The sequence below is a fragment of the Neovison vison genome, chromosome 9, assembly GCF_020171115.1.
Source record: "Neovison vison isolate M4711 chromosome 9, ASM_NN_V1, whole genome shotgun sequence".
Taxonomy (NCBI): domain Eukaryota; kingdom Metazoa; phylum Chordata; class Mammalia; order Carnivora; family Mustelidae; genus Neogale; species Neogale vison.
In genome coordinates this window covers 2626669-2687616 of record NC_058099.1, presented here as the reverse complement: position 1 = coordinate 2687616, position 60948 = coordinate 2626669, and the positions used below count along the sequence as shown (strand labels likewise).

Sequence of the window (60948 nt, the reverse complement as noted above, 5' to 3'; positions counted from 1 at the left end):
GTCCGCATGCACCCCTGCCTGCCTCCCCGTCCGCCGCAGCCGGACCCCGTCACGAGGTGCAGTACGTTGTGAGGGGACGCGGACTGTACAGGTTTGTAAAAACAGGTTAAAAAAGGCCTCCCCGCCCGCTTCTCCTGGGGCCCGGGGCATGCGCCCCCCTCTCCCCAGGGAAGGCTCCTGTCCGGGGCGGGCCAGACCGACGCCGGGGCGCGGTGGGGGCGCGGCGGGGCCCCGGCGCTCCATGCAGCGTGAGGCAGGCCGTCGTGGGGTGGGGGTTCCTCGCGGGGCCGGCTCACAGCTGCGTCTCGTCGCGGGTCTCGGGGTTGCAGGAAGCCAGCCTGTGGCTGCCGCTGCCCTTCCGGCTCTGCGGGCTGCTGGCCACGTGCGCCAGGGGGTCGGAGCGGATGAGGTACCTGCGGGGGTGGGAGAGCCCTGCACGCTGTCCTCCGCCCGGGCCGGGGGGGGCCGTGGGGTCTGCTCGTGGGGGGAACGCGGGACTCACACGATGTCGTTGGGCTCCAGCCTCGTGTCGGGCGGGGGGTTGATGAGGACGTAGGAGAGCGTGTTCTGGTGGTCATTCATCTCGTCTGCAAAGGACACGGGCCCGTGGTGGTCAATGGTCCGCTGCGCCCCTCCATTCTGCCACGCCCCAAGAGCCGGGGGCTCTGGCCTGGCCCCAGGATCTTCCTCGCCTTCCCGGGCATCTTGCCTGCACCCCGTGGGGCTGGCCCTGCCGGATGGGTACCTGCCGTGGACCCGGCACGGGCAGGGGTCTGCCAGGAGGGCGTGGGCAGGGGCTGACACCCACAGCCCCGGGCAGCCGGCAGCTCCGACGTGGCAGCCACGGGCACACCTGCCGCTTGCACACACCTGCGTGCGCCCACATGTGCCCACACACATGCGCACACGCACCCTGACCCAGCCCTCCCGCCGGCCCCTCCCTACCCGGCTGACCACCCTCTTCTCTCCTTCCCTTCTCTGCTTTGGACATACGTCCGGTTTCCCAACGCCTGCTCCACGGCGCCGGCCCACAGGCCCCTCCCCCAGCCCCTTCAGAGCCCATAGGGATGACCGGGTCTCTGGCGCATGGGTGGCTGTGGGGACGCAGCCCGTGGTGGGGAGAACGGGGTCTGCAGAAGCAGCAGTCCCGCCACAGATGTCCCCCTGGCCACACACAGGACTGCCAGAGGCCCTGTGCTCACTGGCAGAGAAACGAATGGCTCGTGACCTCAGTTTACCCATCGGCAATGTCAGAAGGCATCTCCTGACCCAGGGCGGCCATCGAGGGGATGGCACTCCAGAGGGCTCTAGCTCTGGTGGCCGGTACCCCCAGCTCTTGTCATTTCCTTCTCCTTGCACCCTCCCCTGTCGGCAGGACCGCACGGGCCAGGCCCCCGAGGAAGGGATTCTCTGCAAAGCTGGAGAAGCGGCCCGTGGGCCAGCTGCGCTGGGGGTCAAGCTGTGCCAGTCGACTCCACGCAGCCACAGGCCGGGCACAGCGGCTTCCCTGGAGGCAGGCGGGGGCACGGGCTGGGCCCTGGGGGCCAGTGAACATGCTCAAACTGTTGGGCCGTCCCCTGGCGCCAGCCTCTGCGTCCACTCCGGGAACAGCTGCCTGGTGACCGCAGCTCTCTGCTCTTTCCACGGCGCGTGTTCGGGCCCTTTGGTGGAAGCTGCCGGCCTTTGAGCAGGGGGGCTCAATCGGTGGCCATGTGGGACAACACACCTGCCAGCCCCAGGCCCCCCGAGTGTCTCCGGGGTAGGCCTCGTGGCGCGTGCAGGGGTGCCGCAGGAGGAGAGGGAGGTGGGTCTTACTGACCCCCAACCACAGGCACCAGCGGAGCGGCCACGCGGAGACGGACGCCGGGGCAGCACACAGAAAGTGGGGGGTGGTTCTGGGGTCAAAGCCACCAGCTGGTCCCCCCAGGGCACACGGGCCACCCCTCCGTGGCTGGGCAGCCATCTCACGCGCTGGCACCTGCCTCATGGGGCCCTCCCCGCCCAGCCTGGGCCTCCGCGTCTCCCAAGGACAACCAAGGTGTTCCTGAAACCAACAGCTTAGGACCGGACCGAGCCAGGCCCACCTTTGTGCATCTGAGGGTGCTGGGCCGTGAGGTGGGCGGGTAGGCTGTGGGGGCCCAGCCGTAGCGCCAGGGTGGGGGCTGCTTGGTCACGAGCCACTGACCCCAGTTTTCCCGGGACAGGTGAGCTGCACTGTGGCCACCGTGCTCAGGTGGGGGCGGGGGGCTGACGACGGCCCTCCTGGCAAACGGCCAAAGGAGCTGTCCCCTTACCCTGCGCGCCACCCCCACACTCCTACTGCTCCAGGCCTTCCAGCAACCCTGCAGACCAGGTGCTTCCATGCCACTGGTCCTCCCTGCCCCACACCGGGGTCTGCGCTCTCTGGCCCCCAGCCCCGCACCTAACTGAGTCTCAGCCACCTGCCTCACGGGTGGCAGCCAGCAGGGATGAGGGCCGGCAGCCGCACCCTCCAGAGGGCTGCCTGGGGAGGATGCCCTCCCCTGGGGGCCTGGCTAAGGCGCTTCCCTCTCCTCTGCCCCCGGCCTCAGGCACTTCCCAACACCCACTTCGGAAGGCGCTCAGCCTCGGTGGGAAGCAGGGGTGACCGGCCGCAGGGAGGGGGCTGGGTGCAGGGAGGGGGCCACACGGCCACCCTGTCATGGAAGCTGCCGGACTTGGATCTGTGCTGGCCCCGTGGGTCTTCCATGAACACCATCCCCGCTTGCAAGGAAAAGCACAAGAACCCAGGAGAGGCCAAGGCCTTCCCAGCACGGGCCCCGACGGCCAGCCCCCCAGGGAGGTTTCCATTCCGGGGCCTGGTCTGGCCCAGATGGCTCCTGGCTCAGCTCTGGATGGAGGTGCTGCCCCAAGGGGCCTGGGCACGTGCACTCGGAGCTTTCTCTAGGGCTGCAAAGAACTGCCTGGGAAGGAAGGGGGCCTGGCAGCAGGGACTGCGGCCTGATGCTCTCTGCCTCCTGTTGGGGGTCTCAGGGCAGATCTGGGAGGCTGCTGGGTGTCTTCTTGGAAGAAGCCTGACCCCAGGTGAGAGAAGGGAGGACACACCGGCTCTGTCTTGGCCGGCAGCGGAGGCCCCTCTTGCCCTCTTGGAGCTCCTGCCAGTTCTGCCGACACAGGCGGCCCACGAAAGCCCAGGGCAGAGCAGCCCCCAGTGTCCCTGTTGCCGGCCCAGGCCTCGCCGCGCTCCCCCGTGTGTGTGCACCCGCGGGACCCAGGCCCGGAACCATCCGCCTGGACGGCTTCCCTGGAGGCGGGTGGGCTGAGATCACACGGGAGCAAGACTGTGGCACGACCCGACGGCGGCACGGGGACTGCCCGGGCCCTGCACAGGGGCGGCCTGGGAGCACGGGGGCGCTGCCTGCAGAGCCCTCTCCTGCCGAATCTCCTGTCCGCCTGCCTGGCTGGGGCGGCCCGTCGGCACGGCCGGGGGCCCCTCGTGTGGCGGCCGGACCCGGCCGAGCAGAATTACCTTGCAAATATCCCAGGTTTACCCGATTCATGACATCACTGGCCGTTAAATTTGCTACATCCTCTACGGAGCACACAGCGGGGGGGCGGGCAGAAACAGAGAGAGAGAGAGGTCAGCAAGCAGTGTGGCGGCCGGCGCAGCGGGGGCAGCCAGCCGCACGCGGGAGGCCGTGCACGCGGGGACGGCCAGCGCCAGCCGCCGGGGAAGCAGGTCCGCCACCACCGTGTGGCTTCCTTCTCTGCCAAGCTCTGGGGAGGGCAGGGGGGTGCGGAGATTAAGGGAATGTGGGACAGGTGCCAGTCCCGGGGTCGGTGGGCCGTAGTCTCTGCTGACCCTGGCCGTGGGGCCCGGTGAGCACCATCTTGAGGGGCAGGGACGTGGAGGGGAACAGAGGTGGAGCGTGCAGCTTCTGCATGGTGGGGACAGGGCCGGCCCCAGACTCTGGCCTCTGATCCCACCTGGAGGGGGCACTAGGGCCCCTGAGCCAGGCACACGCAGGACACAGGCTGCCGAGAGCCCATGCCCGCAGGGGGGGCAGCCAAGCCTGAACTCCAGGCAGAGTCCCCAAGACGGAACCCCACGCCCGCCAGAGGCTCGATCCAGTGCAGGGTGTGGGTGCCGACGGGCAGCAGCAGGAACAGAGGCAGCACCTCGGAGCGGGCGTGGGAAAGACCGTCTCTCCTCTGGGTCTGCTTTTGGCCAAGGTCATGAACTTTCCTCCAATATAAGCTCCACAGAAAAGGGGGCTGCCAGGGTCTGGGGAGCAGCCACAAGCAGCGGAAGCAGGGCCTTGTCTCAGGAGCAGCTGTGGGGCCCCACGTCCATGGTGGCCACTGCTCCAGCTGCCCCCTGCCGAGCCCCCGACGCTCTGGCTGCTGGGAAGGCCGGGGAAGGGGTGGCCGGGGGCTGCGGGGTCTCCCTGCCACATTCCCGTTCTCCACGGGAACACAGTGCACCCTGCGTTTCTGACCCCAGAGGCACCTCACTGAACCCACATGAGTACTGTGGCCTTGGCTTTGGGGGAGCCCGGCCTGACCTGGCCCGCGCCCCAGCCACGGCTCCCATGAGTTCCACACGCTGGGCTCAGTCAGCTTGATCTAGTCCCGTTTTACAGATGAGGAGACTGAGGCCCCAGAGTGGTGAGTGGGAGCCCTCCCTGCGGGGCTCAGGGCCAGTTCCGGGAGGATCCTGTGTCCTGGCACCAGAGGGGCTCTAAGGGGCCGCGTGGGTGTGGCGGGCAGCGCAGAGGCCCTGGGCAGAGGCGGCCCCTGGGCACCCGGGTCAAGCGCTGTGTCTGTCCCAGCCCTGTGGCGGGCGGTGGCGCCCGGGCTCTTACCGTAGCCGGTGGTGGGCAGCCCCAGGTGCTTCATGCGGTTCTTGACCAGCTCGGAGAGCTCCTGGCGCTCGGAGCGGCCGTACAGGCTGAGCCTCTGCTGGCCGGCCCACTCCGCGGCCGCCGCCTTCCCCGCCGGCTTGGAGCCCCTGCGGCTCAGCTTCCGGGCCCACGGCAGGCTCTTGCGCCGCAGCAGCGGGTGCTCGGCTGGGTCCCCGCCGACGGGATGTCGGCCGTGGGTGCTGCCGCCGCCCGCCTGCACGCCCCAGGGCCCCCTGGTTTCCTGCGTGTCCTGGCAGTCCTCCACGCTCACTGAGATCTGGGACTGGCCGAGGTGGGAGGGTGAGGGGAGGGGAGCCCAGCCTTCTGCTGGGGGAACCCCAGGCCCCAGGGGCACAAGGGCCTTCCTCCTCCAGCCCAAGCCGCCAGCCTCCAGGTCTGTCCACATTTGCTGGGGGAACGAGGGTGGCTCCTACCACCTCTTGGGGCCCTCCCCCCTGGACCGGGCCAGTCCTGACTTTGCTGCGAGGGCCACCCCTCCGTGAGCCTGTCTCCCCGTCTCGGAGAGTGGAGAGCAGGAGAGCAGGGGCGTGGGAACCCAGGGGGCACGGGGAGACTCCTGCCTGGCAGCAGCCCTGCGAGGCTGGGGGCATGGAGGTCCGGTCAGAACAGCAAGGAGGGGGCCACTCGCTATGACAGGCGCCCCAGTGGGACATGCACAGTGCCCATGGGGCCGGAGGAGCTTGGTTCCTCAGGGGCCCTCTTGGAGCTCTGCCAAGGCTGACCCATGCTGGGGACGCGCCCCCGGCCCTGCCGTCACCCTGTGTCCCCCAGGCTTGTGGTCGGGGGTGCACCTTCATGGGAGGCTCATGGGGCCACTCACCTGGGCTCTGAGGTCGTGGGGCTGCAAAGGAAATCAGAGACAACCTGGGTGCCGGGGGGGCGCCTCTGCCCCCGGCCCTAGACACTGCCTGAGCCCCTCATGGGCTCGGGACCTGCGTGGCAGGCTGCCCACTGTAGCTCCAGCTGGCTCCCTCATTCTCAAGCTCCCCGGCCCCACGCGGGAGTCCCAGCCGCCCAACCCCACGTGGGAGCACATGAGCCTGACCCCGGGAGGGCCTGGCAAGCCAAGGCCTGGATCCTGGAACTGAAACATGGCGGCGACACGAAATTCACAGGAAGCCTGTGGGCCGCCGGCACGCGAGCCCACCCTCCGGAGCCCCTCGCCCGAACCTCGGAGGTCGAGAAGACGTGGCACTCGGTGCGGTAGATGCCGATGGGGATCTCGGCGCTGGAGGAGCACAGCTTCTGGAAGAGCCGGCCGTACGTGCGGATCCACAGGTCCTCCTCCGCGACCCGCATCTAGGGCGAGCGGCGGCCCTGAGTGGGGGCCGGCCGCGCGCACCCCCACAACAGCCAGCCCGCCCGGCCGGCCCCGTCACTCACGGCGCAGAGGTAGCCGGAGCCCGGCGTGGTGTCGAGGCCCAGCAGCAGCCTGGTGATGGAGATCATGTAGTCCTTCACGAAGGACTGGCCGGAGAGGGAGGCCGCAGTGAGACGGGGGCACCCCGGGGACAGGCCGGGTCCCTTCCCGTGCCCGCTGGGGCGCCCACGGTCCCCTGCTGGGAAGCCTGACTCAGCCTCGGGGGTCGGAGACCCAGAGGCCGCCGGGAGCAGAGCCCAGAGCGGTGTCTTTCTGGGAGGAACAGGACGGAGACACCAGGGGGACCCAGGAAGGGATGCCCCAAACAAGGCTTCGTCGGCTGGAGGTGGAGAGGAGGTTGGGCTGCGGCGTTCCCCACCCCCCGCCCCCGCTGACCTGGTAGAGCAGGGTGTCCAGCATGCTGATGCTGAAGACGCGGCCCGCGGCGAACGGCAGACGGAACATGAAGGCCAGGTTGGAGCCGTTCTCCCGTTCCCTCTGCAGGAAAGGGGTGCTCAGGTGGGCGCTCAGGCCGCGGCGGCACTGTGGGTGCAGGGAGTGCGCGCACCGGCGGACGGCTGAGCTTGGCCCCAGCACCCAGCTGGTGCCCCCCGATCCCAGACGCACTCGGGGCCAGAGCTCAGGAGGGGGGAACCTGGCCTGTCCCACGGGACCGCCCACGGTTGCTTCCACGCACGGCTCTCGTCATCCCAAAATTCGAAATAATCTCCGTCACTTGATCCTCGAGCCCGGGTAAGTGAAGTCGGGTGAGACTGTGGACATGAAAGCACGGGAACGCGTGCACGGCTCTGCCTCCTGTTCCCCCACGGCGAGCGCTGAGTTCCAGGAACCCGCCATGGAGGCTCCCGTGGCTGCGGGACACGGCACCATAGCCTCGCAGCGGGAACACAGCTCCAGATGTCGGGAACCCAGCGTGGATTTCACGGGGTGGAATGAAGGCGCCAGCGGGCGGTGCTCCTTCCCACAGCTCTGGGGACAGTCTTTTCCTCCTGCTTCGTTTCTAGAAGCTGACCAAGTTGCCCAGCTCGTGGCTCACTCCTGCCCCACAGCCAGCAGTGCACCTGCTGACCCCTGGCCCTCTGCCTCCGGCCTGGCAGGTCCCCAGGGAGGACAGTGGGCCCCCAGGGGGCCCTCTCCTGTCTACAGGGTCGCTTGACTGCGCACCACACTGCATCTAGGCCCCCGCGAGCCAGACGTGGACGTCTTCGGGGCCGTTTCCCCCCAGCACCCAAGATTCATCTGCCACTGACGGCCGAGAGGCCTCCTTTCTCACGAGACCAGACTTGCTTCAAAGGCGGGAGGCAGGCAGGGGACACGGAAGACCCAGGGGCCGCCTGGAGGGCAGCAGCGTGTGGTATCGGGGCGTGAAGCCGCGGAGTGGGTTCTGGTGGCGGCATTTGCCCGGTCAAGTGCACCCGTTTGGGCGCAGGCCCCAAGACCCCCGGCAGCGTCTGCGTCCCACGGGCGCGCGGCAGAACCCGGCTGCCTTCCTGTCCAAGTGGCACCGGGGAACTGAGGGGGAACTGGGTCCACGGGGCCTTCGGAGGGGCAGCTGCGGCGTCTTTAACACGACGTCCCCGGCGCCTGAACACGGGGGCCCATGACCTCAGGCTGCAGGAGACCCTGCCGATTCTGGTCTGGCGCCTCAGGGACCCCTCCTGCAGGCGGAGCGGGGCGGGAGGCTGGTCGGGATCAGCAGCCCCTCGGCAGACAAGCGGCCAGAAGGGGGTGGGGGAGCCCCACCGCTTCGTCCCAGCGTCCCCGGCTGTCCTCCTGCCAGGTCCCTCTTCACACGGCGCTGTGGCCGGCGGACACCAATGGCAACGTGGGTCGCCGTTTCAGAAAACGTCTCCTTCATCGTCTCAGTGTTGCTTGAAGCAGAAGACGCGCACACTTTTATCAAAGTAAACTGCCGTTAATTCTTCAAGAGACGAGCCCAGCCGCTGCCGGGGGAGAGGTCGCCGCCCGGCCGTCTGCTGAGCCGTCGGAGCTGGGGCGTGCCTGGGGGCAGAGACCGTGGGGGACCCCAGGCCAAGTCTAGCCGGCGTGTCAGAAGACAAGGCCTCCGTGGCCTCCAGGCCCGGGGCTCACGGTTGGGAGGGGGATGTCGGCTCCGACCGTCTGAGGGAAGGTGACAGCCCGCAGCTCTGGCAGCACCCCCGTCTCCGCGGCCCGGGACCCCCAGCCCGGGACCCCCAGCCCACGTCAGCCTGGAGGAGCCCGGGCTGTTTCTCGAGGACGCGTCCTGGGGTCACGCGTGCTGATGTCCTCCCTTCTGTCCGGGCCCAGACCACGCAGCCCCACGATGGGGTTTGTCGTCCTGAGCGGGGCAGGGGGTGTACCAGCCACGGGAAGTGAGGCTGCGCGGGGGCCGGCAGGGGCCGGCAGCGCAGAAGGAAGGGGAGTGGGAGTACAGGCTCCCTCGAAGCGCATCTCCTAGAGCAGTCTGCGTGGGAGGCCTGAGGGACCACGTGTGCTCTGGGCAGCGGGCAGCGAGGGACCAGCGGCTGGAGCCCGACCCTGTGCCGGTCACCCCCATCCCTGCTCGGGTCAGACCAGAATTCCTAGATCGCAAGACTCTGGCTCGATCCTGAGCAACACCTGGACGGAGTCCGACAGGCTCCCGCCGTTCCAGGCGCGGACGCTCAGCCCCCAGGCTGCCGTGAGGGTCTCAGCGTGGCTGGGAGGACCGGCCCCAGGTGCCCGGCAGAGCGCACTCCAGAGAGGGCCTGGCTGGGACGGGCGCCGAGCAGGAGCCCCCGTGTGTCCTCCGAGGGGCTGGAGGCCCCCTGCCCGGCGTCCCTCTGGCATGCGTGGTGCCAGGTCCTCACGGGCCTCGTGACCTGCCCCTGGGCTCCTTCCACTGTCTGCCCGCGTCAGGGTGACGCTCTAGCGCTCGTCCCTTCTATCTGGGGTGGATGGCCTGGCCTCGCTTGGGTGGACGACCGCCGAGGCTCCCTGCTCCTGCCCTCACCCCAGCACAGACCCTGCCCCTTGCTGCGGAGAGGTGCCTCCCAGGGGCCTTAGCAGGGACGATATCACCAGGCCCTGTGTCCCCCGCGGCCCATCCCTGTGCCCCAGAGCACCACACCAACGCCAGCCAGTGGATGTCCCTCCTGGAGCCCCATGAAGCCCACAGTGGATTCCTGCCCCGGGTCCCCGCCACTGTGTGGTCCTGGGCAACTTCCTCCCCTCTCTGACCCCCACTCCTTTGTGTGCACCTGCCCGCTGGCGGAGACCTGTCACGTTTCCGGTTTGGGCCCAGTACGTGGGGCGTGGGAAATTAGTCGGTGTCCCCACCCCGTGCTGGTATTTACGGACACGGATGGCAGCCTCAGCCCCAGGCACGGCCAGGCCTGGACCTGGCCGTCAGGGCGACCAGGGTCCCTAAAGGCTCTGGGCAACATAGGAGCCTCACACGGGAGCTGAGTCCCCGTCTCGGGCCCCCTTTGGCCAGAGGAGAGCAGGTGCCTTGGCCTTCCGTGGCCCCTGAGCCCCAAGAACCCCCAGCCCACTCCCTCCGGGATCAGGGGCCTGACAGCTCAGCATGTGGGACGGGGGAAGTCCAGTGCGGCTGCTCACCTTTTCCAGCTTGGAAAGAGCCAGAGAGTAGCTGTCCTTAGCCCGGAACTGCATGAAGCGCATGTTGGAAGGGTGGGTGAGCTCCGTGGTGATGCTCAAGCTGGGGAACAGCCTGCGGGGCAGTGGGGTCAGGGCGGGGTCTGCGATGGCGGACGGGGCAGCAGAGGCTTGGGACAGGTCCTCCGGTCGTGGATGGGGCAGCAGGGTCAGGGCAGGGTCCCCCGGTCGTGGATAAGGCAGCAGGGACTCGGGGTGGGGTCCCGTGGTCCCAGCGGCCGCAGAGGGCCGGGGTCCTGGATGGCCAGAGCGCTGGTTCTGGACCCAGCCTGGCCCTGCTGCGGCCGCCCCGGCAGCGAGCCCCGGCCTCTCACCGGAACATGGTCTGCACATTGACGATGGTCTTGGCGTCTGCCATGTAGTCCTCCTCGGCACTCATGGTGCTCTCCTTGTCCACCACCACCAGGTTGTCCGCGTAGATGATACCGCACTGCAGCAGGCTGTCCAGGCTGGGGTGGGGGGGATAAGCCACGTGGCCGGGGACCCCCAGGGCCAGGTCGGGCGACCCAGGAGCTCCCTCTGGGTGCAACTTACCCTCCTCCCCTGCACCTCCTGGGCTCCCCACACCTGGGGAGGAAGGGCTGGGTGGGGCAGGGAGGGTAGGGGTGGGGCAGGGAGGGGTTCCGTAGGGAGCCAGCGAGGCCAAAGTCCCTTACTTGTCCACTGAGCCCTCCATGTAGTAGACCATGGGGAAGCAGCAGATGGCCTCCAGGAAGTGGTGGTCAGGTCTGTGGGGACAGTAGGTCCCGTGGGTGCCTGCCCCGCTCTGCCGCACGCCCCCTGTGCCCAGCTTGGGACCTGCCCTGAGTGAGCAGGGCTGGATGGAGCAGGGGTCCCCCAAGACCACAGCGCATCAGACATGGGGGCCTTTACAGAACCACGCGGCTGTTCTTTGTTTTGCCTGAGGGAGAACCACGGCCCCGGTGGGGGAGGGGGACTGGCTCAGGTCAGACCCCAGGCTCGGGGGGTCGAGGTGCTGGGGTTGGGCCAGGGCCCCCCGGAGATTCATAGTGAGGGGACAGGACAGACCGTGCAGGAGGAAGAAGGGTGCTCCTGAGCACCGGGGGGCCCGGGGACACAGGGGCCTCTGCAAGCAGGCGCGGGGGTGCATGGCGGGTCTCACTTGTTGTCCAGCAGCAGCACGATGGGGTTGAGCTCCCGGCGGGATCTGTAGTAGGCCCGCAGCGGCACGATGAAGTTGTACAGCCCGTTGCCCGCCGTCTCCGCCGACACGATGATCAGCTTGTTCTTGAAGCCGTAAGCCTTGGCGTCCTCGTAGCTGTTGTGTTTGCAGCCCTGCCGAGAGCCCGGGGCCGACCTCAGCCTTGGGACCGAGACCGCCCGTTACTGTACCAGCAAAACCCGGGCTCGCCGGTAGAAGCGAGATTCCATCCGGAACAAGCCATGGGCCAGTTCTGAGAAGAGCAGGCCTGCTGGGCTTCGGAGAAGGGGTGAGTGGGGAGGGGCTCTTCGGAACTGAAAGTCCTCTGGGGGCGGGTGTGGTGGCCTCTCACTGGCTGCCCCGTGGCTAGCCCGTCTCCTCCCTGTGGCTCTGGTCTGGACAGTGGCCGTGAGGTCCCTCTGCCCACCTCCTGACTGTCTCTGTGGGGCTTCCCCTCACTGACTTTTGCACGGCATCGGCCACCGTGGCGACGCCAGGCTTCTCAGGGACCCCTTGCCGAAGGGCACCCACAGGCACCTGGTGGCCAGATGCTGGCCCTGGCCCCTTTGTGGCCTGCAGCAGCCCCATGGGAGCCACACACCCCAGCAGACCTGTTCACCCCGCCTGCGGCGGCTCCGTGTATGACCGCCCTGGGGCAGAGCTGCGGCGAGAGGGGATGGTGCCGTGGGACCCCCACGTCCAGGAGGGGAGGGAAGCACTGTACGAACCTGCATCTCAGCAGATGCAGAAAGGAAATCTGTGTTGTGCGTGTGCATGTGTACGTGTGTGTCACGTGTGCACATGTGTGACACGCATGTGAGCCACATGTATGCACATACATCATGCGTCATATGTGCACGTCATGCTTGTGCACAGCGTGCATGTGTTGTGCATGTCGCGCGTGCGTGTACATGTGCACACGTGTCACATATCATACGTGTTGTGTGTGCACGTCACGTGCATGTGCATGTGTCATGCGTGTACATCTGTGTATGCACATGTTCCAGCTCCATCTGCTGAGGCCCAGATGCAGTGATACCGTAGGAGCTGCGAGCATGCCTGTACCCAGAACTTGGTGTCACCCCCATTTTGCATGGAGAGACGCGGGGCTCCCTGGGGGAGTGGCTCCAGGACAGGAGCAGGGCAGGTGCATGACAGGGCGGGGATGCTGTGGACGTGTTCTGGGGACAACAGGGACACCGTCTCGCCCCAACGTGCCCAAATGGCTTTCCCCCACAAAACAGGAAAATCTGAGCCCTGAAATCAGTAACGATTGGCCACAAACCGCAGCACCACAGGAGTAAGCGTGGTGACAGTCCTGAACCAAAGAGGAGTCAGAGGCCACACTGTGCGAAGCGCAGAAGCGGACACGCCTCCTTGCAGCTGAACGCTTAAAAGCAGGTACGAGGGGATCTGGGCTGAGACACCCGGGCGAGGACAGACCTTCCCCGTCACCCCACAAATGACTCACTAGCCACAAAGGCAGAAGCAGAGAAACCTGGGTGAGCCACGTGATCCACACCAACACCCCCAGGGATGCAGCGCACGAACGTCTTGTGCCTCTGAGCACACTGTCACCTTCGGAGATCGGGCCCCAGGTGCACAGGCAGAGTCTTCTCACGAGAAAGCTCTCAGACCCATCCCCCCCATCCGAGGCAGGTGCCACCAAACCACTATCCACGCCTCCAGATGCCAGGGCTGAGAGCCATGTGAGAAGGGTCAGGACAGGTGCGTGCCCCGTGAGGTGTGGATGGGTCCTGGCTGCAAACCTGCTGCGTGAAGGGCAGTGAGGGCTGCGGGACAAGGGGGCACCCGAGGCGGCCGGTGGACCCGACAGGGGCGCTGAGGGACGTCCTGGCTCTCAGAAAGCACACAGGCGGGGGTTGGGGGAAGGGGCTCCACCTGCTCCCAGGGGGTGCGGGTAAAACCCGCATGTCTTTGGAGGCCGAGAGCAAACGCAGTGAGTCTGGGCAAAGGCCCAGGATCTCCTTCTTGTCTCGAAGCTTTTCCTGGAAGTTCACGGTTACCTCGCAAGGTCAAGTCCCGTGGAGCGTGGAGGGGGGCCACCCACCTTGTCCAGCCTCAGGCAGCAGAATGGGGCCTTCACGGGCAGAAGGTGGCACAAGGTGGGGGAGCTGCCGATGTAGGGCGAGTTGGGGGGGTAGCCCTTCACGTACCTGGCGTGGGAGACAGCAGTCGCTTGTCCCGTGGGCCTGGGGGCTCTGGCTCCGCCCCCGCAGCCCCACCCCAGCCCCAGCCGCACTGCCCAGAGCAGCAGGGCTGTGCCCCCGAGCGGCCACACGGAGGCGCCAGACCCCACGGACCCGCCCCGCTGTGGGACTGCGTGTGGGGCAAGGAGAGTTGGGCCCGGACCACAGGGTCCGAGGTGAGAAGCCACACAGCACACACACGAACACACAACTCATGGACACACACACACGCTTACACAGAGCCTGCGATCACCGGCATAACCCGAGGCTCCTGCCCTCCCTGAAGCTGCCAGCACCCCAGCCCGGGGGCCGACGCTGGCCCTCGGCCCCTCTCTGCCGGCTGCCTGGGGCTGGGCTGGTCTCCCCAGCAGCACCCAGTGCACCCCACACGGGGGCGGCCACAGCCGGGCCTTGAGCAGTGTGGGGAGGGGACGGCCTTCTGCTCTGTCTCCAGCTGGCTTCAGGGACACGGCCTTGGCGGCCAGCCACGCCACCTGCCTCTGGGGCTGGATGGCGCCTCCCCAAGGGCTCCCCTACCCGTGACCTCGATAGATGATGCTCAGAGGACAGCCTCCCCCTCTGAGCAGGCCTGGACTGCAGGTGTGGCAGCCCGCGGTAGAGGTGGAGGGGAGACGGGACAGGAGGCACAGCCCAGCTTTCATTCCGTTTGCCAAACGAGGTCCCCCATGAAGCCCTGACTCAGCCCACGGGGACTTCACCCTCCCTCCCTGCTGGCTGCAGCCCCCAGGCCCGTGTCTGCCCCCACCCCCGCCCCTATCGGAAGCTTCTGTCTGGGCCCAGGGGCACTCACTCCACCACCGACAGCCCCTCGTCGTCTGATGGAGTCATCTCGTCCTCCGACGGGTCACTCAGCAGGTCGCAGGGCAGCAGAGCGGAGCTGTCTGTCGGGCGCTCCAGGACCGGCGCGATGCTGGGCCGCCGGCTGCCCGAGCCGTTCTCTGTGGGCAGCGCGAGCTTGCCGCCCCCGCCGCCCCCACCGCTCTGTGCGGGCCGGCACTCTGTGTTCTGGAGGTCCATGGCCACTGTCCCTGGAGCAGAGCGGCTGACCTTGGCTGGCCGTCCCTCCCTGGGCTCTGCTGGGGGCGGCTGGTTCGCGGATCCGAGGTGGGACCGCTGGTGCAGGGCAGCCTCCCCCCGCCGGGTCCCAGGGCGGACAGTGGGACGCCAGTGCCCCCGAGGGCCCTGCGGGGCGGGGGTGGGGAGGGACCGACGGGAACACGAGGCGCGGGGCGGGGGCTCACCCATGGAGGCCACGATGCTGTGCATGGGCAAGCGGGAGGAGCCGTCGTACAGCCCCTGCGCCGGGAAGCCCTTCTTCTTCTGCTTCTCCTCCTGCTTGAAGATGAAGGCGGAGTTCTCCTCCTTGGTGATGTTGATGTAGAAGCAGGTGTCGGACGCCGCCAGCGTGTGCCGCGGCCCGGGGTTCAGCAGGATGCTCTTGTCCTCGCGCTTCAGCCCGATGAGGCACACGCCGTACCTGCGCGGGGCGCACCTTGTAGGCGTCCTGCGGCGGCTGCTGGCTACCCCGCGGCCACCCGCCCCCCGGCCCCCCGGCCCCGCCCCGGCCCCGCCCCAACCAACGGCCCCGCCCGTCCCCGCGGCGCCCCGCCCCTCCAGCCGGCCCCTTCCCCTCGGCGCCCGGCCCCCGACCACCCCCGCCCCGCCCCCCGCCCTGGCCCGCGGCCCCCGTCCCCGTCCGCGGCCCCGCCTCCGGTCCCCTTCCTTGGCCCCGCCCCTCCCGCGCCCCCGCCCCTCCCGCGCCCCCGCCCCTCCCGCGGCCCCGCCCCGCCCGTGGCCCCGCCCCGCCCGCGGCCCCGCCCCGCCCGCGGCCCCGCCCCCGCCCGCGGGCGCGTACTTCTTGTGCGCGTGGAAGGCGGCGTACGTGAAGCTCTTGCCCTCGTACTCGCGGAAGAACTTGCTGTCCCCCATGCGCACATGGTACACCTCGTTGCCCGAGCAGCGCCCGTACATGCGCTGCCACTGCTCCGGGGACTCCTGGCCTTCCCTGCGGGGCGGCCGCCCGTCAGCTGCCCCCGGGGGCGGCCCACACCGCCCCGCACACCCCACCGACGCCCTGCCCTGAGGGCGGAGCCCAGCAGGCCCCCCACCCCCCGACGGCCCCGCCCCCGCCCCGCCTGCCTCGGCCGCGCACTCACTGGCCGCGGGACGTGTGCACCAGCAGCGTGATGAGCGTGGACGTGGCGGGACAGATGCAGTTGAGGGCCAGCATGGCGTACTTGCACTCCTCCTCACACACCACGTGGTCTGCGGCGGGACGGGGCAGGTGGCCGCCCGGGCCTCGCCGTCCCACAGCGGGCGCCCCGGCCCGCGCCCTCCCCCCGCGCCGCTTGCCCTCCCAGCATCGGAGCCTGACTCCCAGCTTGAGGACCGCTCCAGGGCGGAGGGGGGGGGTCTGCTCGCCCCCTCCCACCGGGAGCCCAGCTGGAGCGGGACCACAGAGATGCCTCTGGGAGGCCCCACGGACACTTGGGTCCGCGTGCCCGACGGTCACCTCCCACAGGGACGCCTGCGTGGGCTTCACCGCGCCCCACAGCCCCCCGATAGGCTCTGTGAGCTCGCGGGTGCTCCGGCCCTTCCCACACTCCACGTGGGCACACACCCGCCCCACGCACCTGCGAACTTGACGTGGAATTTGTTCTCCGGTTTGAGAATCTGGACATAGAGGGGGCAGTTGGGCGCAAAGTCCTTCACGGCCCAGGCTCGCAGGATGGTCTGGTGGTCCTGGGGGAGGGGAGGGGAGGCGGGGTCAGTGCTGAGGGGTGCAGTGGCCCAGGGGAGGGTCTCTGCCCTCAGGCGTCCCCCTGCTCCGGCTGGGCTGGGGGGCCGGTGGCACTCACCGCTGCCGTGCGATCCACTTCGTTGCGGCTGCTGAGGATAAAGCAGGCCTCCCCGTTGTCCATCCTGCAAAACACCAGGTCTGAGCGCTGCCTGGACCGTCCACGCTCCTCAGATGTCACAGGCTCAGAGGCGGGAAAGATTGAGCCCCGTCGGACCCCACCTCGCTCTTGGCTGATGGGCTGGTGTCAGGACTCAGACCAGCTCGCGGGGGGCCCATCCTCTATGACCCTATTAAGCCAGGGCCAGGTTGGGGCGCAGAATGGGGGAGAGCATGTGGTAATTAGGAGGCCGGACCCTTGTCCACTTGCTGGCCTGTGTCTCCCAAGGGACTTGGATGGCCTGTTCTGCTGTCCTCTCCCACCCTTGAGAGCCCCCGGCTGCAGCAGGGGCACCAGGGAAGTGCTCACAGCCCAGGGCAGGGAGGCCCCTCCCTCCCCAATACGCTGCCCTGCACCCCACCCACCCTGGCTCATCACTTGCCCCTGCCAGGCCTCTGCCTCTCCCTGCCCCTTGGCCTGGAGCTGGGTCACAGGAGAGGCTGGGTCCCCTGGCCACGGCCACCTCCATGCTGGAGTCCTTTCTAAAACGTTACAGGTGGGAAGGGGGGCGCCCTGGCTATCCGGTCTACTGCTTTCCCTTGGCTGGGCACCCCACACTCCATCGCAGGATGAGTAGAGGTCCCTGGAATGAAGATATGGCGAGGGGGTACTCCCGGGCTGTCAGTGGCACAAATGTGCAGTGGCACATTTGGGAAGTCCCATCTGACAGCTTCGTCTTCTTTCCTCACTCTGGCAGCTTGTCTTTTTTTTTTTTTTTTTTAGATTTTATTTGTCAGAGAGTGCACAAGAACACAAGCAGGGGGAGTGGCAGGTAGAGGGAGAAGCAGGCTCCTCGCTGAGCAGGGAGCCCGATGTGGGGCTGGATCCCAGGACCCCGGGATCACTACCCAAGCCAAAGGCAGATGCTTAACGGACTGAGCCGCCCAGGCATCCCGCAGCTTGTCTTTAAAAGAAACCTAACCCACGGCCTCTGTCTTCCCACCCTGACCCCACCTGGAGCCATTCCCGGAACCTGACTGCATCTCCCATCCCAGAGCAGGGGCGAGTGGGAGCCCCGGCTGGCCGACCCTTGGGCACGGGAGGACAGGTGGGCTGGGCAAGCCCTGGTGCTCCGAGGTGGGGTCCATGTGGGGCTTGGCTGGCCTGGGCAGGCAGCAGGCCCAGAGCCTGAGTGGGAGCCGCTGGCTGCCCCATGACCCTCCCCACTCGGCCCCTCCCTCACCCTGGCCGGCACTCACTTGGCTCGCATGAGGTCCTGGTCTTTGAGCGCGGAGCCCTGGAGGTAGATGACCCGCTGGGACCACAGGGGTATTTGCAGGACCCTGCGGACCTGGATGTCCATCTCGGTGGGGCACAGGATAACCACGTAATAGTCCTGCGGGAGGCAGGGTCAGTCCCACCGCGGCTCGGGTGTAGCGGGCCCATCCGCGGGGCGGCCGGTGCAGACAGCGGGGATCGGAGGCCGCGGCTCTCACCTGCAGCCGGGGGTGCGCGTAGAACTCGTTGAGGAAGTCCATGAGCAGGTCGACCTTGAGGGAGCTGACACACAGCACCACATGCTTCTCCGTCTGCGCCCTGTGGCGGCTGTAGTTCCCGCCCGACTTCTGGCGCTCCATCCACAGGTAGACCAGCTCCTCAAACTGCGGGGGGAGAGCCGCTGCGTCCCCGGGGGCCCGACTCGGGGCCGTGCAGGGAAGGGGCGCTCCCTCATGGGAGCTGCACACGCAGAGCCCCCTTCCCCGACAGCACAGGCCGCCTGGGGGGGGGGGCGGCAGGGAGTGGGGGTGGGGGGAACGGACGCCCTGCTTCCTGGCCCCCAGAGTCCTGGCGACAGTGACGCGATGCCCAAGTCCACGCTCCTGACATGGGGGCAATGATGAGAACTTGGGGTCGCCATGGGCCCCTAAGATCCCTTTGGAGAAGCCTGGGGGTGGCAGGAAACTCTCAGGCACAGGGACCGAAACCCAGACTCCTGGCGAGGAAGAGACTGTTCTGTCCGGTGGGGACTCGCCCACTCCACCCACGCCTCGGGGACGCCTCACACTCACCCCTTGTGAGTCCTTCTGAATTAGGAAGGAGAGGGAGGGGTACAAGTGGCTCAGGGAGGGGAGCAGGGCTCCACAGACCCGCGGGGGTGTGGGCGGCCTCCTTCCCCGGCAGCTTCCCCACTATCTCCGGGCCCTGAGATTCAACACTCCTGCCTTCGGCAGCTGCCCTCTGGTGTGCTCACCCCTGCTGGGCGGCCCACTAGTATCCCGCCGAGATGGGATCATTTCACTGAGTTTATGGCTCACCTGCTAGGTTCCGGGGACAAGACCCCATGGCCCTAAAGCATAGGACTGGCTCCGGGGCTGGAGGGGTCACCTGTGTAGGGTGGGGGCCGCGTGCATGGACTCTGGGCCTCAGCCTCCCCCTCTGTAAGATGGCACGATAATGTCTGCCTCCCGGGGCCGAGAGGCAGCTAAGTGACCTGTGTTAGGTTCGACCGTGTCCCCTAAGATTCAAGCCCACTCCGAACCTCCCTGTGGGATCTTCCATGGAAACGGGGTCTTTGCAGGTAAGATTAGTTAAGGTGAGGTCAGACAGGATTGGAGTGGGCCTCCTCCAATGTCTGGGGCCCCTGAAAAGAGGGCAGTGGGCACGGAGACACATAAGGAGGAGGCACATGAGGCCGGGAGCAGGGATGGGAGGGATGGAGCCACAGGCTGGGGGAGCCCAGGGATCCCCGTGGCCCCAGAAGCAGGAAGGGTGTGAAAGGGAGCCTCCCTCAGGGTGTCCAGCAGGAGCTCGCCATGCGGTTACCCTGGACTCAGATGCGGGCCCCCAGACAGGGTCAGGATGTCTCTGCCGTGTGAAGCCTGCGTGCGCCACGCGGTCAGCTGGCTTTGCTCTTGTCCGCGGGAGCTAACCGGGCAGCGGACTTGAGCAGAAGGACACGGGGAGAAAATGGGGACCACCCCTTTCCACCTTCCACGAGGGGGCAGGCAGCTGCTCCAGCGCCTAGCTCAGCCGCAAACCTTGCTCCTGAGGCCCCAGCCCCGCCTCCTCCAACAGACCCCACTGAGAACGCTGCCCCTGGCTCCTCGACCCCCCTGGAGGCGGTGGCCTTACCAGCCCCAGACCTGCCACGGCTCCCGGCTCCCTCAGGGCCGGAGGTGAAGGGCCCACCCCCTCCTGTCCCACGCGGGTCTCTGGCACTCCTCCTTCCTGAGCTGGGCGTGGGGGGTGGGTGGGAGGCGTGGGGGTGGGGGGCGCGGACCGGACGTGCACCTGCAACGGCAGCACCACCAGCGCCACGCAGATCATGATGACCACGAGCAGCTGAGACGGCCAGATCTTGGGCGTCACGTCGCCGTAGCCCACGGTGGAGAAGGTAACGATGCAGAAGTAGAAGGCCGTGAGCAGGGACAGGTTCTCACCTGCTCGCTCCAGGTGCTGGATGCCACAGGTCCTGGGGATCCGGGCCGTCAGAGGGCCATGAGCAGGGCCGTGGCCACCTCACAGCTCCCTGGGTGCCCCATCACTGGCCGGGGGACCCCCCACCCCACATGTAGTCCTGAGTCTGGCTCAGTCCCTGTGGGCTCTGTGTGCTCCCCCCCCGCCCCACGCCAACCGTCTGCCAGAGCCGGCACAACCCTACCCGTCGGATTCCCCCAGACATTCCCTTTCCTTCCCATAGCTCTTTTGAGGCCTCTGGAAAATGCACCCTGAAGTTCGTGCACTGGCTGAATGTGGGGCTGGGGGCCCGTGGGGGTGGGCATGTCCCGGCTGTGAGCCCCCACATGCCACCCCACCGGCCAGCCTTCTCACCCAGGAGGTCGGACAGGGTGCGGGGATTGTCCAGCCCCTCCTGGGCCTAGCTGGACAGCCCTGCTTCCTGTGCCTGTGACCCCAAGGCCCAGTCCCCAGACGGAAGGTGCTGCTGGCAGGACCTAGGGGGCCCATAGCACCCACCACGGGGTGCTCAGCACAGAGACGGGCTCAGAGACCATCCCCCAGGGGGACAGGCACAGGGAGAGATCAGGTTGAGCCCCCAGCTCTGCTGGACTGTGTGTGCGTTGGGAGGGCAGGGTGGGGGCAGCCAAGAAGCCTGTGGCCCTCCTTCTCTCTTTCCCAGACCTTGATGCCTGTCCTGCATCCTTGCCCGAGGCACAGGAGGTAGTGACCAGCTTCACTAGCACCGGGCAGGGCACATGCCCGGCCTCCTCTTAGAGGAGCTGGACTCAGGGCCCCGCTGGCTGCAAGTGTGGGCTCTGAGCCACCCCTCAGCCCTGGGCCGGACTGCCAACCGCCCCCCTGAGGCCTCCCTGACCTCCTGGACACGCAGGCGAGGGTGGCGGACCCCTGCAGGGCGCACTCACCCCGTGAACACCAGGCACAGCAGGGTGCAGAACAGGATGAGCACTTGGTTGAACATGGCCGACTGCGTGCGCAGGATGGCGCGGTGGAAGTCGTTCTGCGGGATGCCGGCCGGTCAGGGCCACAGCCTGGGACCCGCCCTGCAGCTGGAGCCCTTCCCCCCGGGCGTCCCAGGGCTCGGGAGCGAGCGAGGGGGTGTGTCTGCGGCCTGGGCCCCCCTGCGGGACACCTGCCCTCGGCCCTCTGCTCTCGGCGGCCCCTCAGGTCACCCGCAGTGGGGGGCTGCCGGGGGGACAGACCGGAAGGGCCTGGCTTCAGTGAGGATGGGGGTGAACCCTGGGGGGGACGGCTGCCCCGGGGGTAGCCCGTGTCCCGCTGCCGGCTGACCGCTTGGGAAAGGGGTTTTGGCCAGACACTCGACAGAGGGTCTGTCCGTGGGTCTGGGTCACGTGGGCCCGGTCCGCGTGGCCCGTTGGCTCCCGCCCCTCCTGCTGCAGCTGCAGGCAAAGCTCGGGCCTGGACCTCGGCTGCAGCACGCGGTCGCCGTGGGTCCTGGTCGGGACAGAGACGGGAGGGCCGAAACGGGCCTTCCGCTGTGACAGAGGTGGCGCGCTGCCGAGCCTCAGCCCAGCCTCCTGGGCACGGAGGGACGGTGGCCAGCTCCCTGCCAGGCCGGGAGCGTCCTGGGGAGCTCACACCCGGGGAGGCAGGCCACTGTGTGGCCTGCGGCTTACGATCATGTTTTCCAGGGCGTGCTTGGCCAGCCAGCAGTTCAGAAACACGGGGATGAACAGGTTCCTCAGGGGCGCCCAGAATATCTGTGGAGGAGACGGATCAGGGGGCTGGTGCTGGGGGGAGCCCCCCCGCTCCGCCAGGGCTCACCCACCGTCACGATGAAGGGCAGCGTGTTGATCATCTCCAGGACAAAAGAGATGCGGAAGATCTGCTCCCAGATGTTCCCCTGGGCGCCGTGGTGGCAGAAGAGAGACACAAACCAGCCAGGAGGTCAGGAAACGGGGTGGGGGGGACAAGCCGGCCAGGAGTGGGGTGGGGGGTCAGAGGGGAGGGTCAGGCGAGGTGGGGGTACTCACTTTGTAGCTGAGGTAAATGAGGAGCATGGTCTCCAGGAAGCTTATTATGGCCACGATGACCTAGGAGGGGCGGAGCCTGAGTGGGGCGAGGGGCAGCAGGCCCCCCCGGAGTCACGCCCCCACTCACCTGAATCGCCCACAGAGTCATCTTTCTTTCCACCCAAAGGATGGGCGCCCTGGGGAGGGAGGGAGGTGAGCCTTGGGCTGTTGTCCCCCAGCCCCCCGGGCATCTGGTGACCCGAGTGCTCCTTGGGAGGATGGAGGGCACCAGCCTTGCCCCCGGAGGCGACAAGGACAGGAGGGGAAGGGGAGGCTCCCCAGGAGAGGAGGCCAGGCCCGAAGCTGGGGACGTGGGGCAGGGCTGCAGGCTCAGGGGGGTCCCTCACCCTGGACAGGCTCACTGGGGCTCACCAAGCCCGGGGCTCCCTTCCTCCACTGCTTCGGGGGGTGCAGTCCAGTTGGGGAGGGGACAAACTGAGTGAGCAGGGAGCCAGAAGCCCTTCTACCCAGGGGGTGGCCGCGCCCTGGGGGACGCATCCTAAACTCTGAACCAGGCATCAGGGGCGCTCTGGGGCCACGGCTCTCCTTGGGTGAACGTGGCACACAGGGGAGCAGCCCCGCCTCACTCAGGACCCTCCCTGCTGCTGCCCCCCCACCCCGCCGCCGTCTGTGGGCTGAGCTGGAGTGGGGGGCTGCTGAGTCGAGTCACTTGGTGGGGCCTCTAAGTCTAACGCTGCCCCGAGGCCTCAGGGGCTCTCCAGGGGCAACCCGGTGCCGCCCCGCGCGCGGGCCAAGGCCACGTACCAGCCGAGGGGCTGGACCAGGGGACTCACCAGTTGATCTCAGAGGATGAGCTGTTGAAGGTGTAATTCTGCTTTGGGCAGCCCCAGCTGTGGAGAGAGAGAGGAGGCCCAGCCGAGGCCCCGAAGACACGCTTCCCAAGGCTGCCGCGGGCGCACACCACGGGACCGCCCTCTGCACCACACCCAGGGCCCGCGGACCCCCAGGCCGGCGGGTGGGAAAGCACCCCACGCTGGGACAGGGACGGCAGAGCCCAGGGAAGAGCTGGGGCTTCGGCCTGGTCTGACAGGAGGGTCTGGGGAGGGTCGGAGATGGAGCGCGGAGGCTCCCGGAGTCCGGAGCTGCCACACACACGGCAGGACGATGTGAGAGAGCCGGGCACGGACAGCGAGCTCCCACCCTGACGGCTGGAGTCGCACGTCTCTGGGTCCCTCCCAGAAACAAAGCTCTCCGCTGCCGCTGGATGCCCGGCCCCTGGGGAGGGGGGCGGGCGGGGCAGGCCTGCTCATTCTGCCCCAGGATGTAACCAATGCCAGGGGCCCTGACCGAGGGGACCTCGCTCTCCCAGAGCCCCGTGGTGACAGGCAGCTCCCTCCTCCTCTTCTTCCAAGTGACCCTCTTTCCCTGAGCCCGTAGATGCGGCTGGCTGTCCTCCCACCGGAGCCCCCCACCCCCGCCCATCTACCGTCCGTCCATCCACCATCCACCGTCCGTGTAACCACCATCCCTCCATCGGCTGTCTGTAATTCACCTGTCTGTCTATCCGTCCATCCAACCGCCACACACTCGTTCATAACTCATCCATCCGCCCCCCTACCCACCCGTCCCCACATCCCTCCACCGGCCCCTCCTCCATCCCTTTGCCCTCCCCCCTGCCCAGCCACATGCTGGGCACTGGACAATGAATATAATAGACCCGAGCCATGTAGGGTTGTGGAACCAGATGCCTCAGGGTGCGCCGGGGATGGGAGAAGGTGACGTGGACGCAGGAAAGCGGTTTGAGAGTCAGAGCCCTCAGTTTTCTCCCCGACACCCCACAGCCGGATCTGTGCAGCCCCCCGGGGTGAAGGCAGGAGGGGTTCCAAGGGAGCTGAGTGTGTGGCTTGGGGACACTAGGCCTGGGGCAGACAGGGGTGAAGGGCGGCTTGCCCTGTCCTTGGGCCCCAGCTTCCTCCCTGGCTCGGCCTGGGAGCCCGGTGGCTGCCCCTACCCTCAGGGAAGAGTCAGGAAGACCGGCTCTGCGGAGGGAGCCCGTCCCCCCGGAGACAGGGCTGAGCCCGCCCGATCCGGCTCTGCGGCCCTCGCGTGGGGCTGTGGACACCCGACTCAGCGCGAGCTCGGAAGAAGCAGAAACCGAGCCAAAGAGAAAACCGCAAGCAAGAGCCTGGTTCCAGACGCCGCCTCGGGAGAAGCGGGAAGGCTGCGCCTGCCCAAGGCAAGGGGAGCTCCGGGAATCGGGGCCCGACGCGGGAAGACAGGCTGGGCTGGAGACGAAGCTCAGAAAGTGGCCCCGGAGGAGACGCAGGGGACACGGGATCATCCAGAGCCGCACGCCCTGGTGTCGGAAGCCCAGGGACGGCAGAGGAAAGGAAGGGTGTCCTCTTCCAGGGCCCTGTCCCCTGGTCCAGCGTGGGAGAGAAGGGGCCACCCAAGGTGTCCCTGAGACCGCCAGGCACAGAGACATGATTCCGCCAGCCGGCCGGCGAGAAAAGCGGGCGTTCCCCAAGGGCGACCAGCAGAACCCGAAGCAGCAAGGCCACGCGGGGCATCTGTGAGCCTGCGTGACAGCCCAGACCTGGGGGGGCGGCGGGTGCCCCCTGCCAGGGACAGGGGTCCAGGAGGAGTCATGGCACCACGTGCAGCCCCGGGCTGGCATGTGTCCTGCCCCCCTCCCCGGCCGAAGCTAGCACCGAGCTGCTGGCCGAGCCCCTCCCGTGCTCCACTGGAGGCACAGCCGGCCACCGTCCACGGCCGGGGCGCCCTTGTCCCCGCGCTGAGCCCGTTGGTCAGCAGGACCCTGAGTGAGGACACAGGGAAGGCAGGAGTCCCCGAGGGGCCGGGCTGGGCTGGATGCCGGCGCACACCCCCCGCAGACCCCCACGGCCTTGGCCCTGGACAGCGGCCGCCCCTGCATCACCCACCATCCAATCCCCAGGGCCGGGTCATCAAGGAGCACGCGGACAATGTACAGCAAGCAGGTGAGCAGCTTCAGCGAGAAGTTGAACAGCCGGATCCTCAGGCCTGCGGGGGAGGGGTCGTCAGGGCTCCGGCACCACTGGAGTCCCGCGGTGACAGTCACTGCCGACAGCTCCCCTGTCCCCCGGGCCCCTGGGACCCCCTGGGCTGGGCTGCCCCAGGGACTGAGGGATTGCTCTGCGTGGCCGGGGGCTGCTACTGTCCTGCCCTACAGATGGGGGTGCAGACAGCTCCCCGGGCCACCCACTCCTCGGACGGGAGGATGGGAGTCTCGGGGGCACAGGGACGGGTGAGGCCCTGGGGGTACCGCCACCATCCTGTGTGCCAGGAAGAGTCTGAGGTGGCCAAGCTCCTGCTGGGGAAGCAGGTGGAGGGAACCTATAGGGGAAGGGTGGGGTTGCACCGAGGGGAGCAGGGAAACTTGCAGGGGGCGGGTAGGAGGGCCCCAAGTCCAGCCCCGTGTCCAGCAGGGGGCAGGGTCCCCACAGTTTCCAGGGCCCAATGCTGAGACCAGGGGCCTTCCCACCCTGCCCTGCGTCCACCACTCACTGGCATAGCCCCTCCTCTGCCCTAAGCCCCTGCCCTGCACAAGCCCCCTGGCTCAGTGACATCCCCCTCCTGCCCGCCCAACACTGCTGCCCCCGCAGGCCTTGCCCTCGCCCCTGCTCACTGGATCTCTGGTTTTTGATGAAGAACAGCTTGAGGCGTTCCTTGAAGGTGTTCTCATTGACGTAGAACTCCACCTGGACCCTGGGGGCGGGGAGAGGGCCATGGGGGGCTCTGGCCAGCGGGGGCTCCCCAAGGGGCCAGACCAGCTACCCCTGCACCTCAGGAGCTGGGCAAACAGACGGACAGAGGGCGTAGCAGGACAAGGAGGGTTCCCTCCCCCAGTGATCCATGCACCTGTGTGGTCCTGGCAGACCTGCCCGCCCCACCCTTGCAAAGCCAGTGGGCAGAGCGGGGGCCGGTCAGCAGCCACCTGCTTCCCACCAGGGCCCTTCAGGCCCTGAGTGTGAACACCCACAGCCCCCAGCCTTGCTGTCGCAGGCAGTCATTCACCCGGGTTAAATGCACCCTGTGTGGCTTTCAGCACGGGCTCAAAACATGCCAGCTCATCTATGCAGAATGTTCTGGAAGCTGACAGTTGCTCTTTTTGATGGCCCCTGGTGGCTGTGGCCTGAGACTTGCTGCAGCCTCCAGGATGGTCACACAGAGGGGCCGGGAGACGTGACCTCCCCTGCAGCCAGCACAGGGTCCCTCCAGCCCCGGCTGCCCTCCCTCCCTCGGGCTCGCCGATGCCCACAGGCCCCCAGTCCTGCTCAGGCTCCCAGTGTCCTGGGACGGACCGTAGCAGTCAGCACATCGGTGAGGGAGTCGCTGTGGGGAAGGGCCATTTGGTCCCCCGTGGTGACACAGGGCCTGGGGCAATGGGCCTCTGGCCGCCACAGCTCTGGCCTCACACAGCCCCCCCCCCCCCCGGAGCTGCTCTGCCCCGCGCGCTGGCCTGGCGGGGGTTTCAGGATCCCCTGGCATAGAAACTCCAGTGACGACAGCAAGCAGGACAGGCGGGCGTGGTCCTGGGACCAGGGATCCCATGGCAGGCAGCCTGTCCTCCTGCTGGCCTCCTGGCCACTGCCCACCAGGGCAGGGGCTCCGTCACATGGCGGGTGGGCTGTGAACCGAGGCTCTGGGCACCCCCCTGCCGCCGGGGCAGAAGTTAGCCCTGCTCTCGCCCTGACGGGGTGGGGCTGTGGGGCCTGGGCGGCATCTCCAGGAAGCGTCTGCAGCCGTCCTCGTTCCCCAAATGCTGCTCTGGGCAGAGTACACGCGGCATAGACTGGAGGCCGTCCGCACCGGCCCTGGTCGTGGGCCCTCGGGAGGGGCCTCGGACTGGGCACCCGCACCTCCCTGCCCTGCTCTGGTCTGGGGGCCTCGGCGCTGGCCACTGTGGCCTCTGCCGGTCACAGGGCTCAAGAAGGGCCCCAAAGGAGACAGGGGTGGTGTGGGCCCCTCTCCTCTCTTGCGTCCGGTGCAGAGGGTCCCCCGGCCACAACCTGGACTCCTGGAGCCGAGCAGCAGGAAGAAGCTTCCATAGACCAGGGCGCTCCAACCTCAGAGCCAGTGGCCAGTGCACTTCCTGGTACCCCAGCACACGCCCTGAACCCTGACACACGCCCATGGTACCCCAGCACAAGCCCTAAACCCTGACACGCTCTCTGTTCCCCAGCACACGCCCACGGTATCCCAGTATACCCTCTGTACCCCAGCATATGCCTCCTACCCCACTGGACCCCCGCACAGGCTCGTTTCCTCTCTCCCCTTGGAGCGCTGCCTCCTGCTCTCTGGGCTTCCTTCAGGGCCCCTGAATCCCATCTTGCCCTGTAGCTGTCACCTGGTGCCGGGTTGGGGGCCCCCGACAGTCTCTCTGGGGAGTTGGTCAGACAAGCCCGGTGGGGCCTGTGCCCGGTCTGGTCACGTCAGGAGGACAGATGTGACTCAGTAAGTCCGAGGGTCTCCCCAGGGCCCCATAGCACCCAGCTCAGGAACACACCCTCCCCGCCACTCTGGCCCCGTCCCAGCGAAGCCTTGACATGGGTCTCCCCACACCACCTGTGCCGTCCACTCTGGCTTGTCCCTGGCCAGCAAGGCCCTGCCTGCCCTTGGGCACTGGTAGCCATTGGGCACCTTCCTCCTCAGCTTCCCAGGGCACGGACTGTGCTGCCCTCCTACCCCCACCTGCTCTGGTCCCCTCCCTCTCCCCCAGACTCCTTGGCCATCCCACATCCCAGCTCTGAATGTGCGATGCCCCAGGGCTGGTCGCCGGTGCCTCTTGACGCCCACCAGACTGGCTTGTGCAAGGTGACTTCGAAACCCCCGCTCTCCTACGATCCCCCCGCTGCCCTCCAGCATCGCCCCTTGGGGTGTTGCTCCCTAAAGCAGCCCCTCCCCAGGCCAGAAGCAGCTTCTTCCCCCACATCAGACCTCAGACACACCTCCTCCCGGGGCCTTCTCCTGAGTGCCCCTGTTCTCTTCCTTCCAGGGGTCCCAGCACTTCTGCCTCCCCTGCCTGTTCCTTCTGGAAGGCTGGACTCCAGCAAGTGAGACAAAGGGCAGGAGGCTAGAGTCCCTAGGTCCTTCCCGCTCTCTGTCGGGAAAACCCAGGGGGCCCCTAGCTCCTTCCCTGGCACCCCGACCCTAACCCCACCTGGCCCCCTGCCCCTGCTTCCCACCAGCCCCTTACTACGCGGGAGCTTTTCCCGATGGTCCCCCACTGCCCGGGCCCACGGGGTCAGGACCGCCGTCCCTGGAGGCTTGTTGGGCCCCGGACACCGTTGCTTCCCTCCCCTGCTCCTGAGAAGTGGAACCCTAATCACTCCTTGGCCGGCCCTTGTCCCCTTGTGGGGCAGCTGCAGACACCCATCAGGACAGCCCCCAAGGCGGTCGGTGGCCAGCAGCCAGCGGCCTGTGGATGGAGGCAAAAAAGGCTGGTGGACGTGGCCTCGTGGACCAAGCCTGCAGGGCTGGGGAGCATAGGAAGCCGCCTGAGCTTTTAATTTTTCATGAGCTGCGGCTGCCCACTTCTAGCCCGGCCGCGAGAGTGAGCTCCGAGCTGTCCGTACCCCGAGGTACAGGTGCTGATGAGTGCGATGAGGCCCAGGGGGCGCGGGCGGTCGCAGGAGGAAACGCCCGGGCCCAGCTGCCCGGCCCCGAGCCCCCAGGGCCCCCGCAGGCTGGGCCCGGCTGAAGGACGCGCTCTGGGCTCGGCGAGCTGGCGAGAAGACGCGAGGGGCCCCGGGGCCACAGACAGTCTGGCCCTCCTGAGGCCGCTTTGCTGTCCGGCTGCTCACCCGCCCCTGCCTGAGCCCAGGCCTCCTCACCTGGGGAAGGAACAGTGACGGGACCGTCTGCCACATTGTCTCGAGGGAGCCAGGCCTGGGCTGTTACCTGCCCTCTCTGGGTCTCAGGCTGCTTCCTGGGAAATCTGGCAAAGCGTTCATTCCCGGATGGAGGATTAAGTGACTGATGGCCCCTGTGCACGGCCTGGGGCTTGGCACCCCCACCCCCCGGATTGGACTGATTCGGGCCGCCCATAGTGGCCCGCTCTGGATCTCACACTGCCCCAGAGAGATGGGCCCTGGGCCGTAAGTCCGCACGTGTGGCTGCAGATGGGGCGTGGCTGATGCCCTCCGTGGGCAGGGCTGTGACCCTGGCTGGGGCCACCCCATCCCCTGATGGCTGGTCCCACTGTGGCTCAAGGCCCTGGGAAGGGGCTGGGGACCGAGCTCCCAGGAAGCCGCCCACGGGAGAGCCGGGAGAGGGGCCCTGGGAACCCACACACGGTGCGGTGGTCTTGGGGCGGGGTCTCAGCCCCCAGGGGCCAGCAAACTCCGCCTGGACACCACAGGCCGGGACGAGCAAAGAGGTCGACCTTTCTATGCATCTGGAGGGGAGGACTGGGCATGACCGAGGCCCCTGCTTCCCGCTGCCAGGGGCCCAGGAAGAAGGTCGGAGGCAGGGGTGTCCCTCAGGCTTGCCGCGGGTGGGCCTGGTCTGGGGCCCAGAGGCTGCGGGGAGTCTGAGGCTCAGACAGCTGGGGTCGGGCCACCAGCCCTGAGGACCGGACGGGCTAAATGTGGGCCCCGTCCCTGGGACAGTCCTCAGTCCTCAGAGGTGAGTGGCTCTCAGGCTGGTGAGGACGGGTCCAGGCCGAGCAGACAGAAGGGCCATCTCGCTGAGTCCCACTGTGGGGGCCTCAGAGACTCCCAACCACACTCATCCCGCCATGCACGGAGAGGAAGTTCTCACAAGGCCCGAGACTGGCCAGGACCACCCAGTGGTCAAGGCATTGGGGTCTCTGGGATCCCCGTGAGACCAGGGCCTCGTGAATGTTTGGGGTGGAGAGTCAGTCCCCAGCCTGCTCTGCCGCATCCCCAGCCAGCTCGTGTTTGAGGGAGGCCCACCGCCCTCCTGGGCCCCACGGTCTCGCCCACGCTGGAGTGGACCCATGCAGCCCCCCTTGTGCCGGCAAAACAGCTCAAACTTCCCTTACCTCGTGCCAGGACAGGACCCACCAGGCAAGGGTGGCTGTCCAGTGGCGAGGCCGGTCGAGGGGAGGCAGGGGGCCGTCCATCTCCCCGATGCCCAGTGGGCTGCCGGGTGAACCGACAGGCAGGCCCTGGGGAGCCCTGGAAGGCGGCTCCGGCATGGATGGCCTGTGCCGGGAAGCTCCAGAGGCAGGCCCTGCCGTCAGCCAGAGGGGAGGGTGGCCAGACACCAAACCCGTGGCCACAAAACCGTGCCCTCCCGTGGGGCCGAGATCCTACTGCCCGCTTCCCTTGGCTCGCCGCCGCGTGCGGCCGGCGCCACCGGCAGGTGCCCGGGAGCTCCCTCCACACCAGAACCCGCGGACGGACGGGCAAGGGACAGGCCGGGGCCCAGGCCTACCTGCCAAGCTCGAGGCCAGCTACTCTGACCAAGGGCAGGGCAGGTGAGCAGCCCAGGGGCCCAGCGCAGGACAGATGTGGGGCTGGCGGTTCCCCCGCGCCCCAGCTTTTCCTGAGGCCTGTGGGCGCGGAGCCGGGTGTGGAGGCACAGGGCACTGGCTGGGGTGTCTGTGGGGCGGCGGGGCACGAAGGCTGCTTTTGTCCTCGCCACTCCCATCCCCCAGCCCCCAGCCTGCAGACCCGCCTGTGGAGGGCGGGTGGCCACATCCTTCCCGTGCCCCAACCCTCACCGGAGCTGAAAGCTCTCCTCTAGCGCCTGCCCGCGGCCAGGGACCAACTGCCGGGGACACCCCTGGGTGGGCAACCTGGAGGAGCAGAGCAGCAGGGGGAAGGGGAAGAAGGGGGTGGACAGTGGCTTCTCAAAACAGCAGAGAAGCTCAGCCTGGGCCTTTCGGGTAGGGTGGTCCCGCCTGGGGCCTGCTGCGTGCCTGTCGGGGAGGGCCCGGTGTGGGTACCCTCAGCTGGGCGGGGGCCTGGGAGAGCCTCTGTGGGCCTCTGTGGCCCAGGGCGTCTGCTCTACCGGTGACGACTCTGGGGGGTGGGTAGGACTTGTAGCCTCGGCCCCTCGGGGGGCTGCACACAGTCCACATCCCCCGGGCAGCCTGGGGTGCCCCAGAGAGCCCTGCGGGCAGTGGACCCCCCCCATTACCCACTGCACCACGGGGGCCTGGGCCGGCCCGGCCTCCTGGCTCCCACACTCCAGACTGGAGAATCCCAGCCCCAAGCCTCGCTGCAGGGAGAGCGTGGGCAGCGGGATGCACTGAGGGAGGGCGACCGTGTGAATGGATGAAGTCAGGCTGCACTTGGTGGCCACACCGAACGCCGTGGGCCTGGGCAGGATGTGGCCACTCTGAGGATGACGTAGGTCTCCCCGGCCTCAAAGCCACCCTCCACCTGACCTAGATCGGCGCTGAGCCCAGGGACAGCCTTGTGCCCAGGGCCTGGACCAGCGCACATGGCCCAGGCTGGGTGAGGCAGGAGGGTCCCAGCAGTCGTCTACGTGCCTGTCCCCATCCAGGCAGAGGCTGGGGGTCCCCGCCTCCGGACAGCCCTGTTTCCCACTGTAGGGCACCGCCCCGGGGACTCAGCCCACGCTCCAGCCCTCAGGCCCACATCTCCTGTTGGTGCGGGGAGGGGGTGGCCGGTGCCGCCTTGTGCCTGCTCCTGCCTCGAGTTCCCCCCCGCCAGAGTTGGCAGGGCCCGAGCCCCTGTCTCCCTAGGGTGCCGTGGGGGCCAGGACCCCTGCCCGTTCCCGCGGGCGTCCCTGCAAGCACTTACTGAGACAGAGAGGACTCCAGGCTGAAGTCTTCCACGTGAAGCCTGGGGACAGACACAGGCGCTCACGTCAACACGGAAGACGGATGGACGGAGGGCCTGGACTCCTGGACCAGGCGGGTCACGGACACTCAAGGAGGCGCTGGGCAGGGCCCGAGGGAAGCGGGGCGAACCCATGGGCACGCACCCCTCCCCGACCCACAGAGCCCGCAGGCGGCAGAGGGGCCCACGGGACGCAGCCTGCAGCGGGGCAGTGACCGTGCCCGGAGACCTCAGTGCCCTGGAAATCAGCACAGCGCAGGCAGCAGCCGGCACATGCGTCCCCTGCCCAGGCCATACCCCACCCAAGGCCAAGGCCACCCTCCTTCAGCCCAGGGATTAGGAAATCAGCCCATTCAGCGAGTGCTCACTGTCCCTGCTCCTGCCACGTCTGCCCCCGGCACCACAACCCTGGCTCCAGGGAAAGGCACTGTTAGCCCCACTTTTCACCTGGGAAGCCGACTTGGCGAGGGCCAGTTCCCACATAAGGCGCGACAGTCAGGGCTCCTTTGTCTCATGGCCACCCACCTGCCCTCTTCTCCCTGGCTCTCTATGGGCCACAGAGCCCATGAGCCCTGCACACTGACCTCCCAGAGAGAGGACAGTCTGAGGCTGGGTGCTGATGCTTCTTAGGGGGTACCCAGGTGCACCCCCTCCACTGACCAACCACCACACGGTGGCTGCCCTTTGGGCCGCTTGCGGAAGGGTTCTGCCAGCCTGGCCACACGCAACTGACCCCAACACGGCTGGGCCTGGGCTGGAGGGGAGGCGGGTGGGAGCTGTGGAGCTCTGGGAACCGGCCCCTGGGGGGCTGGCGGGGGTCTGTGTGTGTGTGCCGAAAGTCTACTCTTCTCTGATGACATGCTCTTAATCCTCAAAGCAGCCACATTCCAGAAGAGGAAACATGGGTTCAGGGAGGACCACTTCTTTCCCAAGGCCACAGGCAGGAGGAAGGAGCCGGCCTGTAGGGCTGGGGCAGTCCCTCACCATGGGCTGGCACTAGCCGCCCACCCATTCCCTGTGGGTGGGCAGGCTCCTCTCCCAGCGCCCAGCCCGCAGCTCCTGGTGCTGGGGTGGGCAAGGTGAGGCCACAGGACGCTCTGGGAACAAGGTCTGGATGGGGTGTGCGGAGGGGCTGGGCCCCCCATGGAGCAGCGGGAGCCACGGCTGCACCAGGCCTCAGCCTGGAGTCACTGGGTGCTTCCGGCAGAGTCTACATGTTTGCTCAGATTCCCTTTCATAGGCCCCGGCACTGCCCCAAGCCCCAAGTTGGGGCTGTCCCAGGAGTCTGGCAGGGCCACAGCCGTGGTGGTGGAGCCAGGAATTCATGGAGAGTGGGTGGCCCTGGGGGGGGTTGTGTGGAGGGTTGGGGTTCCTGGAGGAGCATGAGGGCCACAGGAAGGGGAGGAGGGCGAGTGCACCTGGGGGGAGGGAAATCTGCCTGCCGCTGTTGGACTGAGACAGGCAGGCTTGGGGTCAGGGCAAACACGAGGGGTCCTGGGAAGAACAGCAGGAAAGCAGGACCACACTGGAACCCCGAGGACCCCCAGATGTGGCCGCGACGCTCGGGGCTTGGCGCACCGCGGGCCTGCGCGGGAGCGCGGAGTGAAGGTGTTTTCTGCAAGTCCTTGCTCCCCTTCCCTCCTCAGCCCCAGTTCACAGATGCTCCCGGGGCCCTGCATGCGGGGATGGGCCCTGCCCCTCCAGGCCCCTCCTCAGTGGTCAGAGACGCAGCGGGGAGGGACAGACTGCGCCCAGGGGCCGCTTAATGCCGTCCCCACCTGGGCTCACAGGGAAGCTAACCCAGGCCCGGCGCAGGCAGCCACCTGTTCCGGCCCCGCCCCCGTCAAGCCCCGCCCCCACACCGCAGGCCCCGCCCCCCGAGGGCCGTGGCGGGCAGCTGGAGTTCCCCTCTACTCCCTAAACCCTGCCTGTCAGCCCAGCTCAGAGAATCCCCGCCCCAGGATGTCCCCTCCCCTGAACTACCAATGGGGGGGGGGCACAGACAGGGGCACGGCCAAGTGTAGGACTCCTCCGCCCAGGCCCTCCTGCTCCCCTTCCTCCCTGGGGACCCCCTTCCTCTCCTTCTGCCCTGCAGACACCCTGGCCTCCACCTGCCGCCTCACACCGGGCCTGATATCCATTCTGGCCTCTGACCTTCTGCTCCTCCCCTCCCCTCAGAGCACCCAGACCCACAAGAGGGTCCTGCCCCTGGAGTTCTCCTGGTTGTGCTTCCAGGTGCCCCAGACTCAGCTGCCCACGGGGCGCCCCTCACACCCGCCCCACTCCCCACAACTCCCACAGCCCCCGACTCTCTTTCCTAGATCTGCAGCCCTTCCCTGCTCACTGGTGCTGCCTTCACGCCTTCCAGGCTGCCCCGCCAGGCGTCCCCTCCGAGGATACACCAGGGACCCCTCCTTGGGTGCAGAACCCAAACCCCGGTGGAGGGCGTTCCCAGTAATCAGGCCCATTCTCTCCCACCCTGTCTGCCTTTCCAGGTCAGCCTCCCTGACCTGCCATAGCACCTGGGAAGAACAAGGCCACCCGGTCCCGGGGTCGCTGGGGGCACAAGGAGGCCCCAGAGAACAAGGCCACCTGGTCCTGGGGTTGCTGGGGGCACAAGGGGGCCCCAGAGCAGCGCGGACGCCTGTGGAGGGTCCACTGGGCCCCCTGCTCAGAAGCTCTTGAATGACGGGCTGCATCACTCCAACCCCCAGATCCAATCTCTAACCATTGTCCCCCTCCCACACCTGGCCTCACAAGGCATTGAGGGGGCAAGGGACAGAGGAAAAAGGAGGAGACCCATGAGCTCTGAGCCCAGGGAGCCTAGGCTGGGTGTGTGCTGGGGAGGAACCCATGCGGGCCCACAGCATCCCTGTGACCAGGGAGCACTGTGTTGGGAGTGGGTGGGTGAGGGGCTTGGGCATGGGGCTGGGAGCAGGACTTCCCTGGGCCCCGCGGCCTCCCCAGCACTGGTGAGGCATCCAGAAGGTTCTGGGCCACCCTGCGGAAGGCTCATGCCGCCAAGTGGCCGGAAGAGCTCTGGATGGCCGCAGTGGGCCCAGGCATGCAGGTGAGACCGACTCCGATGCCGCGGCCCCTCGCTCCCTGTGACAACCGTCTCCAGCCCCCGGACCCTGGGTGCCGGGTGCTCGGTCACATCTGACTGCCTACGGAGGCCTGCAAGGCCTGCTCTGCTCAGGAACCTGTTGTGGGTGCTCTCTGCTCCCGTCCAGAATGAACCTCGTAGCATGTGTCTAAAGTCTGGGGGCAACAGGCAGCCGGGCTCCAGGCCCTGATACTACGCAGCCTTGGAAAGTGCCCTTTGCTCTGCGTGAGGAGGCTGATATGGGTCCCACACTTCAGGGGCTGCTGGGGACAGAATGAGCCCCTCACTTAAGCACCAGCACGGAACTGGAGGCAGGAGAGTGTGGGCATGGGAGAGGGCTTCTTGGAGGAGGTGGCCTGGCCATCTCAGCTCCCGTTCTGCACTGCAGGCTCAGATGCAGCCTGGGCAGGACCTGCCATCTCCGCGTCCCTGCAGGAACAGGGACAGCAAGGGGAGCCAGTCTCTTCCAAGGGCTGGGCTGGCTGTAACCAGAGCCTCAAGAATCACTGCCCCTCACAGTGTCCAAGAAGCGATGGAGGGGAGAGAGCCGTCCTCAGGGCTTTGGCCAGCATTTGCTTCCTGCCCACCCAGGCTGCCCATTAGCTGCCCGAGCCTCTTAGACACGCTTCGCCTCCATTCTTGACAGTCTGCTCCAGGGACTGGGAGTAACCACTGGGCAGCTCCAAGGAGCCGGAAATGGGGTGTGAAGGCAGGGAGGGGCCTGGACAGCCTGCAGCCCGGTGGGAGGGTTAGGGGAGAGACTCCCTAGGCACCCCTGATTCTGCCATCTGCCAGGCCAACTCCCTGCCAACCTCCGCCCTGACCTTAATGAGGCCTGGCGCCCCTGCCCCTGGGCTTCGGCCCTGGCTGCTGGCTCAGCCTGGAGGGCCCCTGCCGCCCTCCTGGAGTCCCTCCCCGAAGACCAGCAGCCCGGGGAGCCCCCGCTCTCCTCACCCTGGCCCAGCCTGCTCCTCTCTGCCAGACACAGGATTCCGTGCCCACGATGTGTGCCTACACCAGGGCGAGTCTGATTCATCTCTGTTCCTCCCGCAGCATCTAGAAGGGCTTCCTGCACACAGAAGGTGCTGGCTAAGTACTAGTGCTAGCAGTCCAAGCCTCAGTGTCCTCATCCGTGAGATGGGGGTGCTGCGTGCCCCCTGCCCGTGAGATGGGGGTGCTGCGTGTCCCCTGCCCGTGAGATGGGGGAGCCCCCCTGCCCTCAGAGGAACCGGGGAAGGACCTGTGATGCCCTCTCGCCAGGAGAGCCCCTTCCCCAGGAAACAGACCTCCTGCACTCTGGGGGCCACTAGCTTGGGGCACTCATCCCCAGGGAACCTGAGACCTGACTATGTCCCAGCTCCAATCTGCTATGCAGCTTTTGGCCAGGCCCCCAACCTCTCTGGGCCTCATGCTGCCCGCCTCTGAAGTGGGGATGAGGACGCTGGCCCTGCCTCCCGACAAGCAGCCACTAGAACCAACAGGAGTGTGGGCTCAGTGAGCCAGGACAGGGCAGGGTCCTCGAGCGACCTGGCACTGTGTCCGGGTCCTCTCTTTCCTCTCCCCCTCCAGTCTTACCTGCAGGCCCACCGTACCAGTTACTGAGAGCAGAAGGGAGTTGCGGGGGGAGGGGGGAATCACAGGCTCCGCGCGTGCCTGGGTGAGGGTTCCCAGTGGGGAACCCAGTCATCGCCCCCCTCCCCAGGGCTGCAGGCAACGCGGCAGGTGCAGCCCAGCGGAGTCCCTGCGCGAGATGCGAGCGGCAGAAGCAAAGCCCCTCCCGGCGGCTCGCGGGGTCCCCAGGCACGCGCCCCTACCTCTGGCCCACGTCGCTGCCCACGGAGCCCCCGCCGCGGGCCGGCAGCAAAGGGCTGAGGCCGTGCGGCTCCTCCGGGGCCGAGGCGCCGGCCGGGGCGCCCCCCGGGCCCGCCTTGCCCTCGGACGGCGAGCGCGGCAGCTTGGCCCGCGCCATCCTGCGGGAGCGCACGGGCGGGAGGCGGCGGGGGCGGCGCTCCCATCTCCGCGCCCCGCCCCGCGCTCCCCGCGCCGCCGCCGCAGTGGATCGGCCCGGCCGGGCGGGCGGGGGGCGCCGAGAGGCCGTGGGGGGGGGGCGGCCGGACGCGCGGGGGAGTCCCGGCGGGAGGGGTCTCAGCGCCCAGGGGCCAGCGCCGCCTTGTAACGGAAGTAGTAGTAAGAATCACGACAGTCACGGCGTTGCTGGGGGAGGGGAGCAGTAGTGGCGCGGTGACAGCTGGTGGCTCTTGGCCACTCACCTCCGCAGGCAAGAGCGGCTGGAGCCCACGAGCTCGGTGCTCAGCTGTGTGCCCAAGTCCCAGGCAGCTTGCGGGTCCTGGGGACTCAGGTGGGGCTCTGGATGGCCTGCGGGAGCTGTGTCCACCTTCCAGGCCCCCCAAACCCACGCTGGCTCAGGTTGGGTGATCCCACACCCGCCAGGTGGGACATGCCTGATCTTGCCTGCCCAGCCTCCCTCCATCCCACAGGGCCATCCGGTGTTCGCAGGGGCCCTCGCTGAGCAGGGCCCGTGTGCTAGGCTCAGCTCCGTGCCAGGTACAAGGGCCCTGCTTTGGACAAAGCAGCTGCTTTGTGGAGCCCCCGTCTGCGCGCCCGGTGCCCCGCTGGGGACGGCTCGGGTCACCCCGGCGACCGGGAACAACCCGGGAGACAGTGCAAGCTTCAGTTTTGTTAAGTGGGGAGATGAGGCACGGAGGTCGGAGGTGGCTTCCCCAGGAGACGGAGGCGGGGAGAAACAGACGGAGGAGCCGGCAGGTGAGGCGGGTGAGGCGCTTGGGCTTGGCCGGGGAGCTGCAGGCAGGTGTGGGTGCCGGGGGGGGGGGGGTCGAGGCTCTGGCTGGAGCCCGCTGGGGGCAGGAGGTGCTGAGAAGAGCGGCTGAACTCAGCGGCCAGCGCTCCAGGCTTTCCTGACTTGCCTGAACCCTGACACCCAGACCGGGGGCTCCAGCTTGCCTGGCTTCTGGAAGGTCTGTGGAAGGACGGTAGGCCTCAGAACCCGCAGCCCCTGCCGGCCCCTCCCCCGACATGGAGAGGCAGGCCGGTCTGGCACAGAGCCATTTGGGGTCTCGGCAGACCCCCAGCACCCCCCAGGCTGTGCCCCCATCAGGAATCTGCCTCAAAGGAACAAGGTGTTGATGTGGCAAAGCCCCACGCCTGCTCCTGGGGCGGGGTGCGAGGAGCTGGCGGACACTTGTCCCCCTTCCCGCGGGACGACACGGAGCGGCTGCCCCCAGCGAGTGCGGGGCTCTGGGCAATGCTGTGGTTCCTTTGCTCAGTAAGGAGCAGGGCGGGTGGCAGGCCACCAGGGGGGAAGGAAGCCGTGGGGCTCCTTGGGAGTCGTTTTCACCCACAGACAGGACACAAGCTCGTGGTCGTGTGGCCACGATGGCGCGGCGCCCGCCTGTATGCGCACAGACGGCCAGCGCGCCCGTCCACCGCAGGACAGCCCGCACATCTGGCCGGACGGCCGCGTCCACCACGACTACCGTGTGTTCTCCCGTTCCTGGGCTTTGAGGGCACTTGGTCCACAGGCGGCGATGGCTTCCGAGGTCCATGGTAAGGGGGACCAGGGAGGGTTTTCCCAGTGTTATGTATGACGGGGCCTAACGGAAACCCTCGGCTGATGTGCAGGGACGGACCACCAGGCGACCGTCAGCACCGCTCTGTCTGGAGTGGGTGGCGGGGGCCCTTCCAGCTGGCCTGCTGCAGCGCTTACATAAGCTCTGATTTATTTGGAAGATGGTCATCCAGTTTACTGTACGGTGCCTGTCTCCTGTACGTGGAGCAGAGACCCCAGGCGTGGGGCACCAAGTTCCCTGGCCACAGCACACCGTGAGCAGTGTCCCAAACTGCCCACTCCTGCTGGGCTTGGACAAGCGTGGCTGCGGCAGGGGGCGGGAGCCAAGAGCCGTCTCCCTTTCCCCAAGCACTACGAACACGGCTTTCCTCCTATTGCTGGAGCAGCCCCGCAGAGCAGGGGTCGCTCTGCATCTTCTGTGCCCAGAGGGGCTGGGCCTGGCGGAGGCGGGGAGCCCAGGTGGAGGTTTGCCAGGCTTCGGGAGGACTGGATGGTGGGGGAATCCACCAGGCTGATGGAGTGGGTGGGCGGTGATGCCCCCAGACAGGGACGACAAGAGGAGCGGATGGGGTGCGTTACCAAATTCACTCTGGGCATCCTTCACGTGCCTGCCCGACACTGTCTTGTGGGGGACGGGGCGCCCACGCCTGGCACGCTGTGGGCGGCGGGGCTGGAGAGGGACCTGGAGCAGGTGAGGCCTGCGGGTGGGACGTTACAGGTGTGCAGGGAGGGAAGAAGGGTGGCCCCAGAGCCTCGAGCCCAGGGAGAGGCAGGAGCTTCTCCAGATGGGGCTCGGGAGAACAGGAGCAGCAGGCAGAGCGCGGGCCGGGGACCCCCAGACGGGTGCCGGCCTCCACCCTCTGAAGCCAAGCTGGGGTGTGCCTGCAGGGTCCTCGGCATCCTCACCCACAGCCCCATGTCGGGAGAGGTGACCCGGGGGCGTGTCCTGATGACAGGCACCGTCGCTGGGCCGGGGGAGGGCCTGGAGCTTCCTCAAAGAGCTGAACTCGGTTTCCCCGTGAGCCGGCAGCTCCGCCGGCAGGAAGCAGGGTCTCCGGGAGGCCGTCGACACCGTGTCCGGACTCACTCACAGGAGCGGGACGTGGAAGCGGCTCAAGGGCCCAAAGACAGAAGGAGGGTAGGACGCGGTCTGTCCGCACCCCGGAGCAGCATGCGGCCTCCGAGAGGAGGGCGTCCCGGCACCGGGCGCAGCGCTGCAGAGCTGGAGGTCTGGTGCCGGCAGAGGTCAGCCCGGCACCGCGGGACCAGTCCTGTGTGAGCAGAAACGCCACGGGGGGGGCCGGACCCACAGACGAGGGGCGCGGGGCGCGGCGTGGGCCCGCGGCCGAGGGAGGGGACGGTGTTTCACTGGGACAGTTTAGGAAGATGACACATTCTGGGGAAGGCTGCCCAACATGCGTGTGCCCTGAACCACGTCCCTACACACAATTAGGATGATGAGTTTTCTGTTACGCGTGTGGTTCGCCGTGAAGAGAAGCTGGCAGGGAAGGCAGGGATCCCGGCCAGAGGGGCTCCCGCTGGGCCAGCAGGGACCGGCGAGCACCGGGACAGGTGATGGTTAAATCACGGTGGAGGGGTTTCCTGCCGCTGCCGGGACAACTCACCCCAAACTGAGTGGCTGAGAACACGAGTTTACCATCTCACGGTCCTGGGACCCCAGCTCCACGCTGGGCAGGGCCGGTTCCTTCTGTAGGCTCTGGAGAGGGATGTTCCCCGTCTCTGCAACTTCTCGGGGCCCAGCCTCATGCCGCTGACCTCTGCTTCGGTTCCTCCGCCTCCCTTCTCCGAGGACTCTATGACACCACAGGGCCACAGCAAAGATCCCCCACATCAAAAGCCTCCACCTCACCACGTCCGCGAAGGCCCTCCGGCCCGTGGTGGCGACACGCGCCAGGTGCCGGGAACTGGGGTGTGGGCGTGCTGGGGGCTCCGCTGAGCCTCTGTGGCCCCGCGGGTGAACTCGTGTCCACAAGGAGGGTCAGAAAAGCGGCCCTGCGGGTTCACGGCCGGGGCTGCCAGGACACGCTGCCTTGCTCGGGAAACCGGTGACGAGAGAGAGAGGACGGTGCGCGTTTTTCTGCCTTTCCAGCAGTTCTGGGTCAGGGTACACACCCAGCTCCCCTTGATGAAGCAGCAGCAGCAGCTGCAGAAGCGCGTGGTTGACACTTGGGGGCGATACTCGGAGGAGGCAGGTGGCAGGGCCCCGCGGGGTTGCTCCTGGAGCTGCGGTCCTTGGACGCACATGGGGTCCGTGCAGGGCAGCCGGGGGCTGTGCCCGCCCAGAGCAGGGATGAGCAGCCAGCCCCAACCCAGCAGGATACGGGGCCACGTGGGGGCCACAGCATCAACTAAAAAGTCCTTCCTGTTTGGTCCACGAGGCCTTCGGGCCCAGGAGCCAGCGTGTGAGGAAACTGGAGGCAGAGGGACAGGCTGAAGGCCCTGGAAGGGGCAGCTGGACGCAGCTGGACTGCAGGCAATGCCTCACCCCTGCCAGTGCTGCAGGGTGAGTCCGGGCACAGCTTGGCTCCGTCTGTCCTGGGGGCGCACCAAGCTTCGGCCCCGTCCACGGGGCTGGGCTCTCTCGCCGGCAGCTCCTCCAACTCCTCCAGACCCCGGCGGGCGGTGGCTGGCCAGGCCCCCGGTCTCGCTGGCTGCCACCTGCTCCCTTCCCCAGGGCTGCCTCCATCTTTGGCTTGCGGCCCCCCATCTGGAGCGCCAGGCACTGGGTGCCAGAGTTCCCGTGCCTCAAACCGACCCCTCTTCCACGTCCCGCCAGAGAAGATGTCCTGCTTTCAGCGCGCTCATGCGACGGGACTGGGCCCCCCAGAGAATGTCCTTCTGATCAGCTCAAGGTCACGCTGAGTCTTCCTAATTAGACAGTGGAGTCCCTCCCCGCGCAGGGAAGCAGCGCTGAGCCAGCGGCTCGGACAAGGGAAAGTGGGTGTCCCGACGCCGGGGCTGGCAGGGCTAGCCCTTCCGCGGCTCCCTCCCTGCCTTGCCCCTGGGGTGTCCTCCTCGGCCTGCCTCCAAACTGCCTTCTGTAAAAGGGCCCGTCGTGTAGGCGCAGGGCCCCCTTGACAACCTCGTGACCCTACTTCCACACAAGGACTCTTCTGAGGCCCCGGGGGGGTTGGAACCCCAACCTGTGACTTTAGAAGTTCAGCCGCTGACACCGTGTCGGGTACCGGGAGGCCGGGTGTGGCCTCCCATCCCATCACAGTCCTGGACAGCCGTGGAGACCTTGGGGGGGCCGCCCCGGGTGGGAGCTGCTCGGAATCACGAGGAGTCCAAGGATCCTAATAACTAGACAGGACACAGGACTCCTGGTCTGAGCAAACCAGTCGCGAGGGGTGAGCTCCCCCCGGCAGCTGCCGCCGCTCCCCTCCCTGAGCCCCCCAGCCCCCACTCCCCTCCACGCCCTCCACCAATCCCCGGGCACCACCAGAGGCCCCCGAGCACATGGCGTGAGTCTCGGGGAGTCCCCTGTACATGCCGCCGGGAACGTGTTGCCGGGAGACAGTGGCTTCCCAAAGTGGGGCTGGCCCGCGGGCCGGGGCACACCCCAGATGGAAACGGGGTGGTTTCTCCCAATGGCCCCTCTCCCCCAATAATTCTGTGCATTCCAGTGCCCACGGCTGTCCTAGTGGGGACCGTTCCCTCCCAGTTCTGAGCCCCAAAGTCCGTGGTCAGTACCGCAGGGCTGTGACCCCTGGAAGCTGCCATGTCTCTTGGCTTGGACCGTGTCCCCCTGATCCTTGCCTCTGTCCTCATACGAGCTTGTCTGTGTAAAATCGCCCTCTGCCTCTCTCTCTTTTCAAATTGGGGTAAAACACACATAACAAAATTTACCATTTTAACATTCTTTGCCTCCTTCTAATGAGGACATTTGGGACAGCGCTTAGGAAGAATCCTCTCCCCATCCTAAAATCCTTACTTTGGTCCCACTCTCAAAGTCTCTGCCATCAGAGGCCACATTCACAGGTTCCACGAATTAGGACGGGGGCATCCTTGGAGGACTATCATTCAGCCGACCTGGTGGAGGGTAGTCCTGGGCCCTGGCTGGCTGTCTTCCTGGAGCTGCTCCCACAGCCCACCCGTGTGCCCCGCCCCCGCCCAGCAGGTCCAGAGGAATGTGGCAGGGCTGGCTTGTGCGGGGGTGGGGGGGGGTGCCGCTGCTGTCGGGGGCACTGCCTGGCCATGGGGCCACATCTCCCCTCACGGGCATTAGAACCCCTGCCAGGCTCAGCTGGAGTTCTTGGCCACACTCCCCTCCAGAAGGAGACACAGGGCTGGGGTCCTTCTCCCGGCTCCCAGGCCCTAGTTAATTGCTCTGGAAGGGCCTAGAACGAAGGACAAACCGGCTGGAGAGGCAGAGCAAGACCGAGAAGACATGGAGACACAGAGACAGAGACAGTCAGCTGCTGGTTAGTTGCAGCGGGGTGGGGTGCGGGCAGGGCAGGCCCCTGGGGAGGGTCTGGGGCTCTCCAGGGGCTGCATACGGGGAGCTTTCCCGGGTGACCTCACCCAGGGCTCACTGAGGCTGGAATGGGGCAACGGAGGAGGGAGGGAGCCAGGATGTGGGTCCCCCCAGGGGGTGAGGAGGCAGCTGGCTCACCTCCCAGAAGGGACTCCCACCTCTAGAAAAGACAAAGACGCAGTGGGGGTTGGCCAGGGCCTTGCCAAGTTTGGGGGTGTGGGTCTCCTGCCCAGCACCCCGCTGTGGAGAGGTGGGCACCTCTGCCTCTATCCTCTCCTACTCCCCTGCGCACCTGCCTCAGGACCCAGCCCCCTGCCCAGCACAGACCCCTCCTCCGCCTCCAGCAGGCCTCCTCCCTGCCCCTTGCTGCCCCAGGGGAGCTGTGTTCCCTGCCTGCAGAGTGGCCTCCTTCCTGGGCTCTAGCGAGGGTCAAGGTCACAAAGGACACAGGGCCCCCCCAGCCCCTGAGCCCTAGGAGCCAGGAGCCATTGTTCCCATAGGCTGGGGGAGGCCCAGTGGGAGGGAGCCTCTCTTTCTCCGCTGAAAAACCTATTTTCCATGTCAATGCAGGACCCGCTCCAGAAAACACCCCAACAAAAGGACCGGCCACGTTATTCCCAGACTCCATCCAACTTCCGTGGGCCAAGGGTCCCACCGGACAAGGGCAGGAACCACCCTGCAGGCCCAGGGTGCCCTCCATAGCCCCACGCCACAAGCTCCCTTAGTACCCAGACAAGGGGGCAGGTACCGGGTCCCTGGCTTCGGAGCCCCCCCGCCCCCGCACTTTACCCTGTGACAGCCGTGTCAGCGTCCTGGGGTGCGGCAACCTGGGGCCCTAAGACAACAGGGACTCATTTCTGCCCGTCCCGAGGCCAGCGGTCCTTCTGGAAGCTCCAGGTTAGGGTCCTTCTTGCCTCTCCCGGCTCCCGGGGCCCTGCTCCTGGCTTGAGGCCACGTCCCCGCAACCTCTGCCCTTGTCCTCTCTTCTCTAGGGACATTGGCCACGGGGCTCAGCACCCACCCTAACCTAGAATCATCTCACCTTGAGAGCTTTACCTTGATCACAGCTGCAAAGGCCCTATTTCCAAAAAAGATCGTGTGCACAGGCTCTGCGTAAGCATGCGTTCTGGGGCTCGGGCGGGGAGGCTCGCTGCAAGCACTGTTAGGGGTCTGGGTCTGGGGTACTCTCTGCAGCCCACCCCTCCCAAAGCTCCCCTAATCAGCCTTGGAACCCTGGAAAGGCCCTTCGCTGCGCGCACGCCCAGCCTGGAGGGGACACAAGAGGCTCCATGCAGCCGCTCTCCCCAGTCTCTCCTGGGACGCTCTCGGACCTTAAGGACTGTGAAGTCAAAGCAGAGCTTAACCCTACGAAGGGAAGGGCCACTTGCCACCTGCCGTTTCTCTTGTAGCATTCACTCCTCCGCCAAGCCTGCAACTTCGTATGCTGAAGGCCCAGCCCCTGGTGGGATGTTGTTGGGAGGCATCTCTGGGGGGTGATTAGGGTTCGCTAAGGTCCCCGCGCTCCCTCTGTCTCTCCACCACGTGAAGACACGAGAAGGTGGCTGTAAACCAGGAAGAGGCCGTCAGCCGGACCCACCCTGCTGGCTCCGTGCCCTTGGACCTCCCGTTGCCAGAGCTCTGAGACGTCAGCATCTCTCGCTTCAGCTGCCTGGTCGAGGCCGTTTTGTTGCGCAGCCAGAGCTGACTGCAGCACGGCCCGAGCCCTGCCGCCTCCCTGCTCTGTTCCGGACGCTTGCACGGTGCGACGGTCCCCCCACGACATGGCCACAGCGGTAATCGGCCATCACAGGGACCCCAACAGACGCTAACGGGAGCTACTGTTTTAAACCAAAACCAATCATGGTTCTGGAGCCCCGGGAGGATGCAGGTGCCCCTCATAGGGGGTCCATGCCGCGCTTCACACTAATTTGGGAGGAAGCAGACTCTGAGTCACGCACACATGTCTCCCAATGTGGGCTTCGAGCTGGCACAGCCCAGCGGCAGGATGGGGGCACGGCTCCCGGGGGACACCCAACTCCCCATCTTGGGGACTCCGAGATACCTCCAGGGCATGAGCAGGGGGGCCAGGACAGCCAGCACACGGACTGAGGCCCACTACTCCCCCAGCGCCCAGAAGACAGCGGCGTGCCCAGTCCACAAACACACACACAGGGCCCAGAGCCCGGCTGACCCGTCTCGGCACACGTGGGCCTGTGCCCTTCCCCCTCCTGTCCCTCCCTGTTGTCCCTTTACTCTCCGTCTGCCTGCTGCTCACTTTCTCAGGCTGGGGGACCCCAGTCCCCAGAACCCCCACTCGGAGAAAAGACTACCTGTCCCCAGGAGCCTGGACTCCACAGGGGTCACCCGCCCTTCCCTCTACCTTTTTCCTCCCCCTCCCCACCACTCAGGCCCTTGTTCCCTGCGGGGGACCCCAGGTGACACGGGGAACGGAATCAGACAGCCCCGGCCCACTCACAGTGCCGTGGGGGAAGCACAGCGATGAGCCTTGGACCGGGAAGGTGAGTGGAAAAAATCACCAATTTTACTCCCTTAAAGGTCCTTAAAGCTCCGGGAATTGGCCAGAACCTGGCCCCAACACTGGCTCTTCCTTGGTTGGATGGTGCAGCCGTGCCGCAGTGAGCCCCAGACGGACGCGTCCCTGGAGCAGCCTCATGGCATCCAGCATCAGCTCCCGGGGCCACACGCCAGTGCCCGGGCCACGCCCCGACAACGCGAAGCCAGAAGCTGCCCAGACTCTGCGTGGGGCAGCGGGCCTTGGGGCTCAGGTGGGATAGAGGTGCGGCGGCAGCTGGGGGCGCAGGGATTTCGGGTCAGAGCCAGGGAGCGAGGGAGGAAGACTGGGAGTCCGTCAGAGAGGCGGGTGGGCAGCAGGCAGGAGCCCGGGGGCAGGAACAGTCGCTCCCGGGGGTGACGGGCTCTGCAGGGGTGGCTGCGCTGGTTGAACGGAGTGTCTGGGGGGAGCTGAGGGGTTTGGCTTTAGCCCCATGTCCCCCCTGCCCGGGGCCCACCCAGTCCTACTGCGCAGGTCCTGAAGGTGGCAAGAATCCTCCAACCCTGCCTGGGCCCCACCAGCCGGGGTCCTGGCCGTTTCCCCGGCCGGCGTGTCCTCCAAGTCTGTGTGTTTGCAATGAACCCAGGCCGCCAGCTGGGGCAGGACAGGGAGCAGGTGCTGGGGCAGAGCGGGGGTCCCACCTCGTCCGCCCTCACTATGGAGCCACCAGCCCAGCCCTGTCCATGGGTCTCGGCATGGAAGAGGCGGCAGGCCCCCAGGAGGTCTGAGCCCGGCAGCCCCACACAGGAAGGACCCGGCGCGAAGCAGTGAGCTCCTCTGGCACCAAGACAGCTGCCCCTTCAGCCTGGCCGGTATGGGCCGGGGCACGTCCATGGTCCTTGGTCCCCCTCTACTGTGACAGGGCACTGTGTGTTCATCATCGGCAGGGAACCCTCACGTGCAAAACTCGGGCTAGCCTGCTGTCCCCACGGCCTCCCTCACGGCCCCCAATCTTCCCCAGATCCCCTCCAGAGTAGGGATCCCCGGTGGTGCTTGCCCTCCGGGGCCCTGGGTCCTGTGCCGGTGAGCAGGGACAGTGTCCCGCTCTGAAGCCTGTGCATCTGCTGGAGCCCCGGGGAGAGAAACAGAGGGGGGAAGAGAAGGAAGGGAAGGGCCCTGAAGCGGGAGCAGCCTGGGGCGGTTCTGACCCGGCCACACTGAGATCCGCCTGTGCTGGCGGCCTCCCCCGTGGGGCTCAGCGATGTCCACTTACTAACGGTTACAGCTGAGTGGCTCTGAGGGCAGCTGTTCCCGATCCCCCTGCTGCGGGGGCCTGAGCCTCTTCTGCTCAGCGGAGGGGAAGGGGCGCGCCTCCCGCAGGGACCCCAGCCCTGCCTGTTCCTCTCCGCACCCAAAACCTGGGTTTGAGGGTCCCCAGTGGACCAAGAGCTGGGGAGTCCTTGCCCTGGGAGCCCCGACTGTCAATCACCCTGCTGCAGGGCGGGCAGGTGTCTGTGCTTGAGTCCCCGCCCCCCACATCAGCCTCCAGCAGCCCAGGACTGTCTTCCCACTTCCCAGTTTGTTGTGTGAGATAATATTTGGCACTGCTTGACTCCAGAGAAGCAAGCCCGGCTCCCTCCTCTGTTTTCAGAGGAGCAGAGACCAACAGCCCAGTGGGGTCCCCTGGAGTCCTGGCCTCTTCGTCCTTCCTGCAGCAGCCTGGTGCCCCCCCCCCAATCCCCAGGGCCCCCGAGGGCACTGATCCCTGGATGCTTCTCAGGGTCCATCCACCCTCCACTCAGATGCCTGGGGGAGAGGGGAGGACGTCGATGCTGACACGGCCTCCAGCGGTGCCCCCCCACCCCGCAGGCTGAGTTCTGGCCCGGCAGGCAGCTGTGGAAAGCAGCTGGTCAGGGACACGCAGGCCAGGAGATGGCCACATGCCAGGCCCTTTGCCTTCACCTGTGGCTCTCCCCACCCCAGCCCTTCCCACAGTTCTTCTCGTCGGGGACAAGGCAGTGGTGTCCCCGTGTCCCCCTGTACCTCAGGGGACAGAGCCCACCTGCATCTCCCTGAGCCTGGGGGTGGGCAGGGCGGAAAGCCTCCCATCTGTGTTCCAGGATAGGAGGCAGAGAAACACGTATGATGACAACCCCCCCCCACCATGTCGCTGTCTCATCACAGTGCTGTTTGCGGGGTGACTGGGGCTGTCATCACCCCTTCCTGTGGCCCCCAGCTGTGAAGCACTCAGATCCCTAGGTCTATTCCCCAGGACGCTAGTGCCACGTGCTCAGGTGTCCAAGTGCACGGGAGGGTCAGATGCAGACCTGTTGGGGGGCAGGTAGGGAGCAGGAGGTGGAGCGGGGAGTCCCGAGCCCCAGGCCTTGCCTGGCCCAGGGGCACTTCTGCAGAGTCCTGCTCTCCTGGACCTCAAGACTCGGCCCTACAGGCAGTGGTGAAGGTTACCCCGAGACCTCAGCTGCTCCCTGGAAGTGTTGTGAGTTCTGGCTCTGCCCTCCTCCCCCTCCCAGCTCCCCCCCACCCCCCCAGGAGAGGCCGAAGCAGCCTCCTTGACCCACGTGGGCTGAGTCCCTCCCTCCCTCCAAGGCCATAGCGTGTGAGGCTGCAGTGACTCACTGCTGGTGGCTTTATTCTCTGGAGAGCAGGAAGCCCACAGCCCTTCCGGCCCACTCGCAGCCCGCTGAGAGTCAGGACAGCAAATCGCAGCCCACCCCACAGAGTCTGCCCTGGGGCCTGGGGGCTGCAGGTGGAGGGCTGGGGGGAGGGAAAGGGCTCCAGGATAATGCTGGGTGGGGTCCGCCAGAGCCCCCAGCCTCATGGTGCTGGGGGACAGCCTGCAGCCCCAGAACCCCATGCCAGGCCCCTGTCCCTGGAAACACCCTGACAAGGTTTCCAAACATGCAGAAGGGGACCTGCCGGCTGGGCAGAAGCCTGCCTCCATCCCCCACCTTGGGAATCAGTGATGGGGGGAGGGGACATAGGCACTGAGGATGAGAAAGGGACAGAGGTAGAAACTCTAGGGGCCCATGTCACAGGCATCCAGGAAGTGGCCTCCAGCAGCCCGGCTTCCCTGGCTCCTCCTCCCTGAGCTAGGACTGTCAGCTCCGACCCAGGCTGGGCCTCCCTGCTTGTGAGTCCTGACAGATGGGGGTCTCAGCTGATCTCAGCCACCCCCACCTCCAAACACAACCCTGGCCCCAATAAGACCTAGGAGCACAGCCTGTGAGCATGAGGGGTTCATGAGAGGGACAAGACCACACCTGAACCAAAAAGTTTGAAAAAAAAAAAAAAAGCTCTTCTTGCTGTGCTCCTGAAACAGTGGCTGGCAGGAGGCAGAGGAAAGGTCCCTCCAGGTCCCCACCGTGCCCATTCCTCAGCGCCCCCCGCCCCAGCTGGCTGCTCCTGGAACCCTGGGCAGCCAACACCGCACCTCCCCGGCTCTCCTCCAGTTCCCAAGCAAGCAGGGGTAGCATCACCTGGAACCCGGCAGGAGAGGTGCAAACCAGTGGCCCCCTCCCCACCCAGGAGCCCCGTGGACCCTCCAAGGGCCAGCCACACCCACCAAGGCCCTGTGCCTCCTCTCTGGGGCACGCAGGGAGAAGACCTCTGCCATCCACTCCTGAAAGCAGAGGGATGTGTGGCTTCAATTATGCCAACCGCAGACACTGGCATTTACCGATGCAGCCAGAGGCCCCCGGCCTTCTCCGGGTGACAGACGCCATTCCTGCCCACGTTGGAAAAATCTCTGGGGCTGCTGTTCTCAAGACTTAACGGAGTCCCAGGGAAGCAGGTGCCGAGGGGCTGGCGCTGCCTTAGGACGATGCTCAGAATGCAGGTCCAGCTCTGCGTTCCAGGGGGGCAGGGGCGCCCTGGCCACGGGCAGAGTTCTCCTGACCCCCCTGTCTCCCCAGAGAGGGAGGGGAAACTTCCCTGTGGGTGCTCTGGGTGGGCTTGTCATTACAACATGCAGTCCCACAAGGGGAACCAGGGAGCGGGGAGCCTGGCTACTGAACTCTCGACCTTGACGGTGAGTGGGCAGGTGGGGTCAGCTCGGCTCTCCTCCCGATGGGAACGCAAGCAGACATGCTGGAGTCTGGTGGGACGCTCTGCTTCCGGCGGTGGGCACAGCGGACTTAAAATCCCTTTCCACATGCTTTGGCAGCTCCTCACCGTCCTTACACACTGACCTTGTTCACAAATCTGACTTTTCCCAGGTCAGCTTCAGCAAACGATCATCCCAGGGACTCATTCTGCGTCCGACCCTTACAACCCATGTGTGCTAGGTGCTGACGTCAAGGGCTGCACCGCAGGGGGGACACTGGGCCTCACCCAGCTGGTCCCGAGCTGGGTGGGGAGGGACCTGCAGGTGCCCCGGGGCCATGGAGGGCGGCTCGGGTACACACAGCAAGGAGAGCCAGCTCCTTCCCCAGCCCTGCAGGCTCCTCCGCTGAGTCCCTGCGCTTGCAGTGAAGGCGGGTGGAAAAGCGCCTCCCTTGAGGCTGACGGAGCTTAAGTGCCGGGTGTTTACCCAAGACAGCTATTTGGGGAAAAGGCAGAGAAAAGCAACATTTCTTCCCGCTTCCTGCCAGCTCTCCTGGTGTATGAATTATTCCCAAGAGCTGGTTCTGCTGGTCTCTTACCGAAAGACTCATGTTGGTTTTCTCCAGCCAGGAGAATTGGAGGTGAGGGGCCGTGGTCACCCTCCCTAAGGGACCACGGCAGGAGCTTGAAAGAAGCTCCCTCAGACAAGAATAAACGGCCGCAGCCAGAGTCTGGAGGACATCGGCCTTCAGCCAGACTCCCGGGCTCCACCGCCGGCTTGCTTCTGGCCTTGGCCTTGTCCCCCAAGTCAGTCAGGCTTGGAGTGGGGCTGGGGGCAGGCACCCGCCTTGGGGAGGCCAGGCGGGGGGCGGTCTTTGGGAAGACTCCCCAGCACAGAGCTCCCCGTCCCATCCCCCGAGGCCCCTGCAGGAAGGTGCGCGCCCCCCTCGCCCAGCCCCTCTCCGAAACTTCCCCCGCCCGGAAGCCCGGGAAACCCGGGAAAGTTGAAGGGCAGCGGGCGGCGCGCCGGCCTTCAGCACCGCGGACAGCACCGAACGCGCGGCGACCCCCGCCCCTACCTGTCGTCGTTCTGGAAGGACGGGTCTCCCAGCAGCAGGTCCCGGAAGCGGTACCGCGGCGGCAAGGGCAGCACCTCCGTGTCCAGGTCGCTCATCTTGAAGCCGCCAGTGTCCGGGCGCTCGCCGTCCCCGCGGCCGCCGTCCCCGCCGCCCGGCTGCCTACGGGCACACGCCAGCGCCCCCTCAGCCCGCGCCCGCGCGGCGCCCGCGCCCCCCCCACGCCGGGCTCCGCCTCCCGCAGACCCCCGCCCGCGGGGTCCGCAGAGCCATCCGCGGTCTGCACCCCCAAGTACCCCCACCCCCATCTCCCACACGCGTCCCCCCGCGGGGTCAGCAGGAAAGCGGCCCCTGCCCACATCGCCCCAAGTACCCCCTCCACTAGGAGCCGGTCAGCTTCATGCAGCCCCAACCTGCCCACCTGACCCCACCCCCGGCCCCCTGCAGGCCCCTGCCTGCTGGGTCAGTCATGCACAACTTCCCCCCTCCCTGGACCCACCACCCCTCCCCTCTGCATCCCCTTCCCCTGTGCGTCCCCCTCCCCTTCCCAAGACCCCTGCCTGGTCAGCCCACAGCAGCTCTCACCCCACCTGCACCCCCAGTCCCCCTCCCTCCCCAGCCCTGCCTTCTGCAGGCCCGTCACCCACACCAGCCAGCTCCCCCCCCACCCCACAACTCCACCCTACCCACCAGGCCTGTGGCCACTGGAATGCACAGCACCTGCCAGGGGCTCACTCCAAAGCACACAGGGAGAGGTTTGTCAAGTCCAGTTCAGGGCCATGAAGCCCGCCCAGCAGCCCCCTCCACAATCCTTGCTGCTAAGGCTGTCTGCTCAGTTTTCCTCCAGGTCCAGAACACCCGTCTTTGACCCAGAGACCTCCTCCCAGACCCTCAGGCTCCTGCGGAGGGGGAGTGCCTGACCAGAAGACTTAAGAGAGGACCTTGTTCTCGGCCTCCCTGGGGCCAAGGGGCTTGTCTCAGAGTCTAGGAGTGGGGTGTCACTTGGGGAGGGCTGAACTGCCCTTGGTGGTGTCCACAGGATTCAGAGACCACAGAGCCCCCTGCCCCCATCACCTGAGTGGAAGAGAGCTGACCATGCTGGCCGGGGGTTTGGGGCCAGACTAGGTACGCCAAGGGGGTCCCTGGAGTTGCAAGCGTCTTTCGGGGCTCCTGCCCCTTCCCCATCCGCCCCCATCACCACATGGGAGTGAGTTTTGGCTAGTTACCCGTAAAAGAAGTGTAGGCAGATACCAGCGCAGCCACCCCCATGCTCCTGGCCTTCTGGGGCAGCAGCTCCCAAGGCTCATGCACCCTCTCTGCTCTCCAGGCGAGAGGGTTACTAGCCACCCCTTGAGCCCATAACCTCAGAACAGCTTGGTGGCTCCTGACCCAGCAGGACAGCTGCACATCTCTTAATGGGATGCCTCCGTGGCACAGATGTGCAAACAGGGACCCAGGCTCCCGACCTCAACCAGTACCCTAGACTCCCGGTCTTCTGGCATCGGTAGACCTTCCAGGGCAGTCCAGCCCCAGGTGTTGCTTCCCAGACAGCCCATGGTGGGATGTTGGGGAGAAAGCAGGAATCCTTCCCTTGCAGCCTCTACCTGCTGGGCTCACCCTCCCCAGGCTCCTGTAAGAGCCAAGACCCCAAGGAGGGCCACACCACAGCTGTGGTTCTTTAGAGTTGGGGGGCCCTGGGCTGGGCCTCCTGGGCCCCTTCTAATCTGCTCCAGGGAGAGCAGAAGGAGCTGGGGACGGTGCCCTCACTTTAGCAGCCCTGTTCCCGAGTCTGAAGCAGGGCTGGCGGGAGGGCAGCAGGAGGACGCAGGAGCTGGACTTGGCCTCCAGGCAGGCACAGGGGTCTGCTGACCACACTCTGTTCCCTGAGCTGGAAAATTGAGGGCAGGCTGTGCCCAGAGGCTGGGAGCGGCTGCGGGGTTGGGGGGCACTCACCTGGAGTACGAGATCCTCCCAGGCAGGCAGGCGGGCGCCTAGAAGCCCTCCTCTCCTTCCTCAAACCCAGAGGGGCAGGCACATTCCCTGAGCCCCCAGCAAGGGCTCGTCCCACGCTCCCTGTGCCCTGAACACGCAACAGGGGGGTCTCGGCACCCCCATCCCACAGGTCTCAGAGCTGCTCGAGGCCTCGGAGCACTCCCAGGCCAAAGCTGCAAGTGGCAGGCGCGGGCCCGACACGCCCGCGCGCGGTTTCCCCATGTTACAAGGTCAACCCCGAGGATCTGGCAATGTTTGAAAAACAACATTTTCCTAATTGCATCAGTGTGGCTGTGTGTTTTTCCTTAGTCACACGCTGGCTGGGCTGTGGGGCGGTGCGGGCAGGCAGGAGGGCAGAGCCTGGGGGCTGTAATTTCTGTGTGGCCCCTCTCTTGCTGAAAGCCTCCTTCCGTGGCAGAACCCCGGGAGACCGCCAGGTGCCCGGGCAGGGCTGCCCCTGATTCCTTCCCAGACTTGAGCTGCTTTGGGTCCTCCGTCTCTCCTAACCTCAAGGTCCAGACCTGCAGGGTCCGTGGAAGAGTTCAGAGGGGGGGAAACTCTGCTGCGTGGGGGTGGAGGTGGGGGCAGGAAGCGCACCAGGAGCCGGCAGGCCTGGCCTCCCACTCCTGGGGTGGGTAAGGGTGTGTTGCCTTCATCCCCGATGGTGCCACTGGGACACAGGACACTGGAGTCAGTACACGGGCACCCCACAGGCCTCCTGGCACCCTGCCTTGTTCCCCCAGCAGAGCTGAAAGCCCAGGACTGTTTGTTGTGCTAGCTGAGGGCTGGGGCCCCCGGGGTCTCCTGGAAAGTGGCCCACGGCTGAGCCATGCCCCCTGAGGCACTGGGGTCTGGTAGAGACCCCTCCCTAAGCCCCAAGGCACGTGTCCCCGAGAGCTTCTGGGCACCCGGGAGGCATGCTGTCCCATCCCTGCTGCGGCTGAGGTGGTCTGGGTGGGGCAGGGACAGGACCCTGGCTTGGCTGCCCAGACACATTGTCCACTGCCCCCTTCCTGCTCCCTTGTCCCCGCGTGACCTGAGGAGCCTGGTGGGGAGAAGCCTGGGAAGTCCACGACTGTGCCCGTTGTCTTTATGTCTCCTGTGATGTGGCCGTACCGGAGGATGGCTGATTTCTACAAGCACCGTGTGCTCTGGCGGCCCAAGGAAGGCTCCCATCTCCCCACCTGCCCTCAGGACAAGCCCGGGAGCCCCCTCTGTGGGACCTGCCAACCCTTGGAGCCAGGCAGAGTGGGAGGCGTCCCTGCTCCTCCTGGAGACTCTCAGGGCCCGTGGGCACCAAGCATGAGGCCCAGGCAGCAGCAGAGGGGTTGGAGGGCTCGAGCGAGGCTCAGGCCTGTCCCTTCAGTTCATGCTGGGCAGCCCCAGTGGAGTCACCATCCCTCTCTGAGCCGCAGCCTCCTCATCTATAAGTGAGTGTGCCTCCATCCTCCCAGGCTGGTTGTAAAGGGGTAAAAAGGAGGTGAGTGTGACACATACGGCGTAACCCTGGCACAGGACGGCTTCGTCTGCATCAGTGTCTAATTCCAGGCTGGCTGGGCAGCGTCTGGCCAAGTTCCCATGGGTAAAGGTTCCGACCCCAAGCGTCAGGTTCCTGGGGTGGCCAACACCCCATCCTAACATTTCCAGGTCAGCTGGGATTTGTGACGCTGACCCCAGGCAGAGAGGCCGGGGACAGGAAAGGATGTGTACAGCCTGACACACAGCGAGTTCCATGCGTTCGCTTTCCTGCTCCCCAAACCCGCAACCCTGCGGGAGGAGAGCCTTGGAGGCCTGGCGGGGTAGTGGCTAGGATTCCTGGAAACAAAGAGCACAGAGCCAGGACCCACAGCACCTTTCCTCTGAGGTGAGGACCCATGGGCTCATGGAGCCCAAGGACCTGAAACATAGGAACAGGCCATGGGGGAGAGAAGCCAGGCTGGCCTGATGCCAGAGCCTCCTGCTACCAGCAGATGTGCTTGCTGCCTTTGGCTGGTGAGGGGAAGCCCCGAGAGCCAGGAAGTCCTGCTTCTCTGTCCTGCTTGCATCGGCCCCTTTGGTGCTCAAGGAGTCAGTCAGCAGGACTACAGGAAGGAAGGTAAATGGTCAAAGACCTGTTCCTCCCACCAAAGGCACCAGGACCTAACGGTCTTACGCTCTGTTTCTGCCCCCTCAGTCAGACGGCCCCATAGCCCAGAAGGCAATAGAACCTTCTCTGCTCCTCCATCGGGGCTGGCCCCAACCTGTCGCTAAAGTCACACTCGCATGGAACCGACGTTGGCATCAACCCATCTCCCTTAAGACTCGCTGTACAAACAGCCTGAATTGACTGTTCATGATGGGATCCAGGAGCTGTTAATGACCAAAACCAAATGCAGTTTACCTAAAAAAAAACGTGCAACGTACTTTGTTATGCAGAGAAATTCAAGGACGCAGTCCATCTGGGTCACATTGGCAGGTACAAAAAAAATTTGCTAAGATCCAAAACCCACTGATACGTTCCACAGAGGAAGACACACCCCCAACTTAATAACAATAAAAGGAAGCTTCCAGCGATCGAGGCCAACATGGTGCCTGTGGCCTGGGACGCCAGTCTGCCTGGTACGACGGGAGACCCGGCCAGCCCAGGAGATAAAGACAAGAGCAAGAAGAACAAACACTGAAAAGAAACGCACGCGTCTTCTGGCGTGTGGCCAGCACGCCCAGAACCCCCAAGAGAATCAACTCAAGACCTGTTCGGACAAACGGGAGCATCTCGTCTCCGAGCCCCACCTGAGCACATCCTGCAAGCTGGGAGCGGGAGCAAGAACACGGCGGCGAGCATCTCGGGCAGACCCTGCTTGCGGTGGCTGCACGGACCCCCGGGGCCGAGGGGACCACAGGGGAGACCCCCCCGGCACGTGGACGCCGGCTGGAAGCCGTCGCTAGCAGGACGAGGAGGTCATGCTCCCGACAGGTCCACAGCGCGTTCCCCGGACAAAGCAGCAACTCGTTTCCATCAACACACGTGGCCAATCTCTCAAAATGTGACAAATTGTTTCAGAAATTCAGACCGAAAAATAAACATGCAACCCGGGCCAAGACCAGCCTCGCGGCTGCTGGCACAAGCCACAGCCACGGGAGCCCTGGGGTTTGGCACAAGAAAGGACACGTGGCAGGGACCCGGGGTCATGCGGGGGTGGTGGGCGTGGTGGCCCTCCCCCCCACCAACCGCGGTGATGGGACATGGGGACGCGGGCCTGGCCGGGTAGGCGCTGGAGCGCAGGTACCCGGGCTGCGGCGAACACGAGACCCCACCTTGCGGCCGCCCACGGAGGAGACTGGAACAGGACGCCGGGGAAAGCTATCTGGCGTGGAGGAGGCCTCTAACGCGTGACGACCATGGCACGTTGAGAAACGGAGCAGAGGGCAGAACCGCGATCTCCAGGGACAGCCGCCGCCGGCAGCAGCAATCCCACCGGGTCCCCCGCGGGACCGCCTGCAGGTTGCAGAGGAAAGGCACAGGGGCACAGACGGCGAAGGACGGGTGCGTGGAAGGTCAACGAACACACACAAAGTGGTCAGCGTTCACTGGAAAAGCTTTCCGCCCCTCTGGCGTTCGGGGAGACAGAGCCCAGCATGGGCACATGCTGGTGGCTGCGTGTGGTCCAAGAACGTCCAGAATGGGGAGGGCGTGGGGCGGGCTCCCGTGCCCGTGCCTGCCATGGGGACATGAGTGGAGCCAGTGGAAGCCACGCCCCGGCTATGAGGGAACAGCGGGGCTGTCCCGCCTGGAGACGAGACCCTCACAGGGACTCACACTGAAGACGGCCAACTCCAGTCCCAAAGAACCTCCACAGGAGGGTGTTTCCTCTGGGCACCCAGCTTGTGGGCACGGACCGTCCCCACTGTGCGGTGACCTTGGTTCAGGGGCAGCAGCAGGTGGAAAGACCACGTGCTACCCACAATGCCACACGAGGAGCCCGTGTCACATGAGCTTGTTGCTGGAGGCCAGGAGGCCAGGACCGGCCCTGCCCCCGGCGTCCCCAGGCTGGAGCACCCGTTCCCTGGCCCTTGTCCTGGGCCCACCTCTGGGCAGGCCTCTGGGGAGAAGTGCCCTGCTCCTCATACCGGGCGTGGGGCATCCTGGGAAAACACTCCTCCCCCCAGGGCCATTGTAGGGGTCCGGAATGCTGACCATGCTAATGGACTGTCCCAGGGCCCACAGTGAGTGGCAGTTTCTCTAAGGGACACGGTGTCTCTCCGATGACGTGTCCCTCTGTGGTTCAAACTCGGTACAAAATTCCCAAGGAGCCTGGAGAGCCACGCCCATCAGAGGCACTGGGGATGGGGAACGTGTGCACGCGGATGTGTGCACAGACGCAGGTAAGCACACGTGGGTGATGACGCCCGTGTGCATGGGTACGTGTGTGAGCGCGACCCCACGCACCCCTGCTCGGCATCCAGGAGAGCCCCGAAGTCACTGCAGCGTCGTCGGGGCGGGGGGCGGCGGAGAGCCGGGCATGGTGCCTGGGGAAGCGGACAGCCACGGACGGCTAAGTGCTTCCTCTGCCGATAATTAAAAACCCACAGCCTTTCAAGCTCCTCAGCAGCAGGTCAGCAGGCGTCTCTGGGGAGCATCTGCCCTCTCTCCACAGGGGACGGGGCTCTGACTCCTTGCCTCGAACGGCTGGCTCCCCACTGCCTCCCCCCTGCGTCGAGTTCCAAAGGGAGAGCTTGGAACATGTCATTGAGCTGAATTCAAACTGGAGTCACCCAAACAGACCCTTCACAGTAGCTTTCTCCATGCACAGAGCGAATCCGGAGCGCAGGCAGGAAGGACCTGGTCGTGCTGGGCTACTGAGCCCGATATCCACCCAGAAGCCATGGGGATCTGCAGTCTCCACCCTGCCCACCCAGCTGGGCTTGGGCCTACCTCTTAAGAAAGCCCCCCATTGCACACGCCAACAAGGACATGTCTTGTCCTTGTCCCTGGTCCCTCAGGGACGGGTGGTGGGTCCGTGTCCAGACTGCCAGGCCCAGCACTCCCCCACTGGGTGCCCACGACCCTTAGCTGGTCCTGCCCGAGAGCCACGTCCCATCCTCTGGCCGAAGGTGTCCGAGGACCTGTCCCTCCAGTCCCCCTGATGGGGGCCCTTAGGAACCCATCAGGACAGCCAGCCCAAGGTGGGAACGTGAACTCGCCTCTGTCATGGCCGGACATCCGCTCCCCCAGAGCATGGCTACCCCATCTGTCCCCACCAGGCCCCCGCTCAGCCCACAGAGCAGGCCACGGGGCGTGCCCCCGAAGGCTGCCCTGCCCTGCAGAGGTGTCCTCATGAAACAGAAGCCCGGTGGGGCTGTCACTCTGTCCACGTGTGACACCTCACTCATGGCAGGTCCTCGGCTCTTTGAGTCTCGTGCACTCGGCGTCCAAGAGAACCCAGTGCTGGGTGGCTCCCCTGTCCTCTGACACCTGCCAGCGCCTCCGGGGTCACGTTCCCACCAAAACCCTCAGGGTTCCCACAAGGACTCCACACCAGGCTGTCAGCCTCTCCTGGGCCCCAGACCCCTGCCGGCCTGGCGCTGTCATGGTTACTGCAGGTACAAACCCCGAGCTCTGGTCACGGTCCCCACGGGGGCAGTCGGAGAGCTGGCTGTCACTTGGCTGGGGGATAGACAGGTTGGTCGACTTCCCCGAGCCTTGTCACACCACACCGTGTCCCACAGGGTCAGGGAGGACCTTTTTGGGCCTCACGTGCTGGCCCTGAGGCCACAGGAGCCCGTCCCCCTGCACCGCCCAGCGCGGCGGTCAGGGGTGCCCTGCAGAGGCTGAGCTCCCCCTGCTCTCCTGCCCGCTTCCTGCCCTGACCACTTGTGAGAAACAGGAGCTTGTGCTCTGTCTCCATGCACTGTCCCCAGCGGCTTGGCAGGGCGGAGCTGACAAGGATGCTCGCCCCTATGCCTGAGCCACAGTGTGGGCAGCGGACACCACGGCCTCCAAGCTGCTTGGGACCTGGCACGGCCCCTTCCTGCAGCTGCCCAGCGGCCCAGAGCTGAGTCCTAAGGTTCTGGGTCCCCTCCGCTAGCAAGGACATGGTGGCTGGCCTCCTTTTCAGGAAACCAGCACCAGCTGAGGTCCCCAGCAAATGGCCTCTGGCTCGGTCGCTGTCAGTGTGTCAGGCAATATCCCAGGCCAGCAAGAGCCATTGCCTAGGGTGGCTGGCGTGTCCGGAGGCCTCCAGACCTCCCTGCCCCCATGGGACAGCCCAGAGCAACAACACAGCGGACTGTCCACTATGCCCCCCATGGAAGGTCTGGACGGCGTCACAGACTTCTCCGGAGCGGCTCTCGAGGGACTCAGTCCAGGCAGCCGGCCTGGCCCTGCCTCCATCCCCCACAAACATTTTAAGCTCACCAGCGTCTACTGTGAGCCTCACCTCCTGGCAAGGCCCCTGGCTCCGCGGGGGAAGATCTCTGGGGAAGGTGTGGAGCAGGACCCACCGCAGGCACGGCCCGAAGAGCTCTTGAGCCGACTTGACCGCCTGCGGCGTCCGGGGCAGCTCCCGAGCCAACACCCATCTCGAGGTGTCCCGCAGACTCCCCCACCCCCACCCCCCCTCCAGCAGCAGGCAGGGCCCCGCTCCGCATTCTAGGGGCCCCACTCTCCTACTGCAGTGCACGTGTGTGACACGCGCACACACACCCAGGCACGCACACAGCCACCCGTTAGGCCCCTTCTCGCACAAGGCTCCGGACACACTCAGGCAGACGTGCCCGGGGCACAACTCCGGGGCTTGTCTGGAGAGAAGGCAGGCAGCCCTCCGAAGAGCCTGCAAACCCCCACCTCCTCCGGCAGCCCGAGCAGAACCCTTGGAGCAGAATTCATACTGAGTCGCTAACAGTCCGTGGGGAGAGGAGGTCACAGTCACAGAGCCGACCTCGGCCACCCTGCGGGTTACTCAGACGCAGACGGGCGGACCAGCTGGCGGGCGCACGGACTGGCACACTTAGTGGCCACGGGACAGCTGCACGTGAGGACACAGGTCGCGCCCGCAGACCCGCCCTCTGACAGAAGCACAGCCCCCGGCCGCCCCCACCTCAGTCTCCTCACTCACCGCTGTCTTTCCGAGCTGCTGCTGCTGACTCCCCTGGCTGAAGGCAGACCCGAGTCCCCTCCAACCCCTAGGCCAGGAGGCCACCCTCGCGGGCCCGAGCTGGACTGGACCTCAGGTCCTGGGAACCTTCCCCTCAGGCCTAGGCCACTTCCTGCTGCCCTGGAGGGACTACTCCCTAATATGGGCCTGGAGGGCCGGCCGAGACCTCTGGCCAGGCACGTCCCTGGCAGGACACCAGCCCTGGCTCTCTGCACCCTCTACCCTCACGGCCCACAGGAGGCCACGGCAACCCCAGTGGGGAGGGGTAGGGCTGAGGGGAATTGGCAGTTCTGGGAAAGGCCACAGGGCTCGGACCAGAAGGCTCGCACTGGCCAGCTCAGGAGCAGGACTGGCCTCCCCAGGCCTCTGTCCCTTCCATAACAACCGTTACCTGCAGGACAATGACCTCTGTACTTTTGGGGAGGAAGAGGATAAAAAGGGCAGTGCCCATTCATCTGACGGGTGGCCGGAGCCTGTGACCCCAACTCCCAGGGCTAGACCCAGGGTCTAGGCACCAAGGTAAAGATTCCTGCAGCCCAGAGAGCCTCCCTGGGACCTCTCGTGCTTGACCTCACAGCCTAGAGGCCGGCCCCCAGCAGCAGCAGGCAGGGGTACCCACAACCTCCCACCCCCTGGCCCAGAACCACAGCGCTATTACAGATACCAGGCAGCCCCTCTCAAGACAGAGCCTCACCCAAGGTCTGGAGAAAGCGCCAAGCCAGGCCCCTGGACTTCAGAGCTCACCCTGCTGTGAAGCCTGGGGCAGGAACCTCCCCAACCCAGGCCCCCAATTCAGCCAAGAAAGATCTTCCTTCTCCCAGCTAAAGCCCGCGTCCCCAACCCCACAGCTGTGTCCTTTGCTGCTCCCACTCCAGTCCGGCCTCACCTTCGTTGGGTGGGGGTGGGGGTTGGTCCTTACCCAGGCTAACTTCTCCTATGGCCTCCCCATCTAGCCTGACCTTCTCCTGGGGGTCCTCACCCAGTCTCCCTTTCCCCATTCAGCCTGACCTGCCACCCAGCACAACCTTCCCTGGCTGGGGACAAAAACCCCAGCAGGTCTGCTGGGACTCTGTCTTCCCTGGGGCTCCCCGAAGCGCTGTGCCCTCTGGGCCCGTCACCTGGCTGCACAGGACACGTGGCATCCTAGGACACTGCGTGGGGAAGGGTGGCCGACCGTCACTGGCTCCCAAGCCACCTAAAAGCTATATCAGGAGCTACTCTCACATTGCTGAGCAAACTGGGACCCAGAAGAGAAAGGACAAGCCCAAACATCAAACAATCAAAAGCCAGGATTCCTGCCTTTGATGTAAAAGCGCACCTCCCTCCCAAACCCCAGTCTGGGTCCTTCCTGGAAGGCCGGCCCTTGGCCCCCCACTTCCTTGCGGAGTACCCTTCTGCCATGGCCCACTTGGGGGCCGCAAAGCCCCCCCCCCCCGCAGGTGTGTACCCCAAGGGCCGT

General features: G+C 66.3%; 1 protein-coding gene across 4 annotated transcripts; it reads right to left on the bottom strand.

The window, feature by feature from the left end:
* Nucleotides 1-292: 292 nt before the first annotated feature.
* KCNT1 (potassium sodium-activated channel subfamily T member 1) lies at nucleotides 293-50462 on the bottom strand. Of its 4 annotated transcripts, XM_044264521.1 has the most exons (31): nucleotides 50368-50462; nucleotides 25353-25432; nucleotides 24628-24727; nucleotides 22519-22575; nucleotides 21813-21861; nucleotides 21686-21745; nucleotides 21481-21555; nucleotides 21329-21412; nucleotides 20597-20691; nucleotides 19506-19686; nucleotides 17711-17875; nucleotides 17474-17610; nucleotides 16176-16239; nucleotides 15951-16059; nucleotides 15474-15582; nucleotides 15173-15322; nucleotides 14559-14794; nucleotides 14108-14345; nucleotides 13158-13263; nucleotides 11048-11220; nucleotides 10581-10652; nucleotides 10239-10373; nucleotides 9868-9979; nucleotides 6661-6762; nucleotides 6288-6371; nucleotides 6075-6203; nucleotides 5725-5745; nucleotides 4845-5166; nucleotides 3509-3571; nucleotides 503-587; nucleotides 293-413 (listed from the first exon to the last, which is right to left on the bottom strand). In XM_044264521.1, the coding sequence occupies exons 1-31, from the start codon at nucleotides 50460-50462 to the stop codon at nucleotides 293-295; spliced, it is 3609 nt and encodes a 1202-aa protein (XP_044120456.1). The 4 variants fall into 4 exon arrangements, with proteins under 4 accessions (XP_044120456.1, XP_044120457.1, XP_044120458.1 ...); XM_044264522.1 differs by lacking the exon at nucleotides 21329-21412; XM_044264523.1 differs by lacking the exons at nucleotides 21813-21861; nucleotides 24628-24727; nucleotides 25353-25432; nucleotides 50368-50462 and having other exon boundaries at nucleotides 22519-22546.
* Nucleotides 50463-60948: the final 10486 nt, after the last annotated feature.

What these genes read in the sequence shown, in the direction of transcription:
- KCNT1 (XM_044264521.1), bottom strand. Translation starts at nt 50,462, where the DNA reads ATGAGCGACCTGGACACGGAGGTGCTGCCCTTGCCGCCGCGGTACCGC. An exon ending in ATTCCACGTCAAGTTCGCAG is followed by an intron (nt 15,583 to 15,950) that starts GTGCGTGGGGCG and finishes GTCCCGCCGCAG; the next exon opens with ACCACGTGGTGTGTGAGGAG. An exon ending in AATGTGCAGACCATGTTCCG is followed by an intron (nt 9,980 to 10,238) that starts GTGAGAGGCCGG and finishes ACTGCCCCGCAG; the next exon opens with GCTGTTCCCCAGCTTGAGCA.